A 72,089-nucleotide genomic window follows, 5' to 3' on the forward strand; every position below is an offset into this window, starting at 1 on the left:
ACATTTGTATCTTAATGAGGTTTTAAGTCGAGCAAGAAGTGGGAATGTGACAAAAAACACTTTGAAAAAGTAATTTATGAAAACAAAAATTCAACTGAAATAGGCTGTTTATCAGCTGATCAAAGGTTTAAGACCATCACTCAAAAAATGCAAAAAAAACTCTCCAAACCAGAAAAAGAAAATCTCAGTAGGACTCAATAATGAGTAGCTCCACTGTTCTTTTTCATCACTTCGAAAATTGTTTTGGGCATGCTTGCTGCGAGTGTTGCCAGGAGGCTATAGAGAACATTGCTCCAAGTAGTGAAGATGGCTTCAGCGTTGTCCTGTTGAAAAACCCAGCTGTTACCACACAGAAAAAGCCCCTCGGTCATGAGGGATGTCTGCTGCAACATCTGCACGTAACCCTGACGACCATGCACCGCCTGAGGCTCCAGTGTTCCACTGAATGAAAAAGCACACCAGAACATCTCGTAATGTTTCGACTGGTCTTAAAGGAGACCTTTTATGCTAATTTTTCCACCCTTTTTGAGTTGTGGACCCCTATAGAACAGCTAGACACAATAACCCGCACAGGAAGCGTTCTAGTTCTTCCAGAATCTGCACCTATTCATCTGTAATCCTCTTCATGGTCCTCTTCATTTCATGGTTTCTCTGAAAACGGTCTGTTTTAATGTATTCCACCAACTATTGTTAGTCTCTGCGCTTAGTCACACTGCCTGGGCATAGAAGGAGTTAAGGAATTCGTCCCCTCTGTGACGTCACAAAGGGGCAGTTTTACCACGCCTTTTGCAACTAAGCGTTTTGACCCAAACTTCTTTTAGGGATCACTTCCAAATGTGCAAACCTCATTATCTGAAATTTTGGCATCATTAAACACGAGAATACTACATTCTAACTACATTTATAGGTCAGAAAATTGGAAATAGATCTGTTTAAGATTATGATCTGGTCTGTATATTCTGATTGAAGCAGAATAGTGTATCCACTGTTTAGACTTCTTATCATGCAGGATTATAGCAGGACTAAATTAAGAGGCCATCAGTGGAAAAAAAAAAACATCAGCTACAAATACTCCTGGATATCACCTTCCATTGACTTACCTGTAGCTGGCTAATTGGTTTCACTGTGATCTATAGTGGCTGCCTTGCTAGTCATAAAAGGAAAGCTCTAATCACTGCTCAGAGACCGAAGAGCAAATTACAATGCGTGTCCCAAAAGTGTGATACTCACCTCCCTTGAAAATAATAACAAGAAATAATTCTATCACAGTGCAGTGCAGGTTATGATTAAACCAAAACTGCTTTAATTCCCTGAAAGGACCAAGTGAGGGATATATCCAACTGACCTTATCTCAACAAAAGGTAATGAGACAATGAAAATGTTTCTTTTGGTGTGTATTACTATTATTATAAAATTTGCAACTCAATTCCAAAAGGTGGAATTTTGAGTTTTATGAAAGAGTACGCCGAACACCCCATAGGTTTACCAGCAAATAATCAGCACAAAAAAATACAAAAATACAATATTGCACATAATTATAGGTTATCACATGGTTTGTCTGGTATCAGGCCAGGTATCATGCCCCCAAGTGTCAGTATCAGCCCGAGGCCGAAGGACAAACCATGTGATGATCTTATTATCACATACTATTTAATCATGAGCTTATTATCACGTAATTTTTCACGAAAATGTTCAGTTTATTACATGTATTATATCTAAACAGTGTAAACACAATAATTGCAAAAATATTTCAACAATAATATTTTATCAACAGTCTTATCTTATCAATGTCTGACAATTAAAGTTCCATTAATCAAGTTTGTTTTTTTTGGTAACTGGAGAAGCACTAGGAATATTTATAGTTAGTTTTTGTCGATCATTTCAAGAGTGTCCTCCTCATTAATGGTGATAAAACGTTCCATTTCTAATATTCTGTTTGCTATTTTCCCTATTTGTCTTTCGCGGGGAGTGTCAACCGCTGACATGTTGACAGAGCACAGACGGCAGCAAAACAAACGCTGTGTGTTCACGCTTGTGCGCTGTTCTCCGATCGGTTGTTTCACGGGCACGATACCAGAGCAGCGCGCTGAGTGGACAGCTACGGGGGCTGATACTGGACATGGTTAAACTCTATATTTTATCAGTATCACTGCCCTGGGCTTTGACACAGTATCATTTCGGCCTTTTGCCGTATCATTCATGGGCGCTTTCTAGGGTACTGGGCCAATTAATACTGTAGTATGTGATAAGAAACAGTATCATCGTACACCGCTTGGTACATAGATAGCATTGCTTATTTCCATCCATCCTCTTTTCCTCACTAGGGTCACGGGCATGCTGGAACCTATCACAGCTGTCCTCGGATGAGAGGCTGGTTGCAAAAAACAAAAAAAACATTCACACCACATTCATACCTATGGACAATTTGGAGTCGCCAATTAACCTAGCATATTTTTGGAATATGGGAGGAAACCGGAGTACCCGAAGAAAACCCACGCATGCACGGGGAGAACATGCAAACTCCACACAGAGATGCCTGGGGGGGATCGAACCAGGGCCTCCTAGCTGTGTGGCCTGTGCACTAAACACATGCTTGTTTAATCAATCAAATGAACATAATACTATGGCATCCTGAAAGTCATATTTGGCAAACTCAAATGCTACATAAACTAGCCTGTTAGCCCTGTATCTGCAACTGTATCATTCACATTCAGCAGACTTGAGAGCCCAAAAACAGGTTCCCACGCGTTGGTGACTCAGTCTTCATATAATTAATACACCGCGTGAGTCCAGCTGGGTTTGTAACGTGTCTTCAGTGGGGCGACTATCATGATTGACATGTACTGTATGACTGTCTAATGATTGCACACGCAGAGCTTGAAATGGCACACAATCACGGTGCAATCACACTAAAATTGTGATGATGATTGAAATTACTCATAATATGCAAATCCTGAAAAGGTCTCAACGAGTTTGACCACCTTAAAAATACAGTGCATTGTTTATGTGTGCAGCGCATGTTTATTTATTTATGGTTACCATCAAATGTAATAAAGCATCTCTTCAGCAAATGACCTCTAACAGAATAAAGCACAAACCAGCACTCATGAACATTCATATATGAATCTTTCACTATGCTAACGCTAACATATTTTGATGTCCGGGACCATCTCTCTTCTCTCCCTTTGGTGAGCTAATCTATTCACATTGTGCATGGCTTGTCACATCTTGGCCTTCAAGAAAAACAACACGGACAAAACACAGCGAGTGAACAGTCACAGAGCCGCAGCGTTGTAATGAGAGGGGGATGTCAAAAGAGGGAGAAGCGCATTGTGATGTGCTGTCACAGAGGATATTCTCAAGGCCTGATCAGGCTCTCCTCTGCAGGCAAGACACATAAAGGGACGCATCCACATTAAAACTTCCCACAAGGCCCATGGAGCTGTGTGCAAAACAAAGGCACGCACACCATTTCAGTAAGTAGCTAGTAGACTGGAACTCGGGCAATCCTGCAGGCCAGGCATGTCGCTGAGTCCATCATTTGTCACTCTTTGATGCTGCTGACAAGGTCACTCTCTACAGAGCATCTTCAAAGCCTGGCTAGGATTTGCTTCTCTGAAACGAGACGCCTCGTTTAATTACGCCTTTGAGATTAGCAACCACACATGATAATCAACAATGAGCCATCACTTAAAAAGTAAGTAAGTATTGGGTACTGCGGTTTCCTCTCACATTCCAAAAACATGTTCATGACTCCAAATTGTCCATAGATATGAATGTGGATGGATGGATCTTATAGAAGTGACTCATCCGAGATGCAGATTATGTGTAAACATTCTGCATATACTGTATTTAAATGTGGAAGTGTGGTGCTTTTTTTCATATACTGTAGACTGTGTGCATCTTTGCTTTCCTACAAACCACAAGTCCGTGTTTCTCTGGACTCATTAAGCCTGTGGCCCATCAGTCATATCCCGATGCATACACTCCATGAAATATTTACCTCTCTAGCGTCCTCGGGAGCTTGTGCCATTTACGTCACACATTTAGGCATGCACATCATTTTGAAATTTCATTGCGTCTTTTTACAAACCAAGACATTTCAATTTCATGAATAAAATATGCATGTGAACATACACACTACAGCAGCAGCCTACTTCCAAAGCCAAGAGTTTCTTACCAAACTGTTCAACAGTAAAGAAAGAGGGGAAAAAAAAACATCCTTTTCCTTATCAGCCAAAGCCAGAAATAGAGAGCCACACATTCACAAATAAAGATCAATATCAACAGGTTTGGCCAGTAGGTATTGTGTGGATGCTTTTTCCAGACTTTCTGTGTTTCTGCAGTGGAGTATGCCTGAAGCTTCCAGCGACCCAGAGTCTGTATCTGACGATGCAGCTTTCACAGTTGCCAGAGATGGAAGTCATGATGCAGAGGAGGCAGAGGAGAGGGCATTCAGGAGGAAATCCTACCATATTTAATACTTGGAATTTGGGGACAAAAGCTGCATATCAGAGTGTTAATTATGAATTTGAATGTGAACTTTATTGACCTGGTGGCCACTGTACTGAATACTGTACCTCTACTTGCGGTGTAAGTAATTTAGAGGACATGCAATCCTGGAAATGATATTCAATCCAATTCATCTTGTTTTAAAATGAAACTTTTAATCATTTTACCACAGATCTGCCCTTCAAAGGTAAGTAAATCAGTAAAGCCCAAAAGCACAACACCACATGAGGACTTTTTTCATAACTTTTTGAAGCAAAACAACTGGTGGCCAGTAAAAAAAAGGAAAAAAAAGTTGGCAGTCGAGTGGTTGCAAGCCTCACAGCGAGGACACCCGAGTTCAATTCCACCCTTGGCCATCTCTGTGTGGAGTTTGCAAAAACATGCTAGGTTCATTGGCGACTCCAGAGTGTTCATAAGTATGAATGCGAGTATGAATGGTTGTTTGTCTATATGTGCCCTGTGATTGGCTGGCGACCAGTCCAGGGTGTACCCCGCCTCTCGCCCAAAGACAGCTGGGATAGGCTCCAGCACCTCCGCGACCCTCATGAGGATAAAAGAAAAAGAATAAATGAATAATAAAAAAATAAAAAAATCCAGACCATTCATTCATAGGTCGGGTGAGAGGCGGGGTACACCCTGGACTGGTCGCCAGCCAATCACAGGGCACATATAGACAAACAACCATTCACACTCACATTCATACAATTTTGAGTGGCCAATTAACCTAGCATGTTTTTGGAATGTGGGAGGAAACCGGAGTACCCGGAGAAAACCCACGCATGCACGGGGAGAACATGCAAACTCCACACAGAGATGGCAGAGGGTGGAATTGAACCCTGGTCTCCTAGCTGTGAGGTCTGCGCGCTAACCACTCGCCCGCCGTGCCGCCCAAATCCAGACCAAAAAGAGGTAAATACTCCTATTGTTAGGTCAGGTGATGATTTGTGACTGGAGTTGGCAAGCTAGTTGTTAGATTGCAAGTGTCCTGAGAGGTGAAGCCAGAGGCTGTCAGGGATGGAGTGGGTAGGACCAATGTCAGTTTTGCTGACTTTGCTCCAATACACAGTGTTGGCTAGCGGGGTTTTTAGTTGAACTGCATTTCTCGGTTGAGTGATCGTAACATCTCGGTTGTCCACATAAAATATCTTCTCAACAGTGGAAGGTATTTTACTCATCAAATAATGCCATAGCCTACACAGAAGCGACATTTATCCAGGCATTTCCAAATTTTAAATGCAGCACAGAACATAGAACATTGAAAAGCAACAATATGCATATTATGTATTAGTGACTTTTTGAAATTGTTTTTTTTTTGTACTTTTTTTTTTTTTTTCACGAACAGCCCCTCCACTTTTTTCTGTTGTTGTAATTGGGCTCATATTCTTCCAGTTCATATAAAGTCAGTTCCTCTCTCACTATCAATCCAGGTCCTTGAGATTGTGAGAATCTGATTATACTAAGGTTCATTGAATTTTCTAATGTATTGTTTGATGCTGTCAAGGTTTTTTCTGCAAAAGATAAGCTTGTGATTACTCAGTTGTGGCTCATCCTTGAGCCTCCTTGTGTCACATTTAAAGGGGGCCTATTATGCTTTTTTCCAATTTTCTGACCTATAAATGTAGTTCGAATGTTGTATTGTCGTGTTACATGATGACAAGGTTTCTGATAATGAGGTTCGAGCATTTGAAAGTGATCCTTGAAAGACATTTGGGATGGCTCAAAATGGCCGTTTTCAAAACTGTTCTTTTGTGATGTCACAGAGGAGCAGCCAAAATGGTGAGTTTGTATCGACTGACTAATTTTCAACCGACATTTAAAAAGCAGAGAAGAAATACAATACACTCATATGTGACTTTACTCATCTGTATACACCAGTCATTATTTGCACTATGACCCATTTATCATTGCACTAAAATTAATATATCTGCAATATGCCTGCTCCTGCATATGCTCCTGTGCAATCCTATGTGTATATTTTGGATATATTGTATATATCTTGTATATAGTATCTTGTTAAATTGTCTTTTTTACTCAACTTTTATATACTTTTTTTTTTTAAACTTGACTACTGCACAGAAAGGAGAAGCTCTCCAATCTCGTTGTACATCTTGTATAATGACAATAAAGGCCATTCCATTCCAAAAAGAGGCTATTTCTGGTAAGTACACAACAACATTGTGCGTACTAAATAATCAAGTAACCAAAGGACTGGAATGTGTCAATCTCCACTTTATCAGTAATCTACGTACCATTGCCGTGGTTACACCAAATGGTTACTTTGCTCCTGCTACTTTTCAAAGTCGAAATTCCATTTTGTACTGCAGCAAACACTTTGGCTTGGTGAAAACTGCACTGTGGATATCTCCAGTCAAAGCCGCTGTCTTTGTGCCCTCCCTCCATCTGTTTTGGAGGTGTATTGTATTTTGTGGGCGTGGTGCTCCTTCTGCGCGTGCAAGCTCCCTCCAGATTGCCGTTCATTCATCTCACTTTGTCAGCCTGATCACCATCTATCTCCTCATCAACCTTGCAGTATATCAACCTCTATTCCTCATCCGCTCATCATAAGATGATTGTTTCTGTGTGGTAGATGATGCTTTGAGGTCACTTTGAATGGCGTACTCATTGCTTATCTTTTGTTGTTTATTCACTAAATTAATCCTTGTCTCACTGTGCCACGGGGCTATTATGTGCCTGTCTGTTTCTTCTGTGTCAGACCGAAACCCGGTAGCGGTACTGCTGCTGAACGTTCAGTGTGGATTCAACCAATATAATATAACACAAGTTAACATTCATGTGTCCTGCGTTTGAATGTGTTGGATATAAATATTGCACCTTTAGATTCAGTCTAATTGCTCAGTGTATTGGCATACTATAGCTCTCTTATAGAAGGCCTTCCTGACACACATACTAACATAGCAAGTTGCACAACACGTATGACTGATGGAAAAATACTGGAATATCTGATAGCAATGCGACCCTTGGAACCAGGTAGAAAACCTGAAGGAGCTAAACAGGTTTTACATGTAAGTTTTTCATGTAAACTGTATACAAATCATTTCCAATGTGTCTTGGTAATTGCATGTACAGTAAACCTCGGATATATCGGATTCAATTGTTCCCACTGGTTTTGTCCGATATAAGCGAAATCCGTTATATGCGTATACCCGGAAAATGTCCGTTTTACGCATATATCAGACTTATATCCGGTATATGCGTAAATCGGATTTTATCCGTTATAAAAAGCCTTGACTATGTTTCCAATGTACCTGGACGCGCAGGCAACGCTGCAAACGCTGCAAATGACGTCGTATAGTGGCCTGTCACAATTCGGCGAATCGGAGCGCCACGATGTGGCCATCCGATATATGCGAGGGAAATTTAATGGAAATGCATTGGAACGGGACTGGAGATTTTGTCCGAAATAGGCGAAATCCGTTATAAAAAATCCGATATATGCAATGAATTTTTATTGGAAATGCATTACAGAAAAATTGGTTCTTTTTTATCTGTCCGTTGTGAGCGAATTTCCGATATATCCGAGTCCGATATATCCGAGGTTTACTGTATAATATATTGTAACATTCTTGGAAGACATGTTTTTTTTCGTTTCATGTGTATTGAATGTGTTTGTTTCTGTCTGTGTTATAACTATAATTTATTTTGAAGCCACTTTGCCAGAGGCCAAAGGAGCCAAGCCAGGTGTTCCATCCAACTTGACTGATCCAATTGGCCCAAAATTAAAAGGAAAACAAGTGTCACATGATTGTATGTATGTTTATGATGTGTATGGCTATGAATACGATATGTGTGTCTTTCAAATCCCTGTTACATATCTTAGCTTGTGTTACACATTATGATGACTTGTTTAATGGCTATATGACATAACCATAAGTCGCATTGTACAACACGAGGTGCTTGTCCAAAGTAAACAACTGAAGAAAGGAGAAGTAACAGTTATTGTCAAGACCATTTAGGTGAGTATATTAAGAGAAGACCGGAGAGACCGCTGGTATCTAAAAATGTCATCTGTCATCACTGTGATATGCTTAGCAGTACATTGACGATATTTTTCTTGATTCAAAGGTTATCGACCTAACCTGTACTCCTGTAAATAGCTGAGGTGTGAAAATAAACCTGAAGAAAACCTACTGGAGCGGAGTTGATACACTGATCCTCTGCAATCTTCTCGGCCTTATCAAGTTCCGGCTGATACCTTAACACCAGGTACTGTAAGCTCTCAACACTAACATAATGTGACAGTGTATTGTCCCAGTGTGGTAAAGTAAACATTTATTATTTTAAACTGTGACAAAATTTGTGCAAGTGAAAGAATATTGATGACTTCAGCAATGGAGGCGTCCATACTTCAGACCACTCCATTAAGTAGACCCATCCATCCATCTGTAGATAGATGGATGCATCCATCTATCATGGATGGATACACCCTGGACTGGTCGCCAGCCAATCGCAGGACACATATAGACAAACAACCATTCACACTCACATTTTTGGAAAGTGGGAGGAAACTATCTGTAAGACTTATTATTTACGTTTTTTTTGTATCCTACTTTGTGGAAATTCACTCATTTCAGTCAGGTCTTGAACCAATTAACCGTGATAAGCAAGTTTTGGGACGTGTTACATCTTCTGGCTCGCTTAACCAAAATAGCATGGTCTAGAATGTCTTTTTCTCAGTTCAGCGCCATGTAGTCATGATGCATGTTCAGGTTGATTTGTCCATGTCCTGTGAGCGGTGGAATTATCTGCCCTCATTCCTCTGACACATAGCGGAGAAACACAACAACAAATAAAATAGTGCAGCGTGACGTTATTACACTGACTCATGGCCGACAATATACTGTTGTTTTGTGGCATTTATTTGCCTCCAGGTCTGTGGCTCTCAGGCAGAGAGCAGGGGTGGTTGTAAACAGTACAGCGACCTCAGCTTGCTTTAATATTTACATAAAAAGGATGTTAACAAATGTTTAGATTCAGTCGACTGTAATATATCTAATCAGATAAAGCATCAAGACTTGTGCTTGTTTGTCACACAAATTTACAAATGTATGTATTAATTAGTCAATAGGGATGAGCCCGATACATGTTATAAACGAGTATCCATTACGGACAATGCATTTTTGTCGGATATGAGTATGAAACTAGTACATTTCATCATTATTTGTATTTGTGTTTAAAGAAAATGGTGATTATGTATTCACACTTCACGCTCTGTGATTGGCCAGTCGCACACATCAACCGCTTCTCCCGAGATGGCTGCAATGGCAGTGGCATAGCATTGATTCACACGGTGCAATTGGGAAGTTGAAAATGGCCTCTCTGTTTGTCACAATGCCTCCACTTAACTAGGTTTTCTTCAGCTCGCCTCTATTTTGGTTTGTATCTAAAGTTCAACTTTTTGCATAACATGCGCCATTGAGTGGTGCACAGCGCTGCACTCAACATCTCAATGCACATAACCTGCATTGACTGGCCACAACATTAGGTACACATGCACAGGAGTTGTTAAACTGCGTGGCACTTGTGCCAGGTGTTGAGGACCCCAGAGCAGAGACCAAGGCAAATGTATAAAAAAGTATTGAATAATAAACAAAGGGCGATGACAGGAGGAGGAAAAAAAAAGTACAACAAAAGATGCCAGTGACAGAAGGTCAGTGGGAAGCTAAAAGTACAAACAAAAGAGTACAAAGTAGCAAATAAGGATTTACAAAGTTGCTTAACTACTTACATAGCAAAAATATAAATACAAGGCAGAAAGACAAAGGGTCAGGAGGAAAAATGAAGCGTGCAAGGTGCAGGCTGGATGAGGCATGACAAGGCAAACGATCTGCCAGGGGAACAATGGAAGTGGAGTTGATGGGCAACAGGTGCAGGTGTGCAGACCAGGAGCGCAAGGCAGGAGTCCACTGCAGGACAGAACAGAGACAACAGGGGCCGGCAGACCCAAAACAAGTTCAGATCAGGTCCTGAAGGAGCAAAACAGACCCAGAACATCACTGCAGCACTGCCACCACTATACTCTTTACTGTTGGTATGTTCTTCTATTTTGAAATGCGGCGTTACTTTTTACACCAGATGTAACGGAGCACAGACTTTCCAAAAAGTTAAACTTCTGTCCTTAGACAGAGTAAGGTCTTTATGATCATCAAGCTGTTTTCTGGTAAAATTGAGAAGAGCGTCAGTGTTTTTGTTCAGCAGTGTTTTTTGTCTTGGAACAGTCCAGTGTCTTTCTTATGGTGGAGTCATGACCACTGAGCTTAACTCAGCCAAGTGAGGACTGCAGTTGTTTAGATGTTGTTGTGTGGTCTTTTGTGACCTCTCAGGTGGTAATTTTGGTTGGCCGACCACTCCTGAGAAGGTTCACCATTTGTAGATAACACCTCTTGCTGTGGTTTGCTGGAGTCCTAAAAGCTTCAGACTTAGCTTTATAACTAGGGATAAAGTGGATGATGATTTTTTGCTGAGTATTAGCATGAAACAGGTACAACTCGTCATTATCCATAATCATGATGACTGAGAAAAATACAGTGAACAAGACTGACAGATTATTTCTGCGTTCATCACCGAAATCACCAAATTCACACAAATCATTAAAACTAATTACATTATAGTGTCACAGATCACTTACACACATACACAGTACAAATATAGCAGAATATAAAAATATATAACTTCGGTTCAATCCATGTCAATTTCAGACCTAAAATAATAATAGTCCAGATTTATGCCCCACCCATTTTCGTTTAAGTCACGCCCACTTCCGGTTGATTTCCTCCCCACTCGTCAGATTTTTTTTTCTGTTTCCGTTTTGTAGCACAAAGTGAAAATGTTACACCAAAACAGTTGTGAGTGTATATCACAGCTGTAGGCTGTTAATATGCAGCCGGTTAAGTCAAATGTAAAATGTGGTCATCCAATCAGTGCTGTAATGACGACCAATACTTAACTTAACTTAAACTTAAAGGGGACCTATTACACTTTTTCCACTTTTCGTTGAGAGACGTCTTGAAGTAACCTCTTTTCTTGAGAAATAATGGACTGTCCAGTCTCTACTTTTGGATTGGATTTGGGATCCAACATATATGGAAATGTATATGTATGTTAAAAAGATAAATCACCGTTTATTACCAACTCCTATAGCATATACTGCCAAGTCACATTTTCCGTGACTTGACATCAAAGATTACTGTAAATGTGGCCCGCAAGGTCTAAGTTAAGCCAATTATACTCATAGGGTGCAAGCATAAGCACTACTGAACTAAGACAGACAGACAGACAGAATACTTTATTAATCCCTTTGGGATTCCCTCAGGGAAATTGGCACGAGTATGAGAATGAGTATGCCACAAGGAAAATGAACAAGGGGGGTCACTAGACACAACTCTACACGATGAATTTATTTATTCACCGTATTGAGATATTATCATTATGTATTACATATCGGATGGCATCATATCGTGTTTCCCAGCCCTACTCCCAAGACCTGATGCGACACAGCCTCACCCAGACTCTACATCCAGCGGCCCTCGGGAAAACTGAGTTGGAGACCCTTGATTTATTGCAAACCCAGAACCGAAATGTACAGCACAATGTAAACGATACCTTGCACTGCTCCATAAAACTATGTCAGGCAAGGTCCATCGGATATATTCTTGTTGTGAACCATATTATTTTTGTTGATATTGGCTCCACGGACCAGCCTTTTTGGAATGTGGTCCTATTCACTTTCATTATCTCACAGAAGTGAGAATCAGTCCTCCCATATCAGCAATCATTTGTATGACAGTATGATATGAATATGGTTATACCTTTAAGTAGTTACTATACACTAAAAATGATTCAACACAGGCCATTATTGTCTAAAAAATTGCTTCTTATAAACTACTGTAGGTTTAATTTCTACATGTTTTCTCCTTGAATAGGAGTAAATGGTAGCTGAAATCTGAAGAGTATACTCACTTGGTGATATTATGTTTAATGTTGAATAGTGTACATCCAAACACAACCACGCCTGTACACTCTGCCCCGACTCATATCAGCAGATACTTGAGAATTTCTTTACAGTATTAACAAGTTTGAAAACCTTTTTTCTGCCCTACGCAACGCTCTAATGAGGTATAAAAGATGGCACTGCAGCACATAAAATCCTGACACTGAACCAAGTGGAAAGGCAAACATAAAGGCCCTATAGGCTGTATTTTGTGGATGGTCTCTACACATGTAAATGATCGACTTTGAGTGGCTCCCCCAGCACATCCTTGCAGAGCTGAAAGGATTTCCCAGAGGAACAAGTGGTTAAGGACAGAAAACGGGGTAGGCATGGAGGGGGGAGGACTGAAGCTTTACAGAAGGAGGTTATTGGGTGAAATGAGACCTTGCTCTAGGCAAGGATTGAGTAAAAGGCCTTCTGCATCTTGGGTTTATGTCTCTTTATAATCTCTCCCCCTCCTCTTCACCCCCTCACCCCCACCCCTTTCAACTATGTTCCTTTTCACCCCGGTTCCAGCCTTTCAATAAAAGAGGTTTTGTGGGGTGGGCTGTCGCATATTTATGTGGAATAGAGGAACACGAAACTGGCAGCTATCAGACACCTGAATCAGTCCTCTCAACCTCGACGGCGGCTGATACCAATCACTTTGTACGCTTTGCACTTCCTCTACAAAGGCTCTTATTCACTCAAGTGCACAGACAGTTGACTGACATTCCAGTCTATTGTGACTAATCAAGTCTGTTGCATTTGCGTTTAAGATTTTAGTCTTTAGTCGTTAGTTAATGATGACTTCTGCGTACCGTGTGTCACTAGTATTCACACGGAAACTGCATGTTGTGTCTTGTCATAGTGTTTGAGCTCAGTTTATTTTTATTTCTCCTTCACAGCGTTTTGTTCTTTAGCTTTGCTGATGGTCCACCTGAATTTAACCAGCATGATGTTCCAGATGTACCCAGGGCCTATCCTAGCTGGTTCCCAATCATAGGGTACACAAAAAAAAACAATTCATATTTACACGGATGGGTAGTTTAGAGTCTAACGTACATGTTTTTGTACTTTGGGAGGACACAGAAATAGCGAAAACCCTGGGGAGTACACATCATACAAAGAACCTCAATGATTGTTGATGATGATGTTTTTGGATTGTGGTGTCCTGAATTGGATTAAACATTTCAAGGACATTCTACTTGCTCGTCAATCTATTTAGGGAATATGACGCCAATAACTCGTGGGCGTGTGACCTTAAAAAAACAGACCTGAAAGTAGGCCCTAAATATTACAGCGTGGGAAAGTATGCACTAATAATTATAATTGTAACATGTTTGTTCACTTTCGTTCTGGAACTGTGGTCAATTATTCACATTCCTTTATTTTTTTTTATTTTATTTATGTATTATTTTTGATTATTTCTCTTCCCTACCTAATGAATTATCTTTAGGAACTAAATTCCTAATTTAAAACATAACCAAATCCCATTGATTATTAGACACACAACATACAGCACTATAAATAGAAAGCAAAATACACAGTATGCAACTAAAATGAGTTGCTAGTGGCTCATGGCTTATAACCCTTAAGATTCCTTGAAAACCTCAAGAAAACAAACATCTGACCCAATGTGAAGGAAGATACAGACATCTGCAAAGGTTGGATCGAGACAATTGGGTTCTTTTTCTTCAATCCTCACATTTTCCGTGTGGATTTTCCCTATTTATGTCCCTAGTGGGTGTCTCACCATAGGGCTGTTGTTGTGGTTTTTGCTGGGTGTGGCTGGTGAACGACTGCAAAAACAGATGATTGTCCTCCATTTCCATTTCCATTTCCTTGTCAAGTCTTTTATTTTGGAATTGTTCCCTCTCTCTCTCATTCTGTTCAGCAGGAAGACGTCAATCGGTTCTTGGTAATCCTCTACGGCAGGGGTCTCAAACTCAATTTACCTGGGGGCCACTGGAGCTAGGGTCTGGGCACGGCTGGGCCGAATCAGGTTTTCCAAAAAAAAACAAACACGTTTATTAAAAACAGAAAAATATACTAACTTTTTCAATGCTTTGGTTCCGATTTTCTACAAGAAAAGCTCTGATAAAACATTCCACTTTTCTCAAATATCTTCATTTTTATTTTTCTACACAAAATAAGATGACAACAATAAAGAAAATCAATCAATCAGTAATAAATAAATATAATAATAATAAAAAGGCAAATAATAAAAACTTAGACATGACAAAACACGACTATAGTCACATTTATACTCTTTTTATTTACAACATATTGCGCAACTGCAGGGTCTTGAGACACATGCTAACTCGCAAACTAGAGAGCTAGCGACCTAAACGGTAGCCTTCAAGTTATTTCCTTTAAACTTAAATAGCCAAAAACTTACCACTTCCACACGGATAGGGAGGATAACTATTATCAGTTATTTAACCTTTAACATGAACATTAATCAAACGTAGTATTTTTTTCTGGGTACATGATACCATACAGCATCCATATCAAACTTGCGCGGGCCGCACCAACATTAAACTTTCATATCAAGGCAGGGGGCCTCAAACTAGTGTCCTGCGGGCCACATTTGGCCCACGGGCCGCGTGTTTGAGACCCCTGCTTTAACATGAACATTAATCAAACGTAATAATTTTTTCTGGGTACATGATACCATACAGCATCCATATCAAACTTGCGCGGGCCACACTAACATTAAAATTTCATATCAAGACGGGGGCCTCAAACTAGTGTCCTGCGGGCCACATGGCCTGCGGGCCGCGTGTTTGAGACCCCTGCTCTACGACATCATCTCTATGTTCTTCAGAGCTGTGAGAATAGCCATTCCCATCTACCTCCAGCCGGTAATTTTGAGTCCCAAGAATATGTATCACACTCCCCAATGATGTTTTTGGGGCCCCTGTCAGTCAGTCGGCAGTCAACTTTACCTCCTAGTTAGTTAGTTCCTGTTTCTTACACAGTATGGTTGATATTTTTGTGTTATAGTCTTCCTTCTGTGCCTCAGCTGCATTTATTAGATTAGCTGCTCCGTTTTATTCTTCATTTTTAGTTTTATCTACCTCAGTCCTTTATTTATCTGTTCTTGTGCTGTCGTCCTTAGTTAGCCTTAACTGTGCTCTTTTTTTTTTTTTTTGTACTTTGTAGATTTGTGCTTTGCCGCTTTGTGTGAGTCTTTTGTACCGTAGATGTCCTCTGCCTCTGCAGCTGAAGTGAGTACCCCAAGTAAGTGGAAGAGTACGTTACACTAGGGTCAGAAACAAAAGGTTCAATATTCTAGTGATAATATTGAATATTCTAATACAGTACATGGGAGTAGGAAGTAGTCCAAGATAGACTGTTGGGTAACATGTCGCTCTACATCACAAATTGTAAGTTCAGAGTTATGTTTACAGTTCAAGGTGAACAAAAGGGAGTCTCATTCACCCCCCAGACTCTCCAAGACTCTCTGTGAAGCCAAGTGAGGGTATTGAAACACAGATTTGGGCGTTGATTACCATGGCAACAGGAAGAAATTTGGGTCAGCCCTGACAATAGCATGAGATAATCCTGCTAACAGTTGTTGTAGAAATGTAGCATACCGCATCAGCACAATAGACAGGAACATACATGATGTGTGTTTAACAAAGTAAATCATGCCTGATTTGTAGAAAATACTGTTATAAAGTAATATAGCTTTGCAGTTGTCACATGTATATTGTCCGTAGCTCACAGATTGAGCATTAGAAAAACCTCAATGTTAGGATAAATCTATTATTTCTATTCTATTTCTATTTGTGTTACAAATGAGATGTATCTTCTCTCCTTCCATTTGCAAGTTGAGTCAGTGCTAAAGGGAAAAAAGAGTAGGCTCATGAGTTATAAACCACCATTCAGGGACCAGATTTCCAGTTCACTGCATGACTCGGGTCAATAAGGAACACAGACCATTTTTCTTATCTGCATAATTACACAGAATATCTCAGGCTGTCAGGATATGAAACAAAAATTACAATGTTTGATGGGTATCCCGCTGAGACGGAATGATTCAACTAGACGGCATTCCAGGCCCCTTTCGGCCGTTAGATAAGAAACAGATCTCTGATCTATCTTTTGGGCCATCTGTCACATGGAAATGAATCACGCCACATGCTTGTGTCATGCCAGCAAGAGCACTGTTTCCATAGAGTTAATTAACGGTAACTATCTAATGCAGTGCTTCTCAAATGGTAGGGCTGGGCCCCTTGGGGTCCATGAGAGGGGTGAGGGGCGGGGGTGTGAGAGGCAGTTGCAGGGTCCTTTAATGCAGTGTTTTTCAACCTTTTTTGAGCCACGGTATGTTTTTTACGTTGGAAAAATTTTGCGGCACCCCGCTAACCACCTCACGTGCATCACTAACTATTGGAGGAACGAAGCAATCAGCTACGTGTTGCCACACGGACCAATATTTAATTGCTCTGCCAGACTTTACACCACGGACACTCGAAAAAAAAACTGATATTGGATAATTCCTCACGGCACACTGAATGATTTCTCATGGCACACTAGTGTGGTTGAAAATTACTGCTTTAATGTATCTATAAATGTTTGAACAATGCTGGTGCCAACATCTCATACAGTGGTTTGTACAAAAAATATGATCATGTTCTCAAAAGTAATACTAATCCCTGGTTTATCGTGGTTTATTGTAAGTAATATGATTCTTTGTTGATAAAAGGAATATTCTTGTTACAGCATTAGAAAACCTGTTCACAACATTCTAAATATGTTTTTTGAACATTATTAGAGTGCTCTAAACATGAAGCAACACCCCTATAGTCACATTTACACTCGTATTACCCAATATCGTAGAGATAATGAGAATGAATCAGCAATTTAAGACATATGCGTGTGTGTTTTGGCCAGATATGAGTATGAAACAAGTACATTTCGTCATTATCCGTATTTGTGTTTGAAGAAAATGTATTCACTCTTCTCATTCTGTGATTGGCCAGTCAAGAGCCTCTCTGACACAGAGGAGCTTTTATTCGTATTATTCCTAATAATAGCCCGTTTTTTCTGCAAAGTCTTGTGTGTGTGTGTGTGTGTTTCACCGAATATTACAGTAACATTACTGACACCTAGTGATCAGTGTGCAATGCTACATATCATTCACTGAATGTGTCATTGAATCCATCTTTTGAATACCTCGCATTTGTATTTTAGTTGGCTGCACGGACGTCGAGTGGTTAGCATGCAGACCTCACAGCTTAGGAGACCAGGGTTCAATTCCACCCTCGGTGTGGAGTTTGCATGTTCTCCCCGTGCATGCGTGGGTTTTCTCCGGGTACTCCGGTTTCCTCCCACATTCCAAAAACATGCTAGGTTAATTGGTGACTCCAAATTGTCCATAGGTATGAATGTGAGTGTGAATGGTTGTTTGTCTATATGTACCCTGTGATTGGCTGGTGACCAGTCCAGGGTGTACCCCGCCTCTCGCCCAAAGACAGCTGGGATAGGCTCCAGCAACCCCCGTGACCCTCGTGAGGAAAAGCTGTAGAAAATGAATGAATGTATTTTAGTTCATTTAGCCATTTTTATGCTTGAGAATGAATTAATTTAGGCAAAAAAGTACATTTGCTTCAATATCATTTATTTTTAACTATTCATGACATATTACTATATTTGAAAAACTGACAAAACATACGTATATGTCCCCTTGGGGACGTATGACATCTGTCATATGGGCATGACAGAAAATAATAGAGAATCACTGATCTAATGTATCTAAAAGTCCAAGACTAATGCAACCTTTAGTAGCTTGTTATAAACACTTCATGATTCAATAAACAGTGCGCTTTGTATGTGGAAAAAATGAGATTGCTGACTAAACTCAATCAATAAGAACAAAGCTCTTGGAGTGGAAGAGGAAGTCTGAAAAACAAACGTCATGACATTCGGTCGATTTTCACCCAGATCGACTCCCATTTGACTTCCTATACCTGCTGTACCTGTGAGGAGAGTGGATATCTGGGTTGTATTCCCCTTTTGCTACTAAATCTACTTTTTAGTCAAAGAAGAGTAATAAGTAAAGGATGAAAAATGAGGGATTTAAAGTGTAATGACTATTTAAATGTGATAAAGACTCAACTTGAGTTCTTCTGACGAGGATCGCCTTAGGAGGCAAACTTATGAATTAGGTGCTTCCGATGCAAAGGATTGAGCTGAATAGAAATATACAGACTTTTTAGCTCCACTAGTTAACACTCATTAACTCTTGCCAAGCGTGAAAGTGAAAGTTGGCACAGTTTAGAGCAGACAGTAAAAACTGATATTTGCAAGGAATCTTTAGTGTTCATAGTCTGCAATCTTTCCGCCTTGCCACTCTGGCGCCTTTCTAATTGAATACCGTATGTGACACCCCCTTTCTTTCCTTCTCTACATTTCGCTGTGTTGCTGATCTTTCAGTTGTTGCCGGTTGAGGTATCATCAGTTTCACCTGCTGCAGCTCGGCTCAGCGTAGATTTTAAAAACAGATACTGCATACCTAGCAACCTTACAAAAACTGTTTGAGTACTTCCACTGATAAACGATAATGTCAGGATAATTTCTGCTTAACTGTTTGATTCGATTTCAGTTGGTCCTGATGCTGCGTCATCAGTAGGTAAATGTGCTAACGTGCTTGGAGCGTCTTGGAGGTGGACCTCCATCTATACAAGTGAAAGACCATTTACCATAACTGAGTGCATGGTGAAGATTACCGAGTTATATAAGAAAATCCTGTCTAGTTGTACAGGCGTACAAAAGACATTTGTAATCTGCAGTCTGGGTTCTTTCTGGATCCCCCACGGATATGAATGGACAGAGCCTCCAGCTGAGTGAAACAGTCCATGTGTGAAATTTATTACTTGATTCTTAGGCCTTCCTTCCACATTGTGAACATGGACTTAACGCTACCCTTTATAGCTCTTTGACAGAGTTGAGAACCTGACGTGATATTATTAACTCAGCTTTTTGCTTTTATATGCAATATTTGTAAAATAAATTAGTTTTGTGAATGCACACAATAAACATTTGCTATTTGTTTTCACATTTCTATCACTTACCAAGTTATTTAGTTGTCTAAACAGCGGCCTATATTTGTATAATATCATAAACCAGACATTCTGGTTTTGCATTAAAAGAAACCTTGTACATGAGTGAATGTTATGCTTAAAATGTATGCGTTATTCTGCCTGCTCCATCTGATGTTGACTAATATCTGTAGGCTACATAGTTTTTGGCACGCTAATTGATTAAGGGCGCTAGATACGGATAAAGATGTCCCAATACCATCTGAAGCTTAGGTTAATCCTATGATAGAGTGGAGTTTGGATTGCATTAGCATTATTACGTTATCAGTGTTTTTTGTTTTTTTTTAGAAATTTTTGTTCAAGTGAAATCCTAATCCTAAAAATTCCAAACTAAATGAGCAAACTGAGGTATGGCTAAATAAGATTATACTGTATGTTACCTATAGGGTACCAATGTTAGTGATGGCAGATTAGGTTGGCCTCTGCTCATTTTTTGCTCCAACCATCACTACGTAGTGCTACTTAGTACTACTTAGTACTGTACCTGGACTCTGCCTTTGTTTCACGAAGTAATTGTCAGTTCACTTTTGTGGGGGCGGCTGTGTGATGGCCAGATGTTGCAGAGATTATGCCAGATGTTGTCAAGGCTTAAGTTAGTGGCTCAAAACATCATTGCCAGCTTTTTACAGCACGTCCAAACAAGATGGATCATACATGGTATCTGAAGTCCAGCATGGCGGCAACCCGAGTGAGGATAAGCGGCATAGAAAATGGATGGATGGATTGGTAGTTGATATCTGGCATATTTTAGTGAAAGACTTAAGTTAAAAATACTAGTAAAAATTTACAGATCTGTACATTTTGTGGCTACATGTTGCATGAGTAAAAACAATAATCACCAAATTATGAACATTAAAATACATTCGTCCCTCGCCACTTTGTGGTTTGAGTTTTTATCAGGTTTATATATATTTATATATCTACTGTATCTCTTCTCCCTGTAACCTCACTCTTCTACTTGGATCCCTCTCATTTACATATATATATATATATATATATAATATCATGCTATTTTGTGGTTGAGTAAGCTCGTGTGTGTGAATGAGAGGGATCCAAGTAGAAGAGTGAGGTTACAGGGAGAAGAGATACAGAAGGTGGAGACTTTTAAGTACTCGGGGTCAACAGTTCAGAACAATGGAGATTGTGAAAAGGAGGTGAAGAAGCGTGTGCAGGCAGGATGGAACGGGTGTCAGGCGTGATGTGTGATAGAAGAGTTTGAGCTAAAAAGAGTTTGAGCTAAAATGAAAGGAAAGGTATACAAAACTGTGGTGAGACCAGCCATGTTGTTTGGTCTAGAGACAGTACCACTGAGGAAAAGACAGGAAGTAGAACTGGAGGTAGCAGAGATGAGGATGCTGAGGTTCTCATTGGGAGTGACCAGGATGGATAGGATCAGGACAGAGAAAGAGGAGGAAGAAGCAATTTAATAATATGATTAATAATGTTTTTATTAATATTATTAACATTTTTGGCCTAAATTCAGCATTTTTAAGCATAAAAATGGCTAAATGAAATACAATACAATATACAACATTCAGAAGACACATTCAAAGATGCTATGAATTATATCTCATATTCCACACTGGTTTTATTGTTTTTATTTATTTTTGTTTTCTGCCGTGTCTTTTTTACTTTTAGCTGTATATTTATTATTTGGCAGGTGTTTTTTTACTCTTTTTTTTTTACTATATTGGGTAATACAAGTGTAAAGGTGACTATAGGTGTGTTAGTTCATGTCTACTGGGCTCTAATATTTTAGATATTTTATTTTTTTAGATTGTTTTATGTTTTAACTATGAGCATATTTGATTAATAAATAAGGTATTCTACATCACAAAAATTCACTTATCACAGTTGGCTCTGAAACCAATTAACTGTGATAAGCAAGGGACTTTGTTGTTATTGTGCAAGGTAGAAAAAGAAAATATAATAAGATACTTGATGCATATCAATCATGAGAGAATTTGACAGTCAACAACAACGTGCCCTCAAAACAACACTTCATACATTTGGCTGAACATCAGTGGTTTTGCAGGCACTGACGCTGCAGCCGCAGTCACCACTGCGCGCACTCAGACCTACTCGGTTGGGAATGGAGTTTGAGCCACATCCTCCTGCACCATGCCATGTCATTGATGCCGGTCTGCAGAAAGTAACCACTGAGCTCCACACCACAGCTTATAGTACTTAGTCCATTCCAACCCCAACCATAAATCCTGTTTCTAATCCTAAAACAACATTACTTATTTAGCAGGATCCAATTTGTATCCCAGTTGTGTGATTATCCACACCCCCGTAAGACAATAGGCTTACTGACAAAAATATAAATACACTATATGGTTGCATAAAGCTCTATTGTATTGTGGCTGAATGGAATATATTATACACACACACACACCGCAATACCAAGGCTTTAATTTGTAGCAGAGTTTAACTGTAGTTAAATTGGACTTGATCCTTGCACCTTACAAATGGTGTGTCCTTTGTGAACACAATCTCCTAAAGTTAATACAAATGCACCACGTATGTTTACATATCTGAGTGTGTGTATACCTATGTACGTTCCGAAAGTTATTATGTTATCTTGGTGAATGCTGTAAAGCCATATATCAAATGTGTGAGCCCATACATATGGATGCTTGAGACGTATGTGATATACGGTGTCTGTTTGATTAAAGAGACCTCTGACAAAGCAGCCAGTACAGCACAATGACAGACGAAGCGCTTTGGGTTTACACTGCATAAAGCTCATCCTGAGGGACCAGCATCTAGTTGGAATTTCAAGCAGCACCATTGCTGCGCGAGAGCCGGAGAGAGGCGAGCCTTTTCAGGTCACTTACATATTCAGTGAAGGGCAGGCAGATTGGGTACTTCTTGTTTGTGGTGAATACCAAACAGCTGCCCGGAACCTATTTTCCTCAACAGATCAGCTTGGGGGGGGGGGGGGGGGAACAAAATTATGACCATCATGTAATTGTGGTAGGCACTGGCTTTTCTTCTTTTTTCTTAGAAATAAAGCAATTACTAACATACAGTGATTGCATTATCTGTACTAATTTAATTTGGTGGCATTGTGATTAGAGAACCTAATTAAAAACAATTTTAATTAACTAATCGCTGCAACTGATCACAATAAATATGCACTGGCCAGATACTTCATTAGGAAGACCTGCATGATATAATGTCGTTCAATTTAAAGACATTGTTTATTATTTGATTAGGCAGTGAGCTGTTTGACTCCAAGAAAGCTCAATATGTTCTGGGAATCTGGTTCAACTCCAGTTTATTTGACTTTTTGGCGTTTACTGATGCGAGTCAGTCCGGGGGCACAACATTTGCACTCACATTCACACCTATGGAGTCATCCATCATACAATATAGAAAAATAAACAATATAAACAAACCAAGTATTGACTGTTGATTTTGTTAATACTTGGGTTGTTTATATTGTTTATTTTTCTATATTGTGTATTTTGTACTGCTTAACTGATTCTGTACTCTTGCTGCTGTGCAATGCAAATTTCCCCACTGAGGGACAAATAAAGGCATATCTTATCTTTTCTTATCAATAGCAATATTACAATACCGATTACATATCGATACCAATATTATTGTTTTTCAATTACTTTCTAGTGTGCTTTGCTGTGCTGTTGTTGTACTAAATGGTGAATAAATAACATGTTTAGAGCTTACATAGTTGTTGGGTATTCTGCATCATTTGTTGGTAGTGTCTTATGTTAATCTTAATCTACTTATTGCATTGCTGTTTGATGATTTAACACTTTCTTTAAGAGTAAGAATGGGAAGTGGAATATTAATATCATATTCAGTGATGCTAGTGAGGTCATTATGAGCTCTGCTTGCTAAAGTAGGGTGGTAGTTCTTTCCCAGAGAGTGATAAACTACTAACTGCAATTTACTACAATCTCTGCAATGCAATGTTTGTCCGACGTGCTCTGCATCGGTTTTCATCAAATGAATGATCCTGATACTGATATCACATAATATCAGATTTTTATGCTGATATCGGGACGATAATTTTTGTTGGTCGATATTATTTTAATGCAAGAAATTTCGCTTCCTACTTGGAGTTTTGGCAGTTAGTTTAGTTTTAATTTAATTTTTCCACATCTTTGCTTTTGGAGGTGCTTTTTTCTGATGTGTGCGGACTGCAACCGTGTTCCGGTAGTGCTTATCTTGCTTTCTGTGTCACTAAATAAATGAAGGTGCTGTTGCTCCACACCTCCTATGTTTGTTTATATGAGTGTTTGTCTTGAGTGTTCAGAGCCTTTTTCTTATCGATTCATCATCATTCAGTGCTCATGTGTAACTATATCAAAATGTGACCATGAAAAAATACACATTACTGAAGTTAATGAACCAATTATGTTCAATATTTGAAATTAGGATAAAAAGGCATGTTTTTTTCCATTTCTTTCCAATAATTTGTGCAAATACACCTTATGTGCAATGTAAGTAGCAAATAAATATAAGACATTATATGGTAATGGATTAATCAGATTACAATTGAGTGCATCCCATAATCAGTTCACAGTTCCACATGTCCAAAAGGAGTAGGAAGAAGCAAAGCTTATTAAATCCTACCCCTCCATCTGGTACTTTTACAATCAGTAACTGTTACATTTGTTCACTTCCTGCTTTCCATAATACAGTTTAAGGTTTTTTTTAATAATAATAATTATGTCATATTTATTTCCTTTAAACACTAAAGTATATTGAGGTTTAATGGTTTTATTTACAAAAAAGACAAGCTAATACGCAACAACCAAAAAATAGACTAAATCATGTCATTTTTGTGAAAAAGGTGTTTTTTTGAACAATTACAAAAATAAAATCAGCAAAATCCATGGCGGTCGTGTGGTTAGCGTGCAGACCTCACAGCTTGGAGACCAGGGTTCAAGTCCACCCTCGGCCATCTCTGTGTGGAGTCCGGTACTCCGGTTTCCTCCCACATTCCAAAAACATGTTAGGTTAATTGGCAACTCCAAATTGTCCATAGGTATGAATGTGAGTGTGAATGGTTGTTTGTCTATATGTGCCCTGTGATTGGCTGGCGACCAGTCCAGGGTGTACCCCGCCTCTCACCCGAAGACAGTTGGGATAGGCTCCAGCACCCCCCACGGCCCTTGTGAGGATAAGCGGTAGAAAATGAATGAATGAATGAAATCAGCAAAATAATAAAATATAATAATATAATATATTAATATGAAGAACTACTATCAGAATGAAAACAAAATGACAATTCATAGTAACATGAACATTTTAACATGAATAAATATCTCAATGTTAGTTTCTTCTGGGCTGGGAAGGTTGATGCATGTTCTTCACACATTTTGCTCACATAGAATTTTATCACATATTTGGAAGCAATGGATTTGCTGTGATTTATTTAACAGTGCTTTGCGCCACTTAAAACTGCATTTTGGGGGTGAATTTTCACCACCATCCACAATCAGACATCAACACACGGTTTGTAATTTAGCCCGTGCGTTTCCGAAATCAGGAAAAAAGCCAAAAGAAACAAACAAACAAAGACAGTTTGATTAGTTTTTCCTTCTGTGCCTTCGTTCCTGTTTCTATGCCACTTCCTGTGTTGTTCCATTCCGATTGTTCCAACCTTTTCATTACACACACCTGCCCCTAATGTGCCCATTGTCTATTTAATTCAGGTGCACACTTCTCCCCAGGCTGGAGCATTGTCAATTCTTTGTCATTTCTTTGTCATTTGTCAGCTCAGTTGCTGGTTGCCTGTGGCTGTACTTATTATGATTATTATTAATACATATACATTTTTACCCGCACTTGGTCCTGCTCTCTGCATCCTGGGGTCGCAACGCAACGCCACCATGCGGAACCGTGACAACATCTTTCCCTTTTCTGTGCATTCTAAAGGGACAAAAACAGCTAGCATGGGGCGGCTCCTACGGAGATTCACCTATTTTGTGTATAAAGCCCTCTAACAAAACCTTCAAAAAACGGCATTTATATAACATAACATGCATAATGACATTGTTATTGTAGGAGGCACGCCAGAGAACTAGATTTCTCGTGTAGTGGCACAGCGTCTCTCTAACAGCACTTTAATCACAGCATGTCAGGTCACTACTGAGAGGTAACATTAGCTACTAAAAAAAGTTCTTGCTTGGTTATCAATCATGCATTGCATATGTATCATAGAAGGTTGTGGCAATAACCCGAGAAGTTGGTCAAATGTGGGCATCTGTTTGTGGACTTTGCATGTTCTCTCCGTGCTATACGAGACATAACAGAAAATAAGCCCTTATGGTGTTGTATTTGTAAAAGAAAATGTTATTTTCACATAAAACAACAATTTATTTATTTTGTGGAATCATTATTTAGACATTTTGGCTAAATTTGTGTCAAAGTTGTGCTTTAAATGTATCATTTCACAAAAAGCCCACCCTCGGCCATCTCTGTGAATGGTTGTTTGTGTATATGTGCCCTGTGATTGGCTGGCGACCAGTCCAGGGTGTACCCCGCCTCGCGCCCCAAGACAGCTGGGATAGGCTCCAGCATCCTCGTGAGGAAAAAGCGGTAGAAAATGAATGAATTTCACAAAAAGCCTTTTTTCTCCCTTTTTTGGTGAGAACTGATATATACTGTATATATGAAACATCTAACTTACAGGATTACTAAAGAACAAAAAAAGGTTGAAACAATGATGAAAAATGAAAGTCAAATTTTTGTTAGTGTATTTTAGGGTGTTTGAGATGACGTTGTATTGGATAGTTGGATAGTTGAACCCGTCTTTAACATTCCATTCATTGCAATGGCGTACAATGGTTTACCTCATCATTAACTACAATCACAACCCTACATATATCTGGCATTAAACATTCATTCATTCTACCGCTTATCCTCATGAGGGTCCGCGGGCGTGCTGGAGCCTATCCACAGCTGTCTTTGGGCGAGAGGCGAGGTACACCCTGGACTGGTGTCCAGCCATCACAGGGCACATATAGACAAACGACCATTCACACTCACATTCATACCTATGAATGTGAGAATGTGAGAAACCTAGCATGTTTTTGGAATGTGGGAGGAAACTGGAGTACCCGGAGAAAACCCACGCATGCACGGGGAGAACATGCAAACTCCACACAGAGATGGCAGACGGTGGAATCGAACTCGGGTTTCCTAGCCGTGCAGCCGGCATAAAACATGAAATAGAAAAAAACAAAAAAAAATGAAATGGCCAACACAATGATCGCACACTCGCACCAACTGTCCTTACCTAATAATGCAGTGAGAGACTATCATGCTGTAGCAGATGCTCGGCTTCTATGTGCTAGTGTGTCCCCTGACATGACTCCCACCAGCTAGGTTCATTGACATCAATGCTCTAGGGACCCCCCATGGAATCAGAGCTTTCGCTGCTGCTTCATCAGCCTCCCTTTGGCACCGCTAGAAACACATGCATGGGCTTTCTTCCACGAGGCTCTGATGTCCCCCCCAGCAACGTGAGGTATTATTCAGAAAAGGTTAAATGAAGGGGACTTTAATTGCATTACAATAGGAGTGTAATTGCATTAAAGGTTCTCTACATGTTAACGTATGTTAGAGAAGACTCAGGCTGGGTCTTTTCTTATCTGAGGAACCTTATGGTAATCACCTTCATTGACAAAGTGAGATAAATTTCCCAAATTACACCATTACCGGTCATTTATAATGTGGAAAATGTAAACCTCAGCCAATGTAAAATATGTATTCATGTTCCCACCCTTTAATTCTACAATATAGATGCAATGCTACTACCTTTTCTTTGGTACTATTCAAAGTGCACTGATTGACAGGTTGAAGATGTATCGCTTTCGCTTTGCTTTATTTTAATTTTGGATTGCTTATTTGAAGTACCATAAAACAAAAATGCCACGTGCTGATATTAAAGCTTGAGGACATCAAAAAGTTGAAGACAATGACTCACAAAGTTAGACTGCAGAAAAATACATTTTGGAAAATACGCTTGAGAATTAATCACGTCATAAACAGACCACACATAAATGAATTAATCCAAACAAAACAGTAAAAGGAATTAGTTTTTTTGGACATCACCAGTGAATTAGGTATTATTAGAAACAAAAACACTGCATGGTATGAATATGCTATCTTTTCAAAGCTACAAGATTAAGTCTGGTAATGGGAATACAATCTGCACTGTCTTGTCCTGTCTTGCCTTCAACTTAAATGGCTATTGACTATTTTTACTTCCTGGTCCTTCTGGTCCTTCTGGTCCTTCTGGTCCTTCTGGTCCTTCTGGTCCTTGTGTCGTGTGGAAGATGGGCCACCCACTAAAACGTGTAACCAAGCTACAGATTCCCATGGAGATGTGACTTTGCACGATCACAGCACCCGAGGTGCTAAGTTCCCATCAAAGCCAATGAAAGTTTTTTTTTTTAATCAAATTAAAACAAGATAAAATAATACAAAATAAAGGGCTGTTTTCTATATTCAAAAAATAGTTGTATTAATCCCAATTTTAAAATTAAAGATGATTAATCACCATTTAATCACCGTTTGTAATGTATTTTTGTCCAGAAAGATACATGACAGGACACAATTATTTATACTGTATTTTTTCTATTAACAGCTCCTAACAAACTTAAAAAACTCCTAAAAAACAATTTAATTTGAGCCAAAAGATGCAACACATGCCTGCAAATGTATTTGCATAACCCGAGCCTCTTCCATAGGAGCAGAACAGCCCCGAGGTGTTGCGTTCACACACCACTTATTTTCAGTTCAGTTTCAGATGTCCGAGCATACCACACCATGAGCAAGGGCTGCAAGTGCTCATCGATGATGAGCAGACAAAAGATGTGTTTGTGAGTTAAAGATACATACATACAGTATATGATTTTGGAATTCAACCGCTGTTGATGTGTTCAGGTCAGAGTGTTACCCTCTGCCATTGTCTGCCATTATAACAGAGACGTGTGGCTTGACATGATGTGCAGTGACATTAATGGTAATGGTTTTATTTAATTTGAACATGCATCAGATTACAATTGAGTGCATCACATAATCAGTTCACAGTTCCACATGTCCAAAAGGAGTAGGAAGAAGCAAAGCTTATTAAATCCTACCCCTCCATCTGGTACTTTTACAATCAGTAACTCTTACATTTGTTCACTTCCTGCTTTCTATAATACAGTTTAGAGTTTTTTTTTTTATAATGCACCTCGTACCGAAGTACGAGGTGATATGAGCATCCAATGACATAATGGGTACCATAGTAAGTGTCAATATAGTGATATATATAGCACATCATGACTGGTTCAAGACTCTTCATCCTTGTATTTAGCAAACATCAACTGCTTGTATTGTTTCTTGAATTGGCTCATCGTTGTGCATTGTTTGAGGTCCTTACTCAATCCATTCCATAGTTTGATTCCACATACTGAAATGCTATGGCTAGCATAACGTAGTCCTAGCATAGAAGTGTTTCAAATGTACTTCTTCCCTGAGATCATATTTCTCCTCTCTTGTAGAGAAGTATTGGATGACATTTTTAGCTAATTGGTTATTTTTAGCCTTATGCATTATTTTAGCTGTTTGAAGATGAACTATATCAGCAAGTTCAAGTATTTGTGATTTTAGAAAAAAGGAGTTAGTATGTTCTCTGTAGGCGGCATTATGAATTATCCTTACTGGCCTTTTTTGCAGTACATTTAGCGAGTGAAGATTGCTTTTATAGTTATTAGCCCATATTTCCACACAATAAGTAAGATATGGTAGAACCAGAGAGCAATAAAGAGTGTGGAGTGATTTCTGATTGAGAACAAATTTTGCTTTGTTCAATACTGAAATAATTCTGGCCACCTTATGTTGTATATTTGTAATATGAGGTTTCCAGCTCATATTTTCATCTATTGTGATCCCCAGAAAAAAAAATTAAAAATGTTAACGTAATGAGTGAAATGAATGAGTTACTACCCTTAACATGAGGGATGAGCGAGTACACCACTATCTGTATCTCTATATGTTCACCCATCAACATTATCTGTATTCGTATACTTAATCGGAAGTGAATGTGGGTCAGAGCTTAAAGCTGTATTCCTCTTTGTGAATTTATTAAGACTAATCTGTTATACATGTCAATCATAGGGGAAATTGTTGTTTTAGTTGACTATTGGTCATGATTTTTAAATGACATCTGATGAGACAAATAGTTTAAAAACAGCGGTGACCAAACTTCCACTGAGGACCACATACTGATACTTCACATAATGTGGGGGCCACTTTGATTTTTTATATTTTGTAAACCAACATTACACATTAAACATGACATTAAAGGAAAAATACATCCTCTATTTGAATCTTTGTGTTATAGAGGGCAAAGTGAATAATTATGAACTTTTTTCTGCTTACATTTATGGTCATTTTTTCTCATTTTTAAATGTTTTGTTTAAATACTTTTTAAAATCCTATATTTTTGAGACCCTCGGTACTGATAATTATTGGACATCCCTGATAAGAACTTTTTTCCAACCAAATTTTCCAAAAGTGTCACTTTTATTATGCTTGTTTCTCATGATATTGTGACCAAGCAATTAAAAAAATATTAATTATTTATGTATGCTTCTAAAATATATGTATTTATTTTTCAGCACCGTTTTACTGATTATTATAATTTTAATCTTTTGATATTTTCACTAGGGCTGCATGGTGGTCGAGTGATTAGCACGCAGACCTCACAGCTAGGAGACCAGGGTTCAATTCCACCCTCGGCTATCTCTGTGTGGAGTTTGCATGTTCTCCCCGTGCATGCGTGGGTTTTCTCCGGGTACTCCGGTTTCCTCCCACATTCCAAAAACATGCTAGGTTAATTGGTGACTCCAAATTGTCCATAGGTATGAATGTGAGTGTGAATGGTTGTTTGTCTATATGTGCCCTGTGATTGGCTGGCCACCAGTCCAGGGTGTACCCCGCCTCTCGCCCGAAGACAGCTGGGATAGGCTCCAGCACCCCCGCGACCCTCGTGAGGATAAGCAGTAGAAAATGAATGAATGAATGAATATTTTGACTAATCTCTCATAAATTGTGTAGTGTTTAATTGTATTAAAAATACAATTAAACAGGGCCTTGGGCCCCCGGGCTGACCTTTGGACACCCTCCCATCCATCCATCCATCCACTTTCTATGCTGCTTATTTATCCTCACGAGGGTCGCGAGAGCATGCTGGAGCCTATCCCAGCTGTCTTCAGGCGAGAGTCGGGGTACACCCTGGACTGGTGGCCAGCCAATCACAGGGCACATATAGACAAACAACCATTCACACTCACATTCATACCTATGGACAATTTGGAGTCGCCAATTAACCTAACATGTTTTTGGAATGTGGGAGGAAACCGGAGTACCCGGAGAAAACCCACACATGCACGGGGAGAACATGCAAACTCCACACAGGGATGGCCGAGGGCGGTGTTCATAATAATGAATATGATAATTATTTCAAAATTGTATTTAATTGGACAGGAGATACGGTATATATTTCAGTTGGACTAAAAATACATCAGCACCTTCTCACATAAAAGTACATAAGCACAAAGAAGTGGAAAGCGTGATGGGATGATGTTGACTCAATGTCATTGGATGGATGGGAAGGGAGGGGGGGGGGGTGTAGTGTTATGTGGCAGGCGAGGACAGACCATGATGATGATGATGGTGTGTGTGTGTTCATGGGAGAGAGAGAGAGAGAGAGAGAGAGAGAGAGAGAGGCAGGTGGAAAGAAAGGGGAGGGGTCTGGGTGGTCCAGACAATCAGTCCTTGTGTCCCTCACACACAGGCATCATAAAAAGCAAGAAGGCTGGCAACCTTCTCTCTCTGGACTCCCTCACCGCCTGACTGCGTGATAATAACACCACAGCCTCTCCTCCTTTACCCGCACTCTCTCTCTTTGCATCCGAAGCGAGTTTTTCTGACGAATCCCGGTCGGACGACGCATCATATATTTTATCAGAGGATCAGCCCTGTGCCTTTATTTATTCTCCGTTCGAGAAGGGGAGCGAACATTTGGCAACATTTATGAGGACTAAAGGCAGCCGCCGCGTACGGAGCATCATGAGAACACTCCTGCTACCAACAAGGTAAAAAAAAAGATGAATTTAATCTGTATTAGCGAGATGGATGGAGGATTTATCAGCACGCAAGCACATTCAATGCAATGTTAGTGAACACTTGCTGTCTGGGTGGGATGCGTTCAATTGTGCGTTCAATGCCGCCTTATCGCAGCATTACTGAGGATGACTCCATCTCACATCAGCTCATCAGCAAGCTCAACCTGTTCACTGCGAGCTGCATTACTGGATGTGGGCTTCATGTGGAGGACATCTCAGCATCTTTTTCTCCAAATGTAAACCATCAAGCTCTATTTCATTTCTATGTATAAACTGTGTAAACTGTGTGAAAAAAACAAGCCAGATATTTGACTTATGTTGTTTTTCAATATTTGCAATATAGCACAAGTTCAATAGACTCTATATTGAACTTGCAGCGACGCCAAATGTATTCTCTGTTGGACCTGACACATTTAATGCTGTCAAATGTGGGGATGATGAGAGGCTTTATTTATTGTACATCATCAAAGCTTCCTGCATGAAGGCACAAGCTCGTGATTCGCTGTTTTGGAAATGATTTTTTTTTTTTTACTTGCAGCATCACTTCCCCTTGACGTGACATTGTTTGTGCAGATTTATTCTCTTATGCATACCCACCATAGTAGAGTAATTACACACTATAGTCAGAGCATCACGGTACTTTGGCACAGACGTGGAGTTGACAGAAAGTGAGGCTGCAAATTGAATTGTTAAAATATTCCATTTGTCTAATATATTACTTGGATGCTACATTAAAATAAAATATGTATATACATATATACTTATATCTAAGCAACAAGAGGATGCGATTTTTTTCAGTTTCACATTTTTATTTATGTACAGCATTCTTATGTGTTCACTACATCCATTTTTGCTAATGCATGAAATAAAGTCCGCAAGGAATGAATTTTGTGTTCATTATTGAGTTATGTTCACTTCTAATTAGCAGCAATAAAATGTCTGCTCCTATTCATTTTCTGCTCATTCACCGGGTCTAATTAAGAAAAACACAATATTATTAACACATTTTAAATCTAATAAAAAAAACAAGTAAAATGTCTTACTGTGCTGTGAATTCTGTGTTCCCAGGGTGGACCTGGCATGGACCCCTGTGTCTAAATGAAGTGGTTCCGCCATGCAATGTTCCTGGAAGGCAGTGATCCTGCTGGCCTTGGCCTCCATCGCCATCCAGTACACGGCCATCCGTACACTCACTTCCAAACCTTTCCAGTTGTGCACATTGCCCAGTCCGCAGAACTGCGGTCTGGGTGATCAAGAGACGGAATCTCCCTTTGAGCGGGGGTCAGCAGGATGTGATGACTACCCTTATTTTTACGTTAATGCAACCCGTAAAACACACATCCTGGTTTTGGCCACCACTCGTAGCGGCTCCTCTTTTGTCGGCCAGCTTCTTAACCAACATCAAGAGGTTTTCTACCTGTTTGAGCCTCTTTATCACGTCCAGACAGCACTGATCCCCCGCCTGTCCCACAGCCACAACACCGCGGACCGCCGTGTGATGCTGGGCGCTAGTCGAGACCTCTTGCGAAGCTTGTATGGCTGCGACCTCTATTTCCTTGAGAGCTACATCAAACCAACACCGACAAACCACACCACGGACAAACTGTTTCGCCGTGGCGCGAGCCGAGCATTGTGCCAGCAACCTGTATGCGATGCCTTCGGCCCCGCCGATGTGAATGTGGACGAAGGGGATTGTGTTAAGAAATGTGCGCTGCTTAACATGACCGCGGCCACTGAGGCCTGCCGGGAGAAACAACATGTGGCCATCAAGATTGTCCGCGTACCAGAGATTGGGGATCTACGCGCCTTGTTGGAGGATCCACGACTGAATATCAAAGTGATCCAACTTGTCAGAGACCCTCGTGGCATCCTATCATCCCGAATTGAGACCTTCAGAGATACATACAGACTGTGGCGTATCTGGAGGGCCACCGGGCGAAAGCCGTATAATCTTGACTTAAGTCAGCTCACTGTTGTCTGTGAAGACTACCGAAACTCTGTTTCAATGGGTCTGAGCCATCCATATTGGCTGAAGGGAAAATATATGTTGGTTCGCTATGAGGATTTAGCAAAAAATCCACTCCAAAAGACAAAAGAGATCTACGACTATCTGGGGCTGCCAATGGATAAAAACGTGGAGGACTGGATACAAGCAAACACTCGAGGCAGCAATGAGCCATCAGCAAAACACAAGTTTGGTACGATACGGGACTCGGCAGCTAATGCAGAGAGTTGGCGCTTGAAACTGTCCTATGACATGGTAGAATACACACAGACTGTGTGTCAAAAGGTTCTCCATCAACTGGGATACAAAGCTGTGAGGTCAGTTGAGGAACTGAAAAACATGACTCTCTCTCTGGTGCAGGACAAAACCTTTGCACCTTTTTTGTAACAAAGATAGTTCTCTACCGACTATTTTTGATATATTTATATGATTGTTGCCTTATTTCATTGGTTTTTCTTTCATTTTGACTCTTCAAATTTGCACTAAATGAGAATCTGAATGCACGAAGGGACCTGTGGATGATCCCCAAATGTTACGAACAGCACACAGTGAAACACAAAGTAATCAAACAAGCTAGTTTACAAAATATGTCATTGATGTTTTCCCATGAAGCGACCAGGACATCGTCTTTATTCATTATGTGTATGCAAGTAGTTCCTTCATCAAAAGTTGTTGCCCTTCAAAAATGTCGGTTGGTAATTGGAATGGGTCATGTTTCTTTTACTAGGAATGATAAAAATGTGCAATAAACAGTGAATGTTGCAGTCAGTCTTTTGGCGTTTCTATCCAGACAGGGAAATGGATACATCTGTCAGATACAGTGCAGGAAAATGCGTAATTAGTGGGCTCTAAGTTAAAGTACCAGAAACCCAACGTAGGTCAAAAGTGTTTCACGAGAGGATTTATGACCGTCTGGGATAAACAAACACACTAATGGGAGGTAATTCGGAAATCTTCACTCAGTGAGTATTTAGAGATTAGGTGAAAATTTTCAAGATTAATCGTGGCATTATGAATATTGATGGTGGTATTCATGCAGGCTTTAATCCAAATTGACGCAATCTGATGAAGCACTATGTTGTTTATTTTTGGTCTCGGAATGTCTACATCGAATCAGGCTGTGTAAACACTGCAGGCTATGATGCCCGATTCACCAATTGATTTATTTTGTTAACAACTCATCTTTTCATGTAGTCGTGCACATTAACAAAAACATATACGTTGTGTTTGTAATGTGAACGGAATTTGTACGTGAAGTCACACCAATGGTCTGGCAAGTGCATTTATGACAATTTCAAGGACATTTTTCTTAACCAAATAATTTTGGCAGCTTGAGACATCTGTCTCAAAAAGCGTGTGGGTGGATGTCGAAGCCAGGAGTGGTGAGACATTGACATCAGCCACTTCACTGACAAAAAGAACTTTTGCCTCCATCTGCGAGTCCCTTTCCCTAAATTTTACATGGTTTTCGATGATGGCTATATGTGATCCAAACGTTCAAACTTCCAAAGACAAAAGAGACCCGTTTTCGACTTTTGTCACATATTCACAATCTCCTTTATTTTCAGTAAAAACATGCTAGATGGAAGAAAAATCAACTCCCTCAAATAAGCTCTCAATTTCTTGTTTATTAGCAAATATAGAGACTCAGGAAAACATACAGTTAATCGAATATAGCTTTTTATGAACTGATGTGTCGCTGTTTTCCAACATGATTTTCTGACAAATCCCTTTGCAAAACCAATTTTTTAGAACAGTGTGACGCCTTTCTCCATCACAGCATCGCCTCACATCTAAAACAAGTATGAGACTAATGAGTCTTCATCATCTGAGAGAAATCTTTTGATCTTTCAATCTGCAGCAGTGATGCTGTTGAACCTTGCAATGTTAGAAGGGAAAAGGTCAAACCCTCAATACTGCTCATCTAGTCATGTTGTATCTGTCTTGTTACGTAAGAGAATACGGAATTCAGTGGGCAGCAGCCAGGACATGATCCAATATACATGTGTTGGTTTGTTGGATCCTAAATTAAGTCTAGCTTTAACCACATTTATTGCAGCACATCTTTTAAAATAAGGCGATTTGTTTATTTCCATTTCTAGACGTACAACGTTCTACTGGACGAGTGTAAAGACCTGCTTAAACAATCTGTTTTTTGGGGGGGATTTGTTGCGAAAATGCAAGGTTTCAGCATGATGAGCTGCACACTTCTGTGTGTGAAATCTACAGAAAAACGGTATGTATTCAGAAATGCAATGAAATTCAATAAATTTATGATTGGAGGAGCATTTATTGGACACTTCCACTCATTTTCTTGTAACAAAACAAAAGAAAAGAAAATCTAAACACACTGCAAATAAAGTATCTTTTCTACCCCAAGTAAATGTAAACAATGGTAAACATTACATAACAGTACTGACAGACAACACAACTCATGAGTTTAATACAATTTTGAATTTAATGTTTGTGAATCTTCTAATGAGCTTTACATTTACTTAAAGGAAAATAAATTATGTTAATCGTTAATGTTAATCGTATGTTAATTGTTTTGAAACTTAGTTTGCACTGAGCAGAAAGTCACTAAGTCAAATAGAAATATGAATTAATTTTCAAATAAGTGGTCATCACCGAAAATTGCCTATTCATGGTGCGTGATGCCCAAAATAAACCTTGTGAATGATTGCTCATCAGTATTGGTGGCCCAGCGTCCATTGAGATGCAGAGCACAAACCTTTTGATCCTCCTCAGCGTTGAAGCTGGCGGCAAGCTCGCTCTTCCTTCTGTTTTTTCCATAGTCCTCCCCTTTTTTGCTGCGAATCTCGAGGGATTCTTCTTTTGCTTTAGCCCTCATGCCGAGTTTTTTCACTTCACCTTTGAAATGACTGAATATGCTTCGAGGGCTGTGCGTTTTGAAACTGTTTATTTTGTAAAACTGGGATTATGTATATGATATTTGTGTGATCCTTGCTTTGCAATTATTACCAAATTACAACATTCTCATTTGGTAGTTGACTAACGGAAGTGACTAACATCTATTGATATATTCTCCACCATTTTTACAATAGAAGCTTTGATGATTCACTGTTGTAAAAATCAGCTTTTTGGTTTCTGTGCTCCTGGATTGTCAGCCAAGCCCCTTGCATGTCCATGTGTTCTACCCTGCTGTGGTTCATCCTGTCTTTGTCTTGTGTGCATGGGGGATATCATCCTTCCTGGCCTGCTTCTTCTGTTGGTTTTGCCTTTTCCTCAGGATCCTCAGAGTATTGAATCAGTTGCAACTGGACTGTTGGGTCGTAATGATGAGAGCTCGACGACTTGTTACGACAGCTCAAGTACATACGTATGTCCTATATTGTTTAGATGTTCTGATGTCCTTTCTATGAGCTGTCCTATCTAGTATTTGAGTATGAACTGGTGAAACCTGCTCAGATGAGAGGCACATCATAATTTAGTATTAAATTATATTAAATTTAATTCATTCATACATTCATTTTCTACTGCTTTTTCCTCACGAGGGTCACAGGGGTGGCTGGAGTCTATCCCAGCTGTCTTTGGGCGAGAGGCGGGGTACATTGGACTGGTCACCAGCCATTCACAGGGCACATATAGACAAACAACCATTCACACTAACATTCATACCTATGGACAATTTGGAGTGGCCAATTAACCTAGCATGTTTTTGGAATGTGGGAGGAAACCGGAGTACCCGGAGAAAACCCACGCATGCACGGGGAGAACATGCAAACTCCACACAGAGATGGCCGACACGCAGAGATGGCCGAGGGTGGAATTGAACCCTGGTCCTCCTAGCTGTGAGGTCTGTGTGAACCACTCGACCACCGTGCCGCCTAAAATTAAATTTAAATAAATAAAATGAAATTTATAAATGTAATAATTATATCAAATTAAAACATACATTTTCTTATACAACCTGAACAGAACAGTAGCAGTCAATTCAATGCTCTGAGAATACAACAACTTGGATATTGACCTTCAAAAACAAGTTTCTGCATTCAATTCCACAATACACAAGTTAAAAATATGGACAGGGCGGCGCGGTGGTCGAGTGGTTAGCACGCAGACCTCACAGCTAGGAGACCAGGGTTCAATTCCACCCTCGGCCATCTCTGTGTGGAGTTTGCATGTTCTCCTCGTGCATGCGTGGGTTTTCTCCGGGTACTCCGGAGACAGCTCGAAGACAGCTGGGATAGGCTCCAGCACCCCCGCGACCCTCGTGAGGAAAAGTGGTAGAAAATGAATGAATGAATGAATTATCCGTATCCAACTAAACTGGCGACCAGTCCAGGGTGTACCCCGCCTCTCGCCCGAAGACAGCTGGGATAGGTTCCAGCACCCCCGCGACCCTCGTGAGGAAAATCGGTAGAAAATGAATGAATGAATGAAAATATGGACAAAAAAAAGTGTAAACATCTGATTCTTACTCTGCTTATGGATGTTATGAATGGTTGTTTATTTCTACGGTATATGTAGAAATAAACCAACCAATCCAGGGTGTACCCCACCTCTTGCCCAAAGTCAGCTGGTATCGCTGGCATATAGCTCCTGTTCAAATGTGAAATTCACACTTCCACACAGTGTGTAAATGCTGCAACCACCATACACCATATACAATCTTCTTCATACCACACTCCATTTTGTTCCTAGGTTTCTGGGCTTCCCATTTACCCAGCTGATGTCAGGGGTAAGTCATAAATCCCTGGTAGACAGTCCAGCAACCCCCATCTCAAAGCCCCCCCTCCCCCATGTCTCCATCTTACATTAGTCTTCACCCCTCATGATGTAACCTTAATAAGCGGACCTTGGGTACTCCAAAAGAACAACAAATAAAGATCAATGTCGTGGAGCTCAGAAGTGTCTTAGAAGTGTCTCGTGATGAAAATCTTTGATGATGTCCAGCTGCAAAGAGACCAAAGGAGTTAGAAACCTGAAAAGCTTACTGAGCTGAACAAAGGCCACGTCCTGACATGTTATTGGCAAGTATATATAGTTTAATCTCTGCACATGTAACCTCTGTTAATCATTTGGTAGATTGCCCTGAATGTGAATTGAACAGAACAATCAAAACGATTCCTATAAAAATCATAACGTCGCTGGGTTCAAGTGTCCTGCTGATGTTGGCCAAGTTGCCATTTAGATTGCTGGATAAACGGCAGTGGGGGGATGGACCATCTGAGCTTTGCCAGAGGTGGTATGAGAAGCTTAATTGAAGTTGTCAGCAGGTCATTGTAAGAGAGGCATAACAATCAGGTCATTAGTAAGAAATCCAGGAAATCATAGTCGGTTTAATGGCCGAGCAGCTTGGAGTTCACGTTTTCAAAAATGGAATATTCCCTCTAATATGCAAACTATAGCATTTACTCCTTGAGGGGAGATTATATATGTGACATTGTAACTTCAATTCCTGCTTGCCATGCATGGTGCTGCACTCTAGTATCATCTGTTAATGCAATACATTTTTTGAGCTTACTCTTTGTCTTGAATACAGGTGGTCCTCGGGGTACGGCGACCCTATAAATAAATTAAAAACCTGATTTCAGTCCTAAATATGGGACATGCACTGTATGCTCAATATTGGCTGCATTAAGGATGAAGATTGAATTGCAACATCTACCTGGGCGTTGTAAGGATGAAGAGGAGGTCCCTTTTTTGCAAGATCAAAAGAGGCTACTCTTGGCTGAAAATGACAAAACAACATCAGCAAACTCAACTGTCCTCACAGTTGAGTGTCGGAAATCACAAAACTCACAAAACACTAAATTTAACAACCAGGTTGCTGCAGTATCCTAGAGCATGTTGAAGGATCCAGTCATATGAAAGTGACTGGATAATAACATTTTTTCAAACATTTTCAAATAATTGTTTCACATCATTCTTGTATGTTGTGTTTTTATTACTGTATTGTATCTTATTGTAATATGGTGAAATATTATATGATATTTAATTAACTTTGCACATTTTAAGAATTGTGAATGTTTTTACCTCGAAAAAAAAGAACAATAACAGTGATACAGTAATCCCTCATTTATCGCAATTAACGGGCCACCAGTGGTTAGCATGTTGGCCACACAGTCAGATCTGGAAGACCCGGGTTCGATTCTCCGCTTGGGCATCTCTGAGTGGAATTTGTATGTTCTCTGTATGCATGCATGGGTTTTCTCTGGGTACTCCGGTTTCCTCCCAAAACATGTTAGGTTAATTGGTGAATGTAAATTGTCCATATACAGCAAACCTCGAATATATCGGATTCAATTGTTCCCACTGGTTTTGTCCGATATAAGCGAAATCCGTTATATGCGTATACCGGAAAATGTCCGTTTTACGCATATATCGGATTTATATCCGGTATATGCGTAAATCGGATTTTATCCGTTGTAAAAAGGCACTTCCTTGACTATGTTTCCAATGTACCTGGACGCGCAGGCAACGCTGCAAACGCTGCAAATGACGTTGTATAGCGGCCTGTCATGATTCGGCGAATCGGAGCGCCACGATGCGGCCATCCGATATATGCGAGGGAAATTTAATGGAAATGCATTGGAACGGGACTGGAGATTTTGTCCGAAATAGGCGAAATCCGTTATAAAAATCCGATATATGCAATGAATTTTTATTGGAAATGCATTACAGAAAAAATGGTTCTTTTTTATCTGTCCGTTGTGAGCGAATTTCCGATATAGCCGAGTCCGATATATCCGAGGTTTACTGTAGTAGGTATGAATGTGGGTGTGAATGATTGTTTGCCCTGTGATTGGCTGGCAACCAGTCCAGGGTGTACAGCGCTTCTTACCGAAGAAAGCTGGGATAGGCTCCAGCATACTGGCGACCCTCGTGGGGAGAAGCGGCATAGAAAATGGATGGCTGTTTCCATAAATTTTCCGCAAAGTAGGAAACACATTGACTGTATTAGGCATAAATAAGACTCACACATTAAAAATGTGAAAGTTCATTGTTGTTTTTCTGGGTAATTCCTGCGTTGGCTATTAGTCCCATCAATGTAATGTAATGGCAGCTGAACGACACCACATCAGGATGGCTGCAAATTAGTCAGCTTTTTTATGTGATGGAGACACAGAGCACTGTCTTTCAGGCAGATGCTGAAAAAAACACAACATGAACACTTTCCACTTATTTTCTTTTATAGACTTATTTCCTAAAAGCTCCATCTCACCAAGCGTGCAGAATGTCACGAGCAAAAAACGATATAATCGCTACATAACTTTACAGACAGCTTGTGACCAGTGTAGAATACAACATATCACATCTTTAAATGTGACTTCTGAATGCCTTATATTTGTTTTACCCTTCATTTTGCACATTTTCATGCTTGAAAATTGATAATTAATGCCAAGAATATGCCTATTTTTGACTCATCATTTACCGTCAATCATCAAGGTTGTTCCGTTATGGTTTACATTTAAAATAAAATTTGTCATCTTGTCACTCTATGCTTTTCTGCATATAAAGGAAATTGGAGCTGTGCGGTATGATAGTGGACACACACGCTTGGTGGACACTTCCGTAATAATAATAAAAAAAAACATGTCAACATCATTGGGTTATGTTAACATTTCAAAATTGTCCAAGTGGGAGAGTCGATATTCACTGGTTGCAATAACATTTTCTATATTTACATATTGTGCTCTACAGCGAGCAAGAACAGATTTTCTGATGAGAAACATGGCACAATGTCCTTTCAAATTGGGAGCGACAGCTGCTACTGGCAAGCATAGGTCACTCGCTCGTGTACAGCCTACCATACACACACGCAATCACACTGAGGAAGCATTGGCGGTTTATGCCCATGTGTGTAGGTGAGGAGGAGAGACTATGCGTGCAAAAACACGCATGTGTACACGTGCATGCATCATGACACAGGCCGGGCAGTGGTGCTCACGTCACTGTGGTCAGCTGTAGCTCTCTTTGCTTTTCTGCTGCTGCTCAAATTCTCCCCTCGGCAGGCCTGCAACACTCAAATGAGATTAGTGGACACATACACAGGCAGACAAGTATGAGAAGCCACGAGCTAACAGTCAGCCTGGAAAAATAAGCAAGCAGTTTGAATTAGTGCAATGATTCTGATTCATGAAGTATAATTTTGCATAGTGATGATACTATGACTACTGAAGGTTTAGACACCACTACAATTTATTTGAAATAAAACACTGAAAATGATAGTTAAAATTATCATTTGCAAGAATCGAATACTACTATTTGACTACTACTTTTGTAGTTGGAGCATAGAAATTCTGTTTACGAATTTCTAAACAGTTTTTTTTTATCAATATTAGAACCCTGTAGACATGAAATAACACCTCTAGAATCACATTTACACCCGTATTATCCAGTGTAGTAGACATAATCAGAGGAAATAAGCCATTCAAGACAAAAATAAAACTTGTGCTCATGTGTGTCCACGTCCTGTCCTGACAGAGTTGAGTTGAATTATGAACACAGTTTGTTATTATCATGATGATGATTATTATTACTGTTGTGTTTTTAATAGGTCTGTCAAAACGGCGGTAACTGATTTAATTTATTCAATTAAATGACTTTTTGGGGAGTGGGGGGGGGGGGGGGGGGGCGTAATTAACTCATATGCATCATGGATGACAGATTGAAGCACAGTGTAGCTAGCCAGAGGGTGTGACGCTTTTTTATAACTGGCCAATTCCAAAACCGTATATGTATCTCCAACTCACAAACACATCTCGACACCATTCGTTGTCACTAGACGACCATGAGATGCTTTCAGGGACACTCCGAACATCACAACATTGCAAAACACAACTTTGTTATGTATGTATGTGTGGTCTAAACAAACAGAAACACAAAGAAAAACAATAAGTAGACACTCTTATCACTTACTTTGTAACTCTTAATGCGGAAATGTACAATTTGCATTTATGCAAGTATGCTTCGATGTCCCAGTAAATAAACTCACTCAACTGTTACTATTAAGACACTAAGAAACTTGTGTTAGGTAGATACATTTTCAGACATGTGCTATATTTTAGCTTGGTTAAACTTTTAAGTTAATTTGGATAATAATAATAATAACAATACTACTACTACTACTACTACTAATAATAATAATAATCCTTTCCTGTCTTTCTTGCAATAAAATACAGTAAAAATTGACATTTCAGACATAGTTTCAAATGGTGATTAATCATGATTAATTTGAAAACTGTTATTAATCAGATTAAAATTTTTAATCATTGTGAATGTGAGTGTGAATGGTTGTTTGTCTATATGTGCCCTGTGATTGGCTGATGAGCAGTCCAGGGTGTACCCCGCCTCTCAACTGGGATAGGCTCCAACATTCCCGCGACCCCTGTCAGGATAAGCAGGACAAAATGAATGAATATGTACAATTTGCCTAAATAGTATCGTTTGTTTTTTTAAATTAATAATTATCTGTATCCAACTACATTCATTCATTCATTTTCTACCGCTTTTTCCTCACGAGGGTCGCGGGGATGCTGGAGCCTATCCCAGCTGTCTTCAAGCGAGAGGTGGGGTACACCCTGGACTGGTGTCCAGCCAATCACAGGGCACATATAGACAAACAACCATTCACACTCACATTCATACCTATGGACAATTTGGAGTTGCCAATTAACCTAGCATGTTTTTGGAATGTGGGAGGAAACCGGAGTACCCGGGGAAAACCCACGCATGCATGGGGTGAACATGCAAACTCCACACAGAGATGCCCAACTACATCATGATTTACTAATTAATATGTTTCTGGAAATCCATGATAAGCAGAAGCCGTAAAATTGGAGCTGTGATGTGGTGAGAAGCTGAGTAAATATCATGTGGTTACCAAGGGTTTTAAGAGTGCACTGAAGTTACTAGCGGTACGCCATCAAGTCTTATTTGTGTGTTCAACGCACAGGTCAGTTTCTGTGTACGGATTTTCCGTACATACAACATGAATCCCAGACTTATTACTGATTGGAAAAGCCTTCCTAAAGCCTTTTCCATGAAACTGGAAGCATGGAATTGTCCAAATGTGTTGGTAAAAATGAAGGATTAAAGGTACCACAGTGGCCCATTACCTGATGGATGAATTCAGAGGCATTATCCAAACAAACAGTCTTGTTGCAGTGTGAAGTTGTTGAAAAGTCCAACAAATGCACACTGGCAACGCCTGGTGTTTTCTAGACTCAAACATTACAACGTGCAATCATCCATGGAAAGAGGAAGTAGAACTACAGTATGGGTTAATGTTGGAATAATTCAAGCCAAAAGAAATCATCTTCCACTCTATTTCAACAGCAGCTGCTTGTTAAACACCAGACACGGAACATCCATAGATACCTGGGATGTTTTTACTCTATTTTAACCTCTATAACTACTACAGCATTAAACATTATTGTTAATAGCTTACATGTGTAGTATTATTAATACTACCAGGATTTAGACAATGTTGTAATCATACCGAATATTTCCAGTGCCAATCTTCCTGACTAAAGGGGTTCCAAGAAGAAACTGGTGTCCTGATGTGGTGAGTACAGTTTTGCCATGAGCATAAACAGAAACAGAAAAGCAAAGCAGATGCTTTGAATCTCTGGAGGAATCGTCCTGTTATTCACAGCTGCTTTTACGAGACTACATAAATATTCAGCATGTACATTGTCAGAGAAGGCTTATCATTTTTACCGAACTCTTCAATGGTAAATCCTGACTGGTTCCTTCTGTCCGACAGTCTCGTGTAATGGATGTGTTGGTTAGTAATAAATACAAACTCAAAGCAAAGACCCATGGTGGGGTAAACATTGACAAGAGAGAATTCAGTGCCGTCAAAACACAGTTTGGGATAAACGAGAACACACTGTGCCTTCTTGCCCAGCATCACAGATCCCTGAAATGTTCTTCTGGTTAAATGGGCGAAATAATCAAACAGACTTATATACACTGTGGAATCATGTACTAATTATTTGCTCTCTTTGGAAGACTGCGTACTGTAATAGCTACAACTTTTCTAATTTCTTTTTTCATTCATTTGTGTGCTTTTGTCCCAAACATCAATCAGTCATAAAAACAATTTCTGCAAAATGTGAAAAAGTAATGGAAAAAAATGGCGTTTTGGCTTTTCATCCAAACACAAACGCAGTTTTTGGAAGACCTTCCAAGATTTTCCAGTTTTTTTTTTCAGTGTTTGAGTGTGGATGACAAAGATGGAGTTTTTTTTCTTGTCGTCATCACATGACGTAACCATTACGTACCATCATTTAAACACTAGATAAGTATAATCTCATGTGTGCATTGGCAAACATGACATAAACATGACACTAAAATTACTTTTTCCCGTCTTTAAGACTTTCACTTTCCATCAATGAACAAAGGCGCCATTATGGGCTTCGAAGGATGCTGCTGCTGCTGTATTCTAAAATATTACCATGAAGCTCCTGCTAACGACATTGGACAAATCTGACCCAACCTTTAGCTGGGGTGAGAATGTTTCCATGGCAAGGACCCCCTGCTAATTGCCAAGCTTGTTAAATGATATCATTGACGCTTCTGATTGGTGAGAATTGCCTTAGAGTGCATGGCTACAGCACAACTAGTACCATCATTTCATACCCCTAAGCTGCAACTTTGTTGTACATTTTGAACCCTGCGTATTATACTGTAATTTTTGGTCGTGTTCTGGTTTTGCAACATCTCGTGTGCTCCGCAGCAATCATTTTGTTCTTTGTATGCGCATCCTCATCATTAGTAATGTGTGATTCCGATCCAATACTGATACGTTGTACAAATAGACCCCAAAAAGCAGTGTATTCATTCATTCATTCATTTTCTACTGCTTTTCCTCACGAGGGTCACGGGGATGCTGGAGCCTATCCCAGCTGTCTTTGGGCGAGAGGCGGGGTACACCCTGGACCGGTCGCCAGCCAATCACAGGGCACATATAGACAAACAACCATTCACACGCACATTCATACCTATGGACAATTTGGAGTCGCCAATTAACCTAGCATGTTTTTGGAATGTGGGAGGAAACCGGAGTACCCGGAGAAAACCCACGCATGCCCGGGGAGAACATGCAAACTCCACACAGAGATGGCCGAGGGTGGAATTGAACCCTGGTCTCCTAGCTGTGAGGTCTGAGCGCTAACCACTCGACCGCCGTGCCGCCCGCAGTGTATTTAGTGTAATTTTATTTGAGTAATTAAATTTAGAGTAATAAAGCATATACTACATCAGAGAAATGTATTCATTTATTCATTATAAACAACTGCATAACATTTAGATGAGGTCTCAATAATTTTGTTGCTTTTCAGTGTGTTCCTGTTAATGTTGTACATAACCTCAAATGACTGATGTATTAAAGTATAAATATTTTCATTTGGTTATCGATTTATCGGATGTATCGATATTTCATGTCATCATTGTTGGAACATCACTCGTCATCAGTGAGAACGCGTGGAGAGGTGCATGTGATGCTGCTTTCAGGTTGAAGGTAATCGATCTCGTGGGTCTTGTTTGCATCTGCCGGTGGATCTTGGCAATGTGGAGCACAGTTGCCGGTGGGTTTTGGGGGGCTGGACTGCTTTGTGGTGGGCATAACAGCATGAGCTCGGCGGCTGATTTGCCTCGGGGTGCGAGTGATGCTGGTTGTGACAACAATAGAAGAGACACCGGTGGCGTGTGTGCTGAGGGAATTGTGGGACTCTTTGGTTCCAACACTTGGAAGGAGGATGATGACAGCAATGAATGACTTTCCTGGCAAACGACTGTTTAACCAACATGTTTGACGCACTGTTGGGAAAAAAGCCTTTATTCAATTAAAAGTTTTGAAAACCTTCTTACTGTACCTGTATGTACTATCTTACTGTATATCTCACCGAATATCCCAAATTACAACATGGATACCTACAGCTTATAGATTTGCGTGGCCTGTATATGTACAAATATATATATATTTTTTTCAAATTCAGTGGTTGCGGCTTAAAATACCAGCGCACTCTATAATCCGGGCTATATGGTGCTTTGACATGCGCATGACTGCCTGTGAATGTGTTTTTGTGTGGACAGAGGTCATTTTAACATGTCTTTAACACCGGAAAGAGGCAGACAAATGATCTAGTTAGTAATGATCTGTGGGTTAATCTTTAAACGTACGAATAAATAACTTAATGATGCTCAATATTAGCTTTCTTACCAGTATCCACGGGTGTGTACCTTTTCTTTATCGTTATCAACCGGTACTGATATTGGCAGCAGCTCTCAGCAGTCACATCGTATGTAATGAATGAATACATTATGCATTTTTTATTGTGGTGCCAATGGATGCACTTCACAAATAATCACTGTGCAAAAAAGACAAATACTGTAATATGCAATGTCTTCTTCTTTCTCTTTTGTTTTTTCCCTTCAGAGGTTGCCACAGCAAATCAATCTCCTCCATCTTCTGCAACTGTCTCTCTCACACCAACTACCCTCATGTCCTCCTTCACTACATCCATAAACCTCCTCTTTGGTCTTCCTCTACGCCTCCTACCTGGCAGCATCCTTCTACCAATATATTCACTATCTCTCCTCTGGACATGTCCCAACCATCTCAGTCTGGTCTCTCTGACTTTATCTCCAAGGCCTCTAACATGTATTGTCCCTCTGATGTACTTGTTCCTGATCCTATCCATCCTGGTCACTCCCAATGAGAACCTCAGCATCCTCATCTCTGCTCCCTCCAGTTCTGCTTCCTGTCTTTTCTTCAGTGGTACTGTCTCTAGACCAAACAACATACATAGCTGGTCTCACCACAGTTTTGTATACCTTTCCTTTCATTTTAGCTCAAACTCTTTTATCACACATCACGCCTGTCACTTTTCTCCACCCCTTCCATCCTGCCTTCACACGCTTCTTCATCTCCTTTTCACAATCTCTATTGTTCTGAACTGTTGACCCCTCGTACGTAAAATGATCCACCCTCTGTATCTCTTCTCCCTGTAACCTCACTCTTCCACTTCCACTGCAATATATGCAATATAAGGAAAAAGTGTCATATTTCTTTTAACGTTTTGTCTCAACAAACAAGTCATTTACCAACTGTGTAAAATGACGTTATACTATCAACATGTTTTAATAACATATTCAAAGGGGAACAATTATGCATTTTCCACTTTACTGACCTAAATGTAGTTAGACTGTTGTATTCTCATGTTAAACGATGCCAAAGTTTCAGATAATGAGGTTTGCGTATTTGCAAGTGAGGCCTGAAAGAAGTTTGGGATGGCTCAAAACGCTCGATTTCAAAAGGCGTGGTAAAACTGCCCCTTTGTGATGTCAGAAAGGGGCAGACTTTCTTAAATATAAACTCTCTGCCCTCCCTCAAACACTACTTCCCCCGCCCTCCCCCAAGTGCTGCTCCTCTGTTTACTTGCTAGCAATGGCTCGTACGGGAAAGCCACATTTGTTTACAATTCCTAAAGATGCCACCATGAGGCACAAGTGGTTGGAGTTCCTGATTTACTACCAGCCAAAGAAATGCAGTTTAATCTGTCAACGGCATTTCACACAGGTAGCCCTAAATCTTTCTAACGGTACTTGGTCGTGTGGAAGACTCGGAACAGGAAGCAGTAAGTAACAATTTATATTGTGTAACGGTTTATTTTGTGTAAGTCACGGAGCAAAAGCATACAGGAAGCCGGTCTGCTAATAGCCGTTTCCTTCCACAATTAGTGGCTTTACCTGAGTTTTTTTACACACTGGTAGTCCCACATTACACAATACCAATGCTGTAGAAAACCCCAAAATGCTAAAGCTACTTACCATTGAAAGACGTCTTGAAGTAACCTCTTTTCTTGAGAAACTTCGGACTGTCCAGTCTCTGCTTCCAGATCTGATTCGGAATCCAACATGGATACCGTTTGCAGCGTGTGGCACAAACCGAAGGTCCTTTTAAGTACTTGCGAATGTGACCAACCACAGCGAAGTAGGCATGCCTGCAGGTGGGCCGTGGGTGGAATACATTTAAACAGACCGTTTTCACAGAATTACAGCTGAATAGGTGCAGATTCTGGAAGAACTAGAATGCTTTCTGTGCCGGTTATCATGTGTAACTGCTCTATAGGAGTCCACAACTCAATACAAAGGGCTGAAAAATGATCATAACAGTTCCCCTTTAATGGACATTGTATCACGGCCATCCTGTTTTTTTCCTGTTCTTGTCATCCTGTAATGGCCACATAAGTCCATCAGCTGAGGTAGTGGGGTCCATAAGTGCGTCGCTACAATATACTCAGCTGTAAGAAAAACTACTGTCATGATCTGTGTACGGGGAACAGGTACAGGACCATATATACGTGCATCATCATCATTATCATGCATCCTCCTCATTTGCAAGAGCGACTGCAGTGAGCAGACTCGCCTGTAGGTGGCGCGTATTTAAGGAGGCTCTTCCAGCGCGCCGGGGGTGTTGGAGGAAGAGAAAAATTGTGACGTCACACACGCCAATGGATGCTGAGAGCCGGCGTTTTAGCCACGAGGCCCAACTTTGTCAAGCAACACCTGACGGGATTCCCTTTTCCCTCCTGGCTTGAGCAATTGGACCGTGGGCAAGGTGCCGGACCCAGGGATCGGACGGAGAAGTGGATGCGCGGCCGTGAGTGGGACCGCGGCTTTCACCTCTGTTTTGTGCGCAAGCACACTCTTCGGGAACTTTGGGACACTTGCGGGGTGGGTGGTAAACTTTCGGGATTAATTTGGGTGTTTCATGGTTGTCTTTGTTTAGTTAGTTAGTTGGTTAGTTAGTTAGGTTGGTTGGGAGGGGATGACATGCGGGGTTTGTTTTGGAGTAATTAAACTGCCGTGGTGTGGCAACCCAACATTTTCGACAGTCCTTCCTTTTTTTCTCACAGCTGATATCCGCTCCCCCCGTGACCTTTCTTTTGCGTTGTAGCCTCGTTACCTCTATAGGAGGGCGCGATCGTTACAATCCTATCAATGTGCAGCTATGACGCAACACTAACTTTGTTTCACAACAGAGGTGCTGATTTCTTGAAATGCAATGATCGTGTAGGCCTGCAGGCGCTGTGTGCTACGCACAGCCATTGCACTGTGTGTGCTGTAAGGTAACACACACACATATGTTACAGCGCAGTCACATTCTGGAATACACACATTTGCTTAAGGCTACGTGTGTCAGGTTTACTCTTTGAGGCAAAAAGCCAGATTACCTCATTCGGCAAGTGTATTTTCATGTGCAGTTTAAGATTCCGTAGAAAAAGAATAGCCTAAAATGTACCAAACTGGTATCTGAAAAGATTTTTTGAACAACCACTTGCTCAGCTTTCCAATTGGCCACGGTCTTGTAGTTCACTCTTGAATATTTGACACAGCAGATTAACTTTTCAAGGTATGCTTGATAAATGGGAAATGTACTCTGTAAATGCTGTTCATACTGAAATGTCACAGGCTAGTGAATGAATTAAGCAGAATTTCAGAGATATTCTGCCCAAATACCGGAGTCACTGAAGCTGTACCGGATTATTCATTTCCTGTCCAATTTGTTGTGGGTTCTTTTTTGGCAAACACATGGATATGTTTGGCAGGCAAAGAAAGTTACATATCAACCATGTGTCAAACCTCCCTTTAAGACCGTTTTCAGGTCACTCGCGCTATCAAGAGTCATGTAGCTGTGTGATATATTTAGAAACTTGCGAGCTGTGTATAGAAAAGGAAGCTTCTTTTCTCATGTTGAAGGGGCTCAATGGAAACGGAATAAAAAAAGAAAATAATTAATCAAAGTCAATGCTTTAGAACAAAGGGTCATAATTGAATCCATTATTAATTACCTCTGACTGTTATTGTTGATATGCACACACTGTGATGATATAACATGTCGGCTCCCGCCAACCATGAATAAGCCTCATTGAAGCAGACATAAACATGTGATTGTGGAACCTTCGGTAGCATCACTAATTCGTTCTAGAAGGTCAAACTCGAACCAAAACAGACACAATAATAATCAGAATAATCACAATGATCATAATAATCATTCATTCATTTTCTACCGCTTATCCTCACAAGGGTCGCGGGGGTTGCTGGAGCCTATCCCAGCTGTCTTCGGGCGAGAAGCGGGGTACACCCTGGACCGGTCTCCAGCCAATCACAGGGCACATATAGACAAACAACCATTCACACTCACATTCATACCTATGGACAATTTGGAGTCGCCAATTAACCTAGCATGTTTTTGGAATGTGGAAGGAAACCGGAGTACCCGGAGAAAACCCACGCATGCACGGGGAGAACATGCAAACGCCACACAGAGATGGCCGAGGGTGGAATTGAACCCTGGTATCCTAGCTGTGAGGTCTGCATGCTAACAACTAGACCGCCATGCAGCCCCAAAATAATCATAATAAATCAAATTGTTGTGTTCCAGAAAGCCAACATTAACACAAGACACATTTTTAGTTTTTTAAATATAGTTTTACATGCAGAAAACTATACAAAATACATATAAATACATGAATGATTAATGAAAGGGCTAAATGAACAGGTTAAGGTTACTTTTACCTTCACTCTAGACGTCATCCTGGGCTCTAATTTCGTAGACCAGGCCCATTGCACCTGCCTGGTGTGGCCAGTGCACTTCACAATTTTCGTAAGTAATGCAGTCCAGCGCAGTACCGCGCACCCACGCCTCCATCCCTCCCACCGACGCAAGTGGCAAAGAGGGAGGAGAGAAGGTGTGAGAGGGTTTAACACAGCAGAGTGTAATCTGTAACCAATCAAGTGAATGCCTCTCATTGCCTTTAAATGTGCAGGACTGGACTGCGCATCAGAGGCCACCATGCGCGTTATTCACCACTCTATGCCACCTCGTAGGACACGTCATCTGTTCCTGACAGTTACATTAAACACAGCATCGGGCTAATCCAAGCATCATACTTGTTTTCCATATGTACTTTGCAAGTTTTTTTCTCATCCGCCTACTTGCTGGTGACATAAAGCCAGCTGCAAAACTGCTTGTAGTAATGTAGTAATGCCGCGTGGCACTTTTGACAAAAATACAGTCAACAAGGCTGACATTATTTCCCTTTTTGCAATGTTTGCATGAATCAGCAACTTTACACAGCTCATTAAATTGACAGAATAAAGTCTCATGGATCACTTACACACATACACACTGTACACATAGTATAGCTGAATAATAAAAATACATATAGCAACTTCTGATAAATCCGTGTCAATTTAAGATTTAAATAATGTACATATTTCAGCCCAGGTGATTTTTGTGATAATATGTGATGTTGCTACTACATCCACAATTAGACCATTCCTCTTGTCATCTGGCATCCGCCTTTCCGTGTCAGTGATCCACAATGCGTAGTCCTTGTTTCCGGCTTCATCTGCGGGTCTTGTCCTACTGCTTCTTCATTCAACATCTTGCAGTGTTGTGCGTGTTACTCATACAGTTATTGCACCACAGTTTGCATGGACCCACTCTTGCTAGGTGGCCTCTGGTGCCGCATTTGTTACACAATGTCCGGATTGGCACTGTCCTTTGCGCCCTCTGGCACGAGCTTTGTGCCAAACTGCACAAACTGCCGTCATCACATTGATCTCTGATGCAGATGCATATTCTAAACATCTTCAAAGCTATGGAGTTTTGTCTGGAACTCAGTAAAAGTCATTTTGTCTTCGCTCTGAGTCACATGTATTGCAAACGGCTTAAAAGTCTCTGACAGCCCTTTCAAAACCGTAGCAATCAAAAGTCTGTCACTGAGCGTCTCGCCTACGTTTCCTAATGCAGTAATTGCATTCTCTGCTCTGATTACATATTCAATGACATTTTCAATGAGTGACTTTTGCAGTGAGGTCAGTTCTGTGTAAAAGTTTATAACTAGTGGCTTGCCTTTTTCCGACATAGCAGTTACGCAGAATCTTGAGCATCTCACGGTTGTCATCCGCCACGTCACGAATCACCTGGGGTAGGCTTTTGTCACCAGGAAATCAATTAGCTCCACATAGGCCTCTGTGTTTTTCTCCTCATCGTCCTCATCATCTGGAGCAGGTTCATTAAGAAGACTGACTTCAACCCTTGCAGACAGAGGTGGCCCAAAAGCTGAAAGCTGTTATTTATTACAGTTGTTTGTTGTTTAGCAAAACATATTACAATGTGTAAAATGCAAGCATTTTATTGGAAAAAAAAGCAACAGTGGTTCCCAAAGTAGGGTAGGCGTACCCCCAGGGTTACATCAATTGCCATAGGGGTTCGTGAATAAAAATGAACAAAAAAACACAATTGCCGCCTAACACTCAAAATTTGGAGTGCGCTTCAACGCCTCAACGTGTGAGGGCATGAACGCCAATAACTGGAGTTTTATGTTTCCCACTGTGAGGGAGCTGCCAATCCTCCCTCACTGATCAGGTGTATGCCCCACCTACACACTGTCATGTTTCTATTTGTGCATATAGCACTGGGGAACACTCAAAATGTTGCATTTAAAGTAAGACTTGTTTTTAGTCAATTTAAGTGTGCTGAGTTCAAATCTGAAGTTAGTTTTTTTCTGCAAGCTACAGATTTTATGCAATCTTTAATTTTTATTAAAAATAGAAAAAAATTGAGCATTATTATAGGATATTGCAATGTCAGCCACAAATCAGTATATTTAACAAGGCAAAAGAAACAGAACATTAAAATGTGATTTTAGATTAAAGTACACCATTGTTAGAAGTGCCATATGTTTTTCTGGAAGCGTTTCTCAGAAAACAGTCTTTATCGCAACGTGAAATAAGCATAATTTACAACGTTCTTCAGATAAGAGTCAATCACAGCTAATAACGCTTATCACTTTCTGTCAGTACAGTATTTTAGTCAGGCAGGAATTTGCGTTTGTAACTTTTGCGTTTGTACACTTCATCTGGGCAATCTCGTTTAATACTCCAGCAGTAGTCGGCCATCATACATAGCGACCTTGGTAGCGTTCTTCCATGATCTTTAGGTCTTGGTGGAACCGCTCTCCTTGTTCGTCACTCACAGCCCCCAGGTTTTCAGGGAACTGGTCAAGGTGGCTGTTCAAGAAATGAAGCTTGATGCTCATGTTGCACCTGAGAGCACGAAAAGCGAGGAGCATTCTGTTCACAAGTTCATTGTAGTTCTCTGCCTTGTTGTTTCCAAGGAAGTTCTAAGCGACTGCCACAAAGGATAACCATGCTGCCCTCTCCAAGGCGGTCATCTTGGCAACAAACTGATCATCACGAATGAGGGTTCGAATCTGTGGGCCATCAAACACACCTGCTTTGATCTTGTCGAACGACAACATTCACCTTCGGTATCCAGTGCCTTGACAAATTGTTTCATCAAACCTAGTTTGATGTGCAGAGGAGGAAAGATGATCCCATCTCTGTCAACAATTGGGTCATGTGTGATATTTGGCATGCCTGCTTCAAGGGTTTCACGAACAGGCCAGTCCTTCTGGACCCAGTGTCTGTCTCGTGCTCGACTGTCCCACATGCAGAGGAAACATGGAAACTTGGTGAAACCTTTCTGTTGACCAAGAAGGAAGTTTACCATTTTCAAGTCTACACAAATGATCCAGTTGTGCTCACGATATTTTAAGAATTCCATGACCATTCTGATGTCATCATAGTCTTCCCGCAGATGAACTGAATGACCTACAGGCACTGCCCCGTAAACATTGCCATTATGCAAAAGAACACACTTGAGACTGCGTTTAGAACTGTCTATAAAGAGCCGCCATTCAGTTGGATCATAGTGAGGAACACCCAGTTCTTTGAGAAGACCTGGGATATCATGGCAGTAAACAAACTGTCTGTCTTCAGAAAAGAAGGTCACAAAAAGCTGGTCGCGCTTTCTGTAATATGACACTTTAACAGTGTGATCAACAAGATTTTTGCCTTGTAATCTTGATGCCAAAAGCTCAGCTGCTTTCTTTGAAAGACCTAAATCCCGAACTAAGTCATTCAGTTCAGTTTGGTGAAGAGGCTTGGGGACTGGGGGAGATTCAGTCTCTGAAGAACATTCCTCGGATTGTTCCCACTCAGTTTCTGGCAATTCATTGTCACAACTGTCTTCCTCGTTCGTATCATGTCCAATGTCTTTATCGTTTAATGAAGGCAAACCTTTGAAAACTGGAACAGGAATGGAATCTATGTATATAATCTCAAAACGCATAGATTTGGGTTACGTAAGTTCATATATTTAGACTATTTCATCTATCTCAAATTGCATGAAAACTAGAGCTTATGGAGAAAAACTAATTTCAGATTTGAAATCAGCACCTAAAAATCATTCAGAATCAGTTAAAAAATCCAATGCAACAGAAAGTTGAAAAAATATTGTTCCCCAGTGTAGTTGGCTTTTGTTATTTACACATATATTCTAGTTAGTACTTATATTTGTTTGCTATTTAAGTTGTTTAATTGCCACTAGTTTAGTTTTTTCATTTAGAAGTCATTGGTTTTGTTCCGGGCGGCACGGTGGTCTAGGCGCGCAGACCTCACAGCTAGGAGACCAAGGTTCAATCCCACCCTCGGGCATCTCTGTGTAGAGTTTGCATGTTCTCCCCGTGCATGCGTGGGTTTTCTCCGGGTACTCCGGTTTCCTCCCACATTCCAAAAACATGCTAGGTTAATTGGCCACTCCAAATTGTCCATAGGTATGAATGTGAGTGTGAATGGTTGTTTGTCTATATGTGCCCTGTGATTGGCTGGAGAAGCACCCCCCGCGACCCTCGTGAGGAAAAAGCGGTAGAAAATGAATGAATGAATGGTTTTGTTCCTAATTTCTCATCAGTTTCTCCTTTCTTTGAGGTGATTGGTCTGGGCACAAACATGGAGGCGCACCCATGTGAGTGCAGGCCAGATGCTGATCACCTTGATTGGACTCTCCCAAGTGTCACCTGGGGGGGGGGGGGGTTAACTGGGTAGTTGTTGGGTAATCTAGTGTTTAAAATGTATATAGAAAGTGAAACTTCAGTGTGATACTATTGAAAGACTTTTGTAACATGAAAGAAGGGTGTTATAATGTAAATATGGTACCTTTTAGACATATTGCCTCACCCTCTCATTGGGGAATTATGGTTGGCCCTTCAAGGGTAAAAGAGGCTGGGTGAAATGTTGGTGAGGAGGCCTGTTTGTGTGTGTGCTGGTGGAAATGCCATTGGACTGTCTGGCAAAATAAACTTGAAGAGCTCTCAAGCCCCTGTCTGGTGTGCATTTCAGAGGCTATGGCTATCCTGGGCTAGTAAGAGGCCGTTTTTTCAACTTAAAATCTTACACCCACCATCACTACCTGCGCCAAAATATGCTGTAACGTCATACACGTGACTTGTATTTATATCACAAACAACATGGATGCCATTAGAACTGTATTGGTTATATCTATTTCTCAAAAGCTTTTGCTTGCTTGTATTTGACAGCCCCAAATTTCTTCACTTTAAATAGCAGAGGTGAAGAAACACTTTGAGGTCGGATATCTTCCCTCAAATAACAATTCCACATCCGAGGCATCCTCCTCCTAGCAGGCTCCAAAGGGACGCACTGCCAGCTGGTGGGAGAACATCGAGATGGAAGTCGTCCTCCCAGAGGAGTGGCACAATAATTTCAGTGCAACGGCCCTCGTTTGGTGTTATTACGTCCACATATAGAAGGCTAGTCTATTGTCATGCAATCAAAAGTCAGTGTGGTCAAGAAACTTCCTGGTTGACGTGTTTGGTTAGCGATAACGCATGCAGCTGCCAAAAACTAAAAATGAGGTGGACTCCCTTGTAGAGAAATTCGAACCGATGCATGGCCTCCTACAGTGCCTTGGTGTTCTGGATAGCACACATGTGGGAATAAAAGTCAGGCAATTCCACAGATGACCTGAGCAGAAAGGGGAATTTTACCTGAAAACATTCAGTCAACTTTATAAATACTGTTTCATTGACATGGTAGTGAAATGGCCTGGAAGCATACATGACACAACACACACCATCAATGAAACAAATCCATCCTTGTCCCAGACGGCTTGTTGACAACGAGGCACCTATCCCAGTGTACATTTTGGGCGACCCTACTTAGCCCTTACTACCATGATGAATGAAAGAATATGCAAACTGCACAGGAGCAGTATTTTGGACTTCCTTTATGCAAAGCATGCATGGTGTGCTTTTGAATGTGCTCTTGGAAGGCTCAAGGCACGTTTTGGAACTTTGAGGACACTCGTGGATGTCAATCTACATGAACCGCCCTTTGTCATTTATGAATGTTTTGTGCTCCATAATTACCGCGAGGCTTCTAAAGACACAATACATGACAACCATGTTACTGAAGCTATTCGGATGGACAGAGACCACCAGCCAGGCTCAGAACCAGACGTCAGAGGAGACAGCTTGACAAACGAAGGAAAGGGAATGAGAAGAGTGCTTACCCAGTACCTACATCCATAAAAAGAACAATGTTGTCATGAGTGAGAAACACTAATTCATGGCCATGACATCACGTCACACCAAAGTTCAAAACTGGTTATTAGTTTTTAATGGTCACATGGCTTTTTTTGTTACATTTTCAAGGAAAATGTTCTCTAATAACGTGTGGCAAGGCGATCTTGTGGTTAGCGCGCAGACCTCACAGCTTGGAGACCAGGGTTCAATTCCACCCTCGGCCATCTCTGTGTGGAATTTGCATGTACTCCGGTTTCCTCCCACATTCCAAAAACATGCTAGGTTAATTGGCGACTCCAAATTGTCCATAGGTATGAATGTGAGTGTGAATGGTTGTTTGTCTATATGTGCCCTGTGATTGGCTGGCGACCAGTCCAGGGTGTACAGCGCCCTTACCCAAAGACAGCTGGGATAGGCTCCAGCACCCCCGCAACCCTTGTGAGGAAAAAGCGGTAGACATTTAGTGAATGAATGAATGTTCTCTAATAACCTCATATCTGATTGTTGTATGATTCTATGAATTTATATTCAGTTACTGAATATGTCCCTTATGTAATCTATTACTCTGCCCAATTGGAGTACTAGATAGATAGACTTCCTTTATTGTCATTGCACAAAAACACAGTAGTGAAATTGCCAACGAAATGTCATTGCCTGGCTCCCATATAACAGACACAAAAGAAGATAAGTAATAATAAATAATAACAATAATAATAATGTGGAGAATAAATAGACACCAAATATGAACAACATAATGTAAAGTGCAGCGTGAACAGTAAATTGCCCAACTAATTTTAATAATTAAAATAAATAATAATAATGTAAGTAAGATAGAGGGGCTTATTTGGCATTCAGCAAATGCTGAATGCCAAATCTGATGGCCAGGGGGAAGTAGCTGTCTCTGAACCTGGTCGTCCTACAGCGGATGCTGCAGAGCCTTCTCCCCGATGCCAGGCGAGAGAACAGTCCATGCTGGGGGTGTGTGGGGTCAGAGCAGATCCGATGGGCTCTAGATACACACCGGCTGTTTGCTATTTCCCTAATGGGGGGGAGCTGGGTCCCGATGATCTTCTCCGCTGTCCTCACCACTCTCTGCAGTAACGTCCAGTCCGAGGCCTTGCAGCTCCCAGACCAGACGGAGATGCAGTTGGTCAGCAGACTCTCGATAGTCCCTCTGTAGAAGGTGGTAAGGATAGGAGGGGAGAGGGAGGCTCTTCTCATCCGCCGCAGGAAGTGCAGTCGCTGCTGTGCCTTCTTCGCCAGAGCGGAGGTGTGGAGTGACCAGCCGAGGTTGTCCGTGATATGCACCCCCAAGTACTTGGTTGTGTTCACAACTTCTACGGCTGTGTCGTTGATGCTGAGTGGAGTGTAGCTGGGTCTGGATCTCCTGAAGTCGACGATGATCTCCTTTGTTTTGTCAACGTTCAGGATCAGGTTGTTCGCCTTGCACCAATCCACAAGGTGTCGCACTTCCTCCCTGTAAGCCAGTTCGTTGTTGTCCTGAATGAGGCCCACAACTGTTGTGTCGTCCGCGTACTTCAGGATATGGTTGCTGCTGTACTTGGGGCGACAGTCATGGGTCATTAGGGTAAACAACAGGGGGCTCAGAACACATCCCTGGGGTGAGCCGGTGTTCAGGGAGATGACACTGGATGTGTTGTCGCCCACTCTGACATACTGGGTTCTATCTGTGAGGAAGTCAAGCAGCCAGTTGCACAGGGAGGTCTTGAGGCCCAGTGGCTCCAACTTGCGTACCAGGTCCTGGGGGATGATCGTGTTGAATGCTGAGCTGAAGTCTAGGAACAGCATCCGTACATGGGTGTTTTTCTTCTCCAGGTGCTCCAGGCTCAGGTGGAGAGCAGTGGAGATGGCGTCTTCAGTGGAGCGGTTTGGCTGGTACGCGAATTGGAAAGGGTCGAGTGATGGGGGGAGTATGGAGGTGATATGGTCCTTAACCACCCTCTCGAAACATTTCATAATGGTTGATGTGAGTGCAACGGGCCGAAAGTCGTTCAGACATGTAATAGATGGTTTCTTGGGCACTGGAATTATTGTGGCGGACTTGAAACACGGGGGGACTACAGCTTGGGCCAGTGAGGTGTTGAAGATGTCTGTGAGTACGTGGGCCAGCTGGTCTGCACATTCCTTGATCACCCGTCCTGGAATGGCGTCTGGGCCTGCAGCTTTCCGCACGTTGACCTTCCTCAGGACTCTCCACACAGCAGCAGTATCAAACTTGACTGCCTGTTCATCTGGGTGGGGGGTAGCCTTCCTCGCAGGGTTATTGTTCAGAGCCTCAAACCTTCCGAAGAAGTCATTTAGCTCATTGAGGAAGCTGATGTCATTCTGGCAGGATGCAGGTCTGGCTTTGTAGTCAGTGACAGTCTGGATGCCCTGCCACAGTCGTCTGGTGTTGCCGGGGTCCTGGAAGAAGCTTTGGATCTTCCGGCTGTGGGCACGCTTTGCCACTCTGATGGCACGGTTCAGATTTGCCCTTGCTGATCTGAGTGCCATCACATCACCAGATTTAAACGCAGCATTGCGTTCTCTTAGTCTTTCACGCACCTCCTGAGTCATCCAAGGTTTCTGGTTGGCCCGTGTGATGATCGTCTTGGTGACTGTAACCTCCTCCATGCACCCTTTGATCGCTCCACCGTTACTTGGATAACTACTGTAGTGCAACATGTGAGTGAAACATGTGCAAGATTCCCAATCAATATTTTCTCGAGTCTTGTTGACTTTGTACTCTAAAACTACTTTTAGAAGCAATTTTACCTCCTTGTCAGTCCACACGAACGAGCCTGGCGCCATGTTTTGTATTTGCAGAAGTGACCGTACGACAGAGCATGTTAGAGAATGTTAGGAACTACTTCCACCTACACGGTTGGCTTGCTTATGACTGTGGTTTCCAGTGTATTTCGCAGGTCCATGTAGATGGATTTTTTTTGTGTGGACACCAATTTTTGTGGAACATATGCGGTTTTAAAATAGCCCGTTATGTGTGGACAAGGCCTTATTCTCCTATAGCTCGTATTTTTTCTCATCTCCATCAAAAATGAGCCTCACCCAGAGGATGCTTGGAACTGCGTCCTTTTTACTCATGCTGCTGGTGGATCACTTTACGCAGCTCTCACGTGCACGCAGTTAACGTCAACTTTCACCTGGCAGGTTGACTAAACTGTTAAGTTATGACTCTGGGCACATTACCTGTTAACAGAGTTTCTTCTTGCTCAGCTTTTACTTGACATAAACCACAGCACACAACACTTTGTTTGGTGAACACCCACGTAAGATGGCCACAAGTTATTTTCTGCCACACACACAGACCATCCATTCACATGATCAGTGATTGCCATGACAACATGAACACACACGTACACACCATCGATTCACATGATCAGTGATTGCCATGACAACATGAACACACATTGAGGCAAAATATCCAAAATGAGAGCACATCTTGAACAGCAGCTTCACCTTGTTTAGTCTTGACTCTGGTCATCCACAGGAGACCACTACCTGAGCTTCTCAGAGCTCGAGACGGCGAATCTCCAAAATGTGCTGCTGTGAGGACTGTCATGGCGGGCAAACGCGATGCCACCAGCAGCTATGTGCTCCCGTGTTCACGGCACCTCAAACTCATTAAACTCCTTCATTTTGCATAGAAACATAAGTGCTGCTTATAGGAAAGTTCCAGTTGTGTGCCACCGTCGTGTGTAAAATAGTAACTACATGATGCATTATATTTGTCTCTATGATGTGTTAAATTCAGCAATGCTGCTTGCCACAATTTAGCAATTTTGGAGATTTGGAGAAATATTTTGAAACGAAGAATTTTAATTATTCTTTATTAATTCATCTTAGTCATATTCATAGTAATTTGTATTTTCCCCATCAGTGTGTTTATTTTATTTTTATGTGTTTTGTCAGGTTTGGACTCCGTCGCAGCTCAGGTAAATCAATGGTTTCATGAATCAATGAATTATTGTGAGAAAGCTATCTGACCGCAGCCACCTTTTTAGTACAGGTAGTAAAATATGCATGTACACATGCGTGCATATAAAGTATGTTCATCCATGCTAAAGCAACATTTCTTTTTTTTTTTTCCAACATGTGTAGGAGGATAATTTGCTTGGAGCGTCCTCTCAAAAGCACACTCAGCTGTTTGCTGGTGTACTAAAAAAATAGGTCATCAAAAAAGTTATTTTTTATACGCCCTATTTCTGAATAAACAAATATATTCTATCTGCTTATGGGTCAAAGGCAAGTAAGGATTTAAGATTTGAAAATGTAATGAAAGTGTCTAAAAGTGACAATTTAAACTATTTTTGTGAGTGTTCTGTACACAACTAAAAAAACAGACATTAATCTTAAAGGTGACCTATTATGGTCATTTTTCAGCCCTTTGAATTGAGTTGTGGACTCCTATAGAGCAGCTACACACAAGAACCACCACAGAAAGTTCTTCCAGAATCTGCACCTATTCATCTGTATTTCTTTGGATTTCGTGGTTCCCGCGGAAATGGTTTGTTTTAATGTATTCCACCCACGGCCCGCCCCCAGGCACGCCTACTTTGCTGGTTTGGGCCACTAGTTGCTAACGGTATAGGAGATGATAATGGATTGTGATTCTTTTAACATACAGCCATGTGTGTTGGATTCCGAATTCGATACGGAAGTACAAACTGTGCAGTTTGCAATTTCTCAAGAGAGGAGAAATTGACGTTTTCAAGACTCAATTGGAATTAGCTCTTGTATTTTAGCGTGTTTTAGATTTTCTACAACATCAGTAACGTGTTGTGTTTTGCGGGACTAGCAGTGTGTAAAAACCCGGGTAGAGCTATATTAGCAACCCTGTTTCCTGTATGCTATAATGCTATACAGACAAGCGCTTTTGCTCCATGATTAGTGAGTGAGTTGTGCAATGTAATGTGTTTTCGAATGTTCATATATTTTTTACATCACAAATATGCTGCGGAAACTGAAACTGAGATGTTTCGTCTTTGGCGGTATTCCTGCATGTCTAGCTGACCAAAAGTTTGACACAAAAGTTTGTTGGAATTATAAATTTCTCGAGCAGGGGGTAATCCAAAAGGTGTTATATGTCCCCCAGTACATACAAGATACATCAATGGTTTGTTTATGGAAGACAACATACAAACATCCAATTTATTGATGAACCACAGCGCTGAGTGAAACCACCAGCGCATGAACAAATATACAGCAAGAAATAAAATGCTCTTGTCAGTCAAAACATTGCGTTATTTTATTTATGTGACATTGCATACTCTTGAAATGACTTTTTGATTCATTGTGACCACAATCAGAGCTTTACCTGCAGGACGATTATAAAAAGCTTCATTTGGAATCAGTGTAACATAAGCAAGCTGTCATGGTTTGTATTGCCCCTCATTCATTCTATCCCTTATCCTACCCCTTACCTGGACGTTTTGCATCGTCACAAGAGTGGTGTCCTAATTTGACTTAAACCAAGGGGCGGAGACAACTCGGATACAATACTCCAGCGGCAGAGTGGCGACCGAAAGATATAAATGGCAAAGGTTTAATTTTATTTGAAGACGCAAGTTACAATGGAATGCATCACATAATTCAATTCATAGTTTTACACGTGCAAAAGGAGCAGGAAGAAGCAAAGCTTATTAAACCCTGGAGTTTGAAGGTTAGCTAGGTTAGTAGTTCATTCGTATTAATAAATTTGTTCAACCTGTTCGCTTCTCGGTAATGTTAGAGAATTGTGGCAATAAGGAGACTGGTCGGTAGTTTGTAGATGTTTGTCTCATTTTTTTATTTGGAACTACTTTATTTGGTTATGTTCAGATTCAGGTTGTTCTCATTGATTACTTTTTTATAGTTTCCATTTCAATTTCATTACAATCAGTTGATAGTTTTGCTTTACAATTATTGACAATATCAATGATTTTCCTTATTTGTCACATCAATGAGAAACGTGGAATTTGGATTCCTTTCTATTGTTCCATTCCAGTCAGGAATTTCTTCTTCTGGTTTTCAAACACATATTTGTTGAAATTTTGAACGATTAAACTAATTTTGAACTATTCATATCATCATTATTGGTGTTTCCAACCATGAAACAATGAGGGTATGTTTTCTCATTACTTTTCCAAATACTACTCTTTCAAAAGGCTGTTCTAATGTTATTTTTATTCTTATTTAATAATTGAATATAATATTCCTTCTTGTAGTCAACTTATTACTTATATGTTTTTTCTGCTTCTACAGTAAGGATGAGCTGGATACTCGTTATAAACAAGTATCTGTTACGGATAATGTATTTTTGCCGGATACGAATATTAAACAAGTACATTTGGTCATTATCCATATTTGTGTTTAAAGAAAATGCTCATTATGCATTCACTCTTCACGCTCTTTGATTGGCCAGTCGCACACAGCTTTTGAGCACACTATTATTATATTACTGTTACTATTATTACTGTATTTACAATGACTTTCCAGTTGTAGCCCCATCAGTCATGTGTATGTGTCATTCCTGCAGTAAATGCTGAGCCAACGGAAGTCATCCCTCTGCTCCACCGTACATGTAGCACTCCAGGACTCCAGGACCATTCAAAAGCAGCAATCCCAGCATAGAAAAGTCAAATGCATTACAATTGTCAGACTGGGGTTGGGGAACAGAGAACGGATCCCAGGATGAGGATACGGGGAATTTGATGGGGAACAGCTGCAGCTTCCTAGTAGCTCCACCTGGCTAATAGAGTGCCAATGATTGCAAAGGACAAGCTCAACAAAGAATAAGGCGCAGAAAATAATCAGATAAGGACAAAATACCAAACAGATAATAACGAGGGATGTCCCATGCTGATATCATCCACCGATAATTATTGATTATCAGTATTATCAGTATTTGTGGCTGATATTGTTGATATCCGATATAGGTTGATATCGGTATCGAGATTTTAGTACAACTGTACTAATTTAACTCATTTTACAACAGTGCTTCTCTAATACTATGTAGACGGGGGGGGGGGGTGAGTGTTTTTCATTTTAATGCAGACCTACCTGTCATGTTCCGGCATGGTTGCGTAGTGTATCGACCCCAGGATGCAGAGATGAGGACCCAATTGCAGGTAAAAATGTATTTATTGTAGATGCTACGCATCAGCACAACTCACGAGCAAGTCCAACAGAAAAAACGACAATGACCCAACAACTAAAAGAGCGCACACCTGAACTAACTAGACAAAAAGGTGCAGGAGATAATTGAAAGCAACGGAAAACAGAACAGAGCAAAAGAGGAAGTGAATACAAAATAAGGGCATGAACCAGGAACTAAAAAAAAGAGGAAAACTAAGAGCTGTCATGAGGGGGTGAGGCCCAATCGTGTACCTACCAACATGTACAAATTTATAGTACTCAACATGCAATTTGACTCCGAAATATGCTTGTATGCTCCCCATTTTGTTGCATTTTCCTGGTTTCAGGAAGATAAATATTAATAAATATTATCATTTTCTCTCGTATTTCAAATCGGGGTGATGCTAAAAAAAATCCTGTCCTTTTGGGGGGGTGGGGGGCATGACAGAAAATAATTGAGCACCACTGCTCAATAAAAATATATGTGATGTTACACATATTGGTATTGGTTGATATCGGAATTGGAAATTGTGAGTTTGACAGTATAGGCAGTATCGGCCCTAAGTCATGGTCTCTGACAGTATCGGCAGTATTGACAGTATCGGCAGTATCGGCCCTAAGTGAATAATGGCCTCACCATGACCACTCTAATGACAAATTTCTGTCTCCAGCTCTGATGGTAGAAAACATTTATTATGAACAATGAAATGTAATGATCTCACCTGCCAGCCAGCGGTGAAGGCTGATGATGTAATGAGAATCAAGTAGTGTCCCATTTCTTAGTGGCCGGAATATGAAGGGGGTAAGATGAAGGGGAAGGGCTAAGCGGTAGAAATATGATTCAGCCTCGGCTTTGCTTTGTAGCCACCATTGTTTTATCCTTGCCTGTGTCTTGATGAGGAAAAAAAAAAACACACCTCAAATATCCCTAATAAGCAGCATAGGAAAGTATTTCCAAGGGAGAAAATGTTATTAATCCAATATCTAACAACCACAAAGGCATTACTGTCTTGGGATGGATCTGTAAAGCCGTGGGCCTCCCTCCAGCTGTGTGTAGCTGAGCAGAAAATCTCATGTCATGCCATTTTGCTGTAAAATAATTGAAAATCCATATCTATAATTACAGTGAACACACGTTGTACCAGAAGAGCCGTAGTACTGAGAATAGCTGGTGGGAACAAATCAAAATGCTGTCACGTTGTCATGAAAGCATATTACCATCGTGTCTCAGTCGTACAGTTAGATGGACATATTGGACGTTTCACCTCCCATATTTCTGTATGTCTCTAGTAGCTGTGATGCACAAGCAACCTCTGCACTTACAGTATTTTGACATATTCATTAGCAGCTAGTACTTTGCACACACAGCCAAACTTTCACATAATGTACAGGAAATATTAGTGCCTTGCTCGTGTCGGCAGCAATAACTTGAACTCTCCAATGAACTGCTGTAAATAGTTTTGTGTGGGCGCCTTCGGCGTTGGGGCAGGAATACATTTCAGATGCTCCCGTTGGGATTCTGTCAGTAATGTGTGTTGTTTTGTCTTTTATCCTCCGCAGATGTCCACTGGTCTAACATAAAAATGAGAAATAATCTACTTTGCAGTAATCCTAATTGTGGTGGAAAAAGAATTCGAGTGTCTTGCGAATTGGGTGGTGTGTCCCGGCAGCACATCCACACTGATAATCCCAGTGTCACGCAAAACTTGATCAATATATGATAACTCAGTGTTAAAGCTATTTTTTATATTCCACTTTCCGGTTGCTTATAGTGATGTTTATTTCTGCGGAACATGATTTTGTTTGTTTCTGAAGTTGTGTTGTGCAATGGTGACCTAAAAGCATGACATTGCAAGGACCTCATCCCTGCCAAGGGCAAAATCCTGCTGTTAGATTTTCAGATGCTTGTCGCAGACCACCAACAGTTTACATGATGACAGGAGGTAGCTGACAGAAGCATCAAATGACCTTCATGATTCACTGCCCCTGTGGCAACATTTGTTTCTCAGCTTGAAAAGGACCAAGACATCTGTGGTTTCCATCGTGGGGGTGGGGGGGCACTTAGACATGTATTTTGTAGGTATCTATGGGGACGTGAGGGGGTTGAGAGAGAAGACTTAAAGTGGTGCTGCCAACGCACTGCGAGCAAACCTCTATCCCTCCAGCCACCGTCTGCTCTCTAATGGCGGTATGTCCACAATCAGAGTGCATTCACAGACGGATGAATGCACGGGGGCGGGGCTGAAAAAAATCATCTTCAGGGAATCTTCTTACCTGTAAAAATGGTCTCAAGTTATATTATTCATGACTTCAGTAGCATGAATTTACAACACTTTTTGGGGCTTTTTAAGTGATTTGTGTGATCAGTAATGATCTTTTAATTGTACAGTAAACCTCGGATATAACGGATTCAATTGTTCCCACTGGTTTTGTCCGATATAAGCGAAATCCGTTATATTCGTATACCGGAAAATGTCCGTTTTACGCATATATCGGATTTATATCCGGTATATGCGTAAAACAGATTTTATCCGTTATAAAAAGGCACTTCCTTGACTATGTTTCCAATGTACCTGGACGCGCAGGCAACGCTGCAAATGCTGCAAATGACGTCGTATAGCGGCCTGTCACGATTCTGCGAATCGGAGCGCCACGATGCGGCCATCCGATATATGCGAGGGAAATTTAATGGAAATGCATTGGAACGGGACTGGAGATTTTGTCCGAAATAGGCGAAATCTGTTATAAAAAATCTGATATATGCAATGAATTTTTATTGGAAATGCATTACAGAAAAATTGGTTCTTTTTTATCTGTCCGTTGTGAGCGAATTTCCAATATATCCGAGTCTGATATTTTTTGAGGTTTACTTCAGTACAAAGTTCATTTTTACTTCTTTTTTTTCAATTCATATATACTGTATGTAGCACGCAGGCCTCACAGCTAGGAGTTCAATTCCACCCTCGGCCATCTCTGTGCATGTGTGGGTACTCCGGTTTCCTCCCACATTCCAAAAACATGCTAGGTTAATTGGCTACTCCAAATTGTCCATAGGTATGAATGTGAGTGTGAATGGTTGTTTGTCTATATGTGCTCTGTGATTGGCTGGCCACCAGTCCAGGGTGTACCCCACCTCTCACTCGAAGACAGCTGGGATAGGCTCCAGCACCCCCACAACCCTTGTGAGGATAAGCGGTAAAAATGAATGAATGAATATACTGTATGTCTTAAGACCAACCATACACATGACATACTTTTTTCTCTTGTTTACACTTTCAAAGTTCAAACCTTCATTTGAATTTTGATGAAACCTACGATGTTGGATACGAAAAATTACTCAGTGACTCACAAATATTTCCCAGTTCCACTGACAGTGCCTCATATTGCTCCTGTCGTAGTATTTTCCCGTATGTATGTCTATGTATTTTCTTCCTCCAACTCCAGGTGCTTTTGACAACGTTCCGTCAACATTGTGGGTGTTGTCGTGGATCAAACTTGCAAACATACAACACTGACTAACAGACTAACACTGCTTGCATCAAACATTTATGTAAATTTGGCAAGCCGAATGCATTCTGTACTGCACGGGAAGGCATGGAGGAGATTGATTGACAATGGTCTACAGTCTCTTCGTCAATCAGAATGCAAGACCCAGTGTACGGATTCTCCCTTAGGCAATCAGGACGTAGAACACAATACACGTTCATAAGCTGTATTACTATATCTGGTTCTTTTTTATCATGTTCTCCCCGTTTTCTCCGGGTAATCCGGTTTCCTCCCACATTCCAAAAACATGCTAGGTTAATTGGCGACTCCAAATTGTCCAGAGGCATGAATGTGAGTGTGAATGGTTGTTTGTCTATATGTGCCCTGTGATTGGCTGGCCACCAGTCCAGGGTGTACCCAGCCTCTCGCCTGAAGACAGGTGGGATAGGCTCCAGCACCCCCACGACCCTCGTGAGAATAAGCGGTAGAAAATGAATGATGAATGAATATAAATACCTATAAATGATGAATGAACAATGTTATGGTCAAAGACGTCAAAGATGAGTAGCAAATTGTTGTACTTGAGATCCACATTTTTGTGTTTTGCTATGCGTTCATTCATTCATTTTCTACCACTTATCCTCACGAGGGTCACGGATGTGCTGGAGCCTATCCCAGCTGTCTTTGGGCGAGAGGCGGGGTACACCCTGGACTGGTGGCCAGCCAATCACAGGGCACATATAGACAAACAACCATTCACACTCACATTCATACCTATGGACAATTTGATGTAGCTGGGAGACAATGACTTTGGTTCCAGTTTCCATTTTGTTAGCTTGGTAGTAAATTGGGAACAACACATTTTTTTTGTGATAAAAACGCACACAGTGTATTAATAACACGACAATACGCATTTCATATTGTGCGCTAACCAGAACAAGTACGCAAACTGAGTCAAAATATAGACATAAATATTTGTATGTTTCTGTACTCAGCTATTGTAAAGTTATTATTAAAGTTAAAGTTATGATTTTAAAAAATCTCGACAGTTAAATAATCATATTTGTGATTGCTCACTGACTTCATGAATTAATCTTGCATTGAATAGATCACAATTAATTTAAAAAAGGAATTGATTGCAACTGGACTGTTCAGGGTGTCTTGGAGGGTGTTTGACCTCTCATCCGGGCAGGCCTTAACAGTTCATGCTCAAAGACTAATTAGGACACCTCTAGTCTGAGGGGACGGTGCAGGATCCACAATTATCCTCGAAGATAGAGGAGGTAGAGACTCTTTTGTTGTGCAAAACAATAGTTAGCTTTGTTAGAGTTGATATGCTTAACAAAGTGACATTCAGGAACATCACGTTTACACTTGCACAATTCAACAAAGAGGCACTCTGTTTAATTTATTGTTGAATTTATTTGTACCCACAAATACATTCATAGTTTAAAAGAATGTGGAAAGAGAGCCTTATACAGTCGTTCCTCCTTTGATTATCGCTCCATCAATATATTGCGTATTTTTCAGAAATGTATTAATTACTAAACGATCACTGGTCTGTGCTATGATCTAGTCAAAGTATATTGAAGTCTAAGTGATGTAGTATTCCTGTCCCTAGGCAAGAGTAATGACACAAAACAATGAGGCATTACCATACATGACATGACCTTAACACCGCATGAAGTCATGTGTTCTCCTCCCATTCCATGTGGAAGTGGTAAGTTTTTATTCATTCATTCATTCATTTTCTACCGCTTTTCCTCACGAGAGTCGCGGGGGTGCTGGAGCCTATCCCAGCTGTCTCCGGGCGAGAGGCGGGGTTCATCCTGGAATGGTCGCCAGCCAATCACAGGGCACATATAGACAAACAACCATTCACACTCACATTCATACCTACCCAATTAACCTAGCATGTTTTTGGAAGGAATGTTTTTGGTTTTTGGGAGGAACCGGAGTACCCGGAGGAAACCAGAGTACCCGGAGAAAACCTACGCATGCACGGGGAGAACATGCAAACTCCCCACACGGATGGGTACGTTTTTATCTTAATCCTAAATCCCTCAAATTCATTCATTGAATCTGGAACCAATTAACGACCACGAATAATGAAACATAGATCACTGTTGTTATGAATATTACTTACGATCTGACCTAAAATGTCTGAAATTGACAAAACTAGGTGGCAGGTAAAATCACAGAGACTAACCCAGCCCATGTGTGCTGAGAAAAAAATGAATTAAGAAGCCATATATTTGTAGACGACCTTTGTTTAGGGTTCCAGGGATTGTTGCATATGAAACAGGCTTTTTCATTATCCTTCATATCCTTTTCACTTAGATTTCATGGTTTTTTTTTTTGCGGGGGGGGGGGGGGGCAGTGTGTACTGTGTAGGATTGCTATAAAAATTACAATTTTGAGTTCATCATATTCCCTATAATCTGGGGTATGTTTAGTGCTTGCAATATGAAGTAATGCGAGACTGTGAGAGACAGTTGCTTCATAGAAAAGCAGAGCCGATCGAGCCACTAAAGCCTCAGGGAAAGAGATGTTCTTGCAGAGCCAGGGGCTGCACGTGCTTGACTGCACCCCTCTGACACCACCCATCACTCTTTGAAACCGAACATTTCATATGCCCATCATGCTCTCCCTCGGTGTAATATAGCTGGTACAGTTTAAAGGATGAGGGCTACCCCGAGGACACTTCATCCTGCTGGGGTGAAACATCTTCTTGGGAGTTTGTAATGATTCCGGTTCACAGGAGAAGCATAGCATCAAGTCAATATTCAGTGGTTTAATATGTACAGTATGTGAAACAAGAACAGATTAGATGACAAAAGTCTGTCACTGTCATCTTATTGGCTGTAACTTGTTTGTTTACACCGTGTACACCTGTCATTTGTTCGCTTGTATCCACAAGACAGAGCTGCTGACATCCCATTTTGGTGTTCCTTTCAAATGTCTCCTTTTCTCACTCGGTTTTGGGGATTATGGTTCTTTCTTTACGCTTTTTAAACAGACTATTTTGCAGCATGCTGAGCTGAGCAGCAGTGAAGTGGGAGAGGGAAATAAAAATAGCCTGGGTTGTCAGCAGGGGTTTATGATGGCCTCTATCCCTCAGAGAAGTCTTACGCACTTCCCTTACGATAGACAAGAGCGGCAAAGTTGGAGGAGGATGGAGCGCAAATGACGTGCGACAAAACTTGAGGCATTTCGTCAGTCGTGGGGGGATGTTCTGACAAAATAAAAAACAGGCTCTCGTCGTGGCAAAGACCAATTATTTTTGTAGATTAATTGACTTTAATAAAAATAACCCTAAATAGTCAGTATTTGACAGGGTTGCATTGCTAACTCAAAAGAGGACCTATCCCAATGTGGTGGGAGGTGTTTGGTTCAGCTGCTGAGGCGCTGTTCAGTCATGTGACACGGAGGGGGGGGGGGGGGGGTGTTTCTCTGCGTTGTGACAGACAGTAGAAACACACATCCATGTTACATCTTGAATGAAACAGCTGTATCGATCTTTTTACATTGGTATCAATCAATATTATCGATATATGGATCAATCTACCCACCACTAATGACCAGCTTCTAATGTACTTGTTACTAATGTACTAATTGTTTAATTCCCCTCAGGTGATTAAAAAAATGTTTTTATATATTTTAACTTCCATGCATCCATTTTCTGTACCGCTAATCCTCACGGGGGTTGCGGGGGTGCTGGAGCCTATCCCAGCTGTCTTGGAGTGAGAGGCGGGTTACACCCTGGACTGGTGGCCAGCCAATCACAGGGCACATATAAACAAACAACCATTCACACTCACATTCATACCTATGGACAATTTGGAGTCGCCAATTAACCTAGCATGTTTTTGGAATGTGGGAGGAAACCAGAGTTCCCAGGAAAAAACCCACCCATGGGGAGAACATGCAAACTCCTCACAGAGATGAAGCAGAAAATCGAAAACCACTCGGCCTATATTTTATCTTACTTTATTAAAAACGTTTTTTTATTAGGGCTGTCAAATAACAAGTTTCTTATCAGCTTAATCACAGTTTTCAAAGTAATTAATCCTGATTCTTCACCATTTGCACCCACATGTCCATTTTACTGTATGAAAAGAAGGAAAGATAAATGACAGAACATGACTCTATGTATTTGTATGTATTAAAAGCTCCAAAAGAACAGAACATACAAATCAAGCTGAAAGATACCACAAAATCTATTTGTTTAACACGACTTCATTTGTGTTATTATGGACAATG

The 72,089-nt window shown here is 40.7% G+C and overlaps 1 protein-coding gene across 2 annotated transcripts; it reads left to right on the forward strand.

The window, feature by feature from the left end:
- The first annotated feature begins 8,401 nt into the window (after positions 1–8,401).
- On the forward strand, positions 8,402–34,538 carry chst1 (carbohydrate (keratan sulfate Gal-6) sulfotransferase 1). 2 transcript variants are annotated; one of them, XM_058089701.1, is made up of 3 exons: positions 8,402–8,486; positions 8,596–8,736; positions 32,838–34,538. In XM_058089701.1, the coding sequence occupies exon 3, from the start codon at positions 32,884–32,886 to the stop codon at positions 34,159–34,161; it is 1,278 nt and encodes a 425-aa protein (XP_057945684.1). In that variant the 5' UTR covers positions 8,402–8,486; positions 8,596–8,736; positions 32,838–32,883; the 3' UTR covers positions 34,162–34,538. The 2 variants fall into 2 exon arrangements, with proteins under 2 accessions (XP_057945684.1, XP_057945683.1); XM_058089700.1 differs by lacking the exons at positions 8,402–8,486; positions 8,596–8,736 and adding an exon at positions 31,428–31,739.
- The last annotated feature ends 37,551 nt before the right edge of the window (positions 34,539–72,089 follow it).

The sequence above is a fragment of the Doryrhamphus excisus genome, chromosome 12 (assembly GCF_030265055.1).
Source record: "Doryrhamphus excisus isolate RoL2022-K1 chromosome 12, RoL_Dexc_1.0, whole genome shotgun sequence".
NCBI classification, from domain to species: Eukaryota; Metazoa; Chordata; class Actinopteri; order Syngnathiformes; family Syngnathidae; genus Doryrhamphus; species Doryrhamphus excisus.

Coding starts and splice junctions, on each gene's coding strand:
- chst1 (XM_058089701.1), top strand. CDS start 32,884: ATGCAATGTTCCTGGAAGGCAGTGATCCTGCTGGCCTTGGCCTCCATC.